The sequence below is a fragment of the Bidens hawaiensis genome, unplaced genomic scaffold (genome assembly GCF_021521415.1).
Source record: "Bidens hawaiensis isolate Kalapana, Puna unplaced genomic scaffold, B.hawaiensis_p1.1 tig00008951_1, whole genome shotgun sequence".
In the NCBI taxonomy this organism is placed as follows: domain Eukaryota; kingdom Viridiplantae; phylum Streptophyta; class Magnoliopsida; order Asterales; family Asteraceae; genus Bidens; species Bidens hawaiensis.
The window spans coordinates 640,759-711,149 of NW_027491653.1; the positions used below are offsets into that span (position 1 = coordinate 640,759).

The 70,391-nt window shown below is 36.2% G+C and overlaps 8 protein-coding genes across 8 annotated transcripts; 5 read left to right on the forward strand and 3 right to left on the reverse strand.

Annotated features, from left to right (window-relative positions):
- The first annotated feature begins 2,634 nt into the window (after nt 1–2,634).
- On the forward strand, nt 2,635–6,012 carry LOC143530625 (dihydropyrimidine dehydrogenase (NADP(+)), chloroplastic-like). Its single transcript, XM_077026111.1, has 7 exons — nt 2,635–2,921; nt 3,577–3,840; nt 3,954–4,124; nt 4,237–4,349; nt 4,717–4,903; nt 5,533–5,642; nt 5,729–6,012. The coding sequence occupies exons 1-7, from the start codon at nt 2,670–2,672 to the stop codon at nt 5,883–5,885; spliced, it is 1,254 nt and encodes a 417-aa protein (XP_076882226.1). The 5' UTR covers nt 2,635–2,669; the 3' UTR covers nt 5,886–6,012.
- A 1,598-nt stretch (nt 6,013–7,610) lies between these two features.
- Nucleotides 7,611–10,354, forward strand: LOC143530634 (protein sym-1-like). The gene is made up of 8 exons (XM_077026120.1): nt 7,611–7,951; nt 8,510–8,597; nt 8,726–8,820; nt 9,426–9,498; nt 9,581–9,673; nt 9,927–10,013; nt 10,113–10,193; nt 10,268–10,354. Exons 1-7 carry the CDS (start codon nt 7,611–7,613, stop codon nt 10,188–10,190), a joined length of 855 nt encoding a protein of 284 aa, XP_076882235.1. The 3' UTR covers nt 10,191–10,193; nt 10,268–10,354.
- Nucleotides 10,355–11,374: 1,020 nt separating this feature from the next.
- On the reverse strand, nt 11,375–15,702 carry LOC143530595 (phytochrome-associated serine/threonine-protein phosphatase 3). Its single transcript, XM_077026087.1, has 10 exons — nt 15,577–15,702; nt 14,735–14,881; nt 14,566–14,633; nt 13,776–13,833; nt 13,399–13,509; nt 13,236–13,286; nt 12,974–13,117; nt 12,483–12,578; nt 12,126–12,197; nt 11,375–11,757 (listed from the first exon to the last, which is right to left on the reverse strand). Exons 1-10 carry the CDS (start codon nt 15,655–15,657, stop codon nt 11,674–11,676), a joined length of 912 nt encoding a protein of 303 aa, XP_076882202.1. The 5' UTR covers nt 15,658–15,702; the 3' UTR covers nt 11,375–11,673.
- Nucleotides 15,703–23,517: 7,815 nt separating this feature from the next.
- Nucleotides 23,518–25,827, reverse strand: LOC143530596 (transcription factor MYB52-like). Its single transcript, XM_077026088.1, has 3 exons — nt 25,395–25,827; nt 24,481–24,843; nt 23,518–24,077 (listed from the first exon to the last, which is right to left on the reverse strand). The coding sequence occupies exons 1-3, from the start codon at nt 25,690–25,692 to the stop codon at nt 23,911–23,913; spliced, it is 828 nt and encodes a 275-aa protein (XP_076882203.1). The 5' UTR covers nt 25,693–25,827; the 3' UTR covers nt 23,518–23,910.
- A 3,966-nt stretch (nt 25,828–29,793) lies between these two features.
- On the reverse strand, nt 29,794–35,259 carry LOC143530627 (iron-sulfur assembly protein IscA-like 2, mitochondrial). The gene is made up of 4 exons (XM_077026113.1): nt 35,220–35,259; nt 32,720–32,844; nt 32,529–32,637; nt 29,794–29,981 (listed from the first exon to the last, which is right to left on the reverse strand). The coding sequence occupies exons 2-4, from the start codon at nt 32,839–32,841 to the stop codon at nt 29,919–29,921; spliced, it is 294 nt and encodes a 97-aa protein (XP_076882228.1). The 5' UTR covers nt 32,842–32,844; nt 35,220–35,259; the 3' UTR covers nt 29,794–29,918.
- A 1,234-nt stretch (nt 35,260–36,493) lies between these two features.
- On the forward strand, nt 36,494–45,124 carry LOC143530626 (ERAD-associated E3 ubiquitin-protein ligase component HRD3A-like). The gene is made up of 6 exons (XM_077026112.1): nt 36,494–37,276; nt 37,887–38,378; nt 39,601–39,816; nt 41,091–41,414; nt 43,569–43,811; nt 44,814–45,124. Exons 1-6 carry the CDS (start codon nt 36,719–36,721, stop codon nt 45,012–45,014), a joined length of 2,034 nt encoding a protein of 677 aa, XP_076882227.1. The 5' UTR covers nt 36,494–36,718; the 3' UTR covers nt 45,015–45,124.
- An 11,837-nt stretch (nt 45,125–56,961) lies between these two features.
- On the forward strand, nt 56,962–57,539 carry LOC143530597 (pathogenesis-related leaf protein 6-like). The gene has a single exon (XM_077026089.1). It carries the CDS (start codon nt 56,996–56,998, stop codon nt 57,482–57,484), a length of 489 nt encoding a protein of 162 aa, XP_076882204.1. The 5' UTR covers nt 56,962–56,995; the 3' UTR covers nt 57,485–57,539.
- Nucleotides 57,540–64,183: 6,644 nt separating this feature from the next.
- Nucleotides 64,184–67,247, forward strand: LOC143530599 (pathogenesis-related leaf protein 4-like). Its single transcript, XM_077026090.1, has 2 exons — nt 64,184–64,645; nt 66,820–67,247. The coding sequence occupies exons 1-2, from the start codon at nt 64,383–64,385 to the stop codon at nt 67,061–67,063; spliced, it is 507 nt and encodes a 168-aa protein (XP_076882205.1). The 5' UTR covers nt 64,184–64,382; the 3' UTR covers nt 67,064–67,247.
- Nucleotides 67,248–70,391: the final 3,144 nt, after the last annotated feature.

Genomic DNA, 70,391 nt, shown 5'->3' on the forward strand with positions numbered 1-70,391 from the left:
AGCGCGCTGCGAGAAGAACTACAATTCTTAGCGCGTCGCAGGAAGAACTACCATTCTTAGCGCGCTGCGAGAAGAACTACAATTCTTAGCGCGTCGCGGGAAGAACTACCGTTCTTAGCGCGCTGCGAGAAGAACTACAATTTTTAGCGCGTCGCGGGAAGGACTACCGTTCTTAGCGCGCTGCGAGAAGAACTACAATTCTTAGCGCGCTGCGAGAACAGTTCGCCTCGCGTATCGCAGGAACAACTGGTCTTCACACAGGCTTCCTTGTAAGGAGTCTGGCGCGTGGAGCTGCGCAGACAACCTTAGGCGGGAAGGAACAAAGGACAGCAAAGAGTAAGGAGAGAGGGAAACAAGGCTTAAGGGCGGGACGGCGACAAGAGGGAAAAGAAGGCGGAAAGAGAGAAGAAGAGGGACGGGAAGGAAAATATATTATTATTATTAAAAGTAAAATATAAGTATAAATAAATATTAAATCATAACAGAAAGAGATCGGGTCAGAGAAACGGGTACCTGGGTCGGGTCGGATCGGGGCAGATGTCACAGCCAAGCGCCAAACTTAAAGGTTGGGAATCCTCATAAACCCATACGGCTTCGCGCGAATACAAGACCGAACGCGGCTCCGCTCCGTTCAACATGCACACCACCATGATGCTTGAGCGCAGTCGCATATCACATGCTCATGCACCACATATGCTCACGCATCACATATGCTCACGCATATTACATATGCTTACGCATCACATGCTCACACATATCACACAGTCTACGCGCACGCGCACGCAACATCTGCGCATGGCGCATGACACAAAGTCTACGCGCACGCGCATGCAACATCTGCGCGTGGCGCATAACACAAAGCCAGAGCCTATGCGCACGCGCATGCAACATCTGCGCGTGGCGCATAGCACAAAGCCAGAGCCTATGCGCAAGCGACATAACAAATGAGTAGTCTAATCCCAAATCAGGATAAGGACAACCTCATTTAGCAGCAATGAATTAGGGGACTGTCGTGGTATACCACAACCACGTTATCGCAATAGAAGACATCCGAATCTTAGGGCGAGAGCCTAATAATATCCCACATGGCCACGCGCAAGCTCCATTATTATTATAGCTCGTAAGTCGCCTCACGCGCAAGCTTTATTATTCTCATAGCTCGTAAGCCGCAACTCGCGCAAGCTCCATTATTATTATAGCTCGTAAGTCGCCTCACGCGCAAGCTTTATTATTCTCATAGCTCGTAAGCCGCAACTCGCGCAAGCTCCATTATTATTATAGCTCGTAAGCCGTAACTCGCGCAAGCTCCATTATTATTATAGCTCGTAAGTCGCCTCACGCGCAAGCTTTATTAATCTCATAGCTCGTAAGCCGCAACTCGCGCAAGCTCCATTATTATTATAGCTCGTAAGTCGCCTCACGCGCAAGCTTTATTAGTCTTATAGCTCATAAGTCGCATCGCGCGCCAGCTTTATTACTCTTATAGCTCGTAAGTCGCCATGCGCGCAGGCTTTATTATTCTTATAGCTCGTAAGTCGCCTCGCGCGCAGTTTTTATTATTCTTATAGATCCGTAAGTCGCCTCGCGCGCAGGCTTTATTATTCTCAGATCCGTAAGTCGCCTCGCGCGCAGGCTTTATTATTCTCATAACTCGTAAGCTGCCTCGCGCGCAAGTTATGTTACATTATTATCGAGATGCGCGCTCCATCTTTTATCAGGCCTCGCGCCACTATGATGCGTGCTATATCTTATTTATGCCAGGGCACCATCATTATCACAAGGACCGCAACATGTCACCATCATGAAGAAAACCTCCCAAAACTCAGACAATAAAGACAAGGCCGAAGAAAAGGGAAAAAACCGCCTCATGGCCTAACACACCTCATAAAGTCCAGCGCTCCACCTAGACGCTTGCGCGCCCAGGAGCAACGCTGGACTTGGGGGGCTTGTAGGGGTATGGTATTAAACCCGGTTTTACGACCCTAAATTTATTATGTTTGGCTTATTTTATTATATGGACTAATACAATGTTATTGGGCTGAGGGGGTTTTGTGGAGGTAACCCTAACTGGGCTAGGCCCATTAGGGTATCATGATGGTGGCCATGAGGCTCTCTATATAAGGAGGTCTCCACCTCCTTATTAAAGGGTCATGCTCAATAAGAGCTACCACCACTTTTTTGTGTCTGTAAACAAGAGATATTTGAGATTTCTTAGCAGTCACCTCCGCACCCCCGAAAAACCATTGCAGGTCTCAAGCAACCGGAGAAGAAGATCAAGACGTGGTTCGTTCATCTCGAAAATCCGTGAAAACATCGTCATGGATTAGGTCAGATTCATTTCATGCTTCGACATTAACCCAAAAAGATATATATTCATGATATTAGAATTATCAGATACTCTCTATAAAATAAGTTATCAGTTCCCATAAAAAACACGTAACTCATGATATGTGACACTGACAGCGCATAAATAATAATAATCTTTGATCCCAATCGTAACAAAAATGCCTACTTTTTCCTCATCCCGATCATTATATTATTATTATATATAAGTTATTATAACCATTATATTATTCCGATTCCCAGATATTCAATTTCATCGCCTTCTTCATCCTTATAATAATAATAATCATCATCTTATTCTTCACCAATCAATCTGATTTCTTTCTATGGCTTCTTCACTTGCTTTCACCGGCGTATCTTTTCCGGCCACTCTCCGCCGCTGGAACGGCGGATCCAGACCTGCTAATTTCAAGATCTTTGCTTCTGATTCCAACCAGCCAGAGCCTGATCTCAGTGTCACTGTTAACGGGCTGCATATGCCCAACCCGTTTGTAATCGGGTCGGGTCCACCCGGGACCAATTATAAAGTCATGAAGAAGGCTTTTGATGAAGGCTGGGGTGCTGTTATTGCCAAAACAGTAATAATAATACTTATTTATTATTATTATTATTATTATTATTTCTGATTTATTATGATCTGAATTTGATGATCAAACATGGTGATGATTAAGTGTAGATAGATCCAAACACTCCCATAGTGAATTAACTTTTAAGTGTACAAGTATATAGATTTGACTTTGACTAGTCAAACTTGTTTTTAGCTTCTAATTTGATCTCAAGGATAAATTGATTGATAATAATAATCATGGTTCAAAATGTATGTTACAAAAAATTTTAAAAAAATTCACTGCTTATACATGTAATTGATTTTTTTGCACATATAACTATTTGCATGTTATGGGATCTTTGTGGGACCTGTAAAAGGTTCATCATTTGATCTTTTGAAGGATCTTTTCCAAGTTTGTTACTTTGCCAAGAAACTGATCATCAAAGGGTAAAATTACCAAATCGCCCCTTCTCCGACCCAAAATCGAGAGATTTTACTCTCATTTCATCATAATTATCTCCTTTTTACACAAGAATATATTTTTTTGATCGTTTTTGTGTATTATTTTTTTAAATATATAATATTAGCCGAACGCTCGAAACAATGATTCATCATGAAATGCTGTTTTACTTTTTTTGTGAATTTTTAAATAAATCAAGTTTGTAACTTTAGTTAATAATATCCAGGTGTCGCTAGATGCTGCAAAAGTTGTTAACGTGACCCCACGATACGCACGTTTAAGAGCAGGGGCGAATGGATCAGCCAAAGGGCAGATAATTGGTTGGGAAAATATTGAACTTATAAGTGATCGACCGTTAGAAACGATGTTAAAAGAATTCAAACAGTTGAAAGAAGAATATCCTGATAGGATACTTATTGCATCAATTATGGAAGAGTACAACAAAGCAGGATGGGAAGAACTCATCGACCGAGTTGAGCAAACGGGAATTGTAAGATTTTGTAAATATGTATCGTATATGGCCCGTTTCTAAATGGGCCGGTTTATATTTTATTTTAACCCAAATGGGTCAAAATTAAAAAAACTTATAAACCTTTTTTATAGGATGCTATTGAAGTTAACTTCTCATGTCCTCACGGTATGCCCGAAAGAAAAATGGGTGCTGCAGTGGGACAAGATTGTGATTTATTGGAAGAGGTTTGTGGTTGGATTAACGCTAAAGCTACGGTTCCCGTTTGGGCGAAAATGACCCCAAATATAACAGATATAACGCAGGTATGCAAGTTTTGTAACATATTTGTATTGTTGTTAGTAAATGTTATTTTTATTCAATTATTATATGAAATATTTCTTGGTTTTTAATTACTTGAAAACTTTCGTATTACAGCCGGCTAGGGTATCTTTGAGATCCGGATGTGAAGGTGTAGCTGCAATTAACACAATCATGAGTGTTATGGGCATTAATTTGAAGACATTACATCCCGAGCCTTGTGTTGAGGGGTTAGTATATCCAATTCAATAATTATTTATGCATGGATTTATGTAGAACTTGAAATCTAAACATGTATACTTAGGAATCATAGTATTAGTTAAGTCGTGAAACGGGCCGAGAGTCTGTCCAACGTGTATTTTTAAAAAGCCTCGTAAATTAAGCTATTCGGAGAAACTAAGTGGTTAACAAAATAGTGTATACTTTTCTATTAATCATGTTTTGCTTCTATAGAAGTTTCATACACAAATTGTTTTGGGTCAACCCGACCATTTGACTCGTACCAAAATAACCTGTTTAGACACGCTCATTTTGCTACCTCTACCTGAATATATAACCACACATACGTACTTACATGTATGCCATTATGCCAACTAGATATTCAACTCCCGGAGGCTATTCTTCAAAAGCCGTTCATCCTATTGCACTTGGGAAAGTAATGAGCATCGCACAAATGATGAAGAAAGAATTTCCTGATGGAGATTATTCTCTTTCCGGGATTGGTGGTGTTGAGACAGGTGGCGATGCTGCTGAATTTATTCTTCTTGGTGCAAACACTGTTCAGGTTTCTTACTCTTCTTTTTCTTTTTCTTTTTTCGATTTTCTTTTTTCTTTTTTACTAAAACAATATTTTGTTATCTTACCTTGATTTGCACATAAACTGTTTAACAATAAACTCTTTATTAAATTGTTTAGCTAAAACTGAAACGGGTCAAAACGGTTTTGGAGTTGTGCATGACACATAACCCGTTTATGTGATATGGGTCAATTTGGCTTGTATGTTATTGGCATATTGCAGATGAGTACATGACCTTGTAAATTTCTTTATTTAAGTTAATTATCATTTCTTTATTAATGGTTATATTTAGTATATCTTATTTATAAAATGACGAGAGAGACAAAAGTTTCTACTTGATGCAAACGGGTAATCTTGGTACGTGTTAGGTTGGGTCACCCAAAACACTTTTTCTCCAAAAGAAAAACCTTTATCGTTATTTTATTTATTTTTTTCTAACTGTGATTACAAAAAGTATGTTATTTCAAATAAAATAATATTATTTAGGCGAGTTTCTTTTTAAACCAATTTCTTTTATTTCTACCCATTTGGCTCGTTAAATAAAAAATAAACTCGAACTGACCAATTCGTAAATGAAAGTTGTAACCAAATTCATGCATTGATTTTCTTAATATTAGGTTTGCACTGGTGTGATGATGTATGGATATGATCTGGTTTCAAAACTCTGCTCAGAGCTCAAAGACTTCATGAGAGCTCACAACTTTTCAACCATAGAAGAATTTAGAGGGTATGTAGTCAAAAACAGCAATTTTGCATTATAATTAATGAACAAAAAAATGCTGTTTTTTTTCTTAATTAAATGGTTTAATGCAGGGCATCGCTTCAATATTTCACGACACACACGGAGCTCGTGAGAATACAGCAGGAAGCTATTCGGGAACGGAAGGCGGTAAAGAAAGGATTGCAATCTGATAAAGACTGGACTGGAGATGGGTTTGTGAAAGAAAGTGAAAGTATGGTTTCTAATTGATTATAAAAACATTTGAAAAAAATACAAACAAAAGAAAGAAAAGAACTGTTTGTTTTTTATTCAAGATGTTGATCTTGGTATGGTATTTATCTGTTAATTAATCATCTTGCAACATTTTCTTTTCTTGAAAGACTTCTGTATATTTTCATGTTCAGTCTTTATGAATAAGTGTTCATGTTAATATGGATTATACTGTAATTGTATTATTGATTTATGGATGGGTATTTGACAAATGTTATCTTCATATAACATTTACTGGTAGTAAATTACTCGTTATTAACATTCAAGTCTTTCATCGGTGATAACAACTTCACCGGTGTGAAATTGTTCTTTAGCGGTTGTAATTCATCATAAGGGGTAATACATAGTCAGAGCCGGTACACCAGCTTAACTAATAAAGCATACCGGGTATATGAGCATTTTTGTCCTAAATGAGTCGTATAACATGACAAACGGGTCACGTCCTCTATTTTTTGTCTGTTAAATAATCGAGCCATATGACTTGAACCTTATACGGTTTACTTTCACCATATCATACAACCCAAAAGACTATCAATGCGAGTCTCTTGATCACTTTCTGTCCTATCTGTTATTTTTATACAATTCGAGCCATGTTATTTGGACTTCGTACAGTCAATCTTCACCATATAATTCAACCCAAAAGACTATCAATACGAGCATTTTGATCACTTTTTGTTCCATCACACGATCCATATAAACACATCCAGATTACATTAATTGTATGGCGGAACCAGTGGAGGGTCAAGAGGGTCCATTGACCCTCCCAGTCATTTGAATTTGTCATTTTTTTTATGTATAAAAAAAGCTAAAATTTTTACAAGAAAAACACTGAGTTAGACCCATTCAAATACAACAAGTCTAAGGATAAAAAATAATTGTAAAACACTCCTTGGGAAATGAGGGTTTAAACTCACAATACCGAATCCCAGACCAAAAACTGAAAAAACCTAAAACTGAGCCAAACCCAAACCGAAACATAACGGTATTCAAAATTTAAAGACAAAATTACAAATTTTGTCCTTTAAAAAAAGTCAAATTACGGTTCGTGTCCTTTTTTTGGTTTCTTTGCAGGGTGTCCTTTAAACATTTTTTTCCTACACGTTATGTCCTTTACGCTAACTGGGTTAGAAAAAACTCAGTTAAATACCCTCACGTGAGGCCATTTTTGTCTTTTCGGTTTTTACTTTTTAGTTCTACTTTTCGAACCAAAGTTCTATTTTTTAGTTTGGTTTTTGCCCAAACCGAAAGCTTAAACCCTGCTCCGGCTGCCGAGAATAAGGGTGCGTTTGGGATTCCTTATTTGCCTTGAAAAGGCCTTTTTGTAATAAGTGAAAAAGGACTTATGACTTTTTAATAAGGAGATTCTAAAAAAGTGTTCGGATTAACATAAGTCAATAAGTTGTTTGTTAAATAGTTTTTGGTTTAATTTGATGATATAAATGACTAAAAAGGACATTTTTGTATAAGTGAATAAGATGTTTTTAAAAGTGTTTGGGTGGAATGAAAGGGTGAAATGGGTATTCTAAACTAGGAGATAAGTTACCAAATCCTAACTTATTGAAAACCCATGTTTTAACCTGGAGAAACTTAAATCTTCTTATTCGTTCCCAAACACTTTAAAAAACATGAGAAAATAAGGAATCCCAAACACAACCTGATAATAAACATATACCAGAACTGGTTACAGCTACAAAGCTTACAACAATGGCGTCCAACCCTGTCATCCTATCCAATAAACCTCCAGTCTTCTTTCACTCCATCAGCAGCCACTTAAACCCGGTTTTCAATAGACCTAATCTTACACAAACCAAGGCAACACCTTATGTTACAAACACCACTTCACCATGTTCATTTCAATCTAATTTTCGCAAAATTCTGCCTCGAGAGTTAGGGTTAGGGTTTAGGGTTTTAGGCAGTAATGGATTTCGTGTTCAGTCTACTGATAACGGCGGTGGTGACGGTGGAAGCGGTGGATATGGTGGCTCAGGTGGTGGTGGTGGCGGTGACGGCGGCGGCGGCGGAAACAAATGGTCGTTTCTTGCGTGGTAATGGTTTTTATGTTCATGTTGAATTGAGTTAATTATAAACATTTAAAAAAAATTAAAGTACAAGTTTAATAATCAAATAAGCTGGTGTTGGGAAACCGCTAGGCGTTAATTAGGCGGTGGGGTACTTGCTAGCGATTAAACGGGATTAATAGAACTGGATTGGGATTTTTATATGTAATTATTCAATTACAAAATTTTATATTTAATCTCTTCAACTTATTAATTGGATTGGATTTACAAGTATAATTTTACAAAATACATAAATATTTTGACCATTTTTTACTGATTTTGACTGCGTTTGACCGATTACCGATTTTGGTTTAAGGGTTTCTTAAACCAAACTAAAAGTTTAACAATCAAATAAGTTGTTTTGATAAACATTACCATACAATGTTGTTTGGTAAATTTTGATTATTTAAAGTATTTTACGTGTAAAATGAATCCTAAATAATCAGATAACCATGATTAGTTTTGTTGTAGCTGATTATTTGAACTCTAAATAGTCAAAATCAAGCTCACTCAATACTTGAAAACACAATATTTGAATAATGATAGGTATTTGAGTCTTCTTGAGGCACATCCTGTATGGACAAAAGCAATAACATCTGCACTTTTGACTTTTGTTGGAGACTTAATATGCCAGGTAGTTATTTTATTTATTCATAATTATTGCTCAGTTATCAATATTATACATCATTTAAGAACACTGAGATCATTCACAAGCATTTTGTGTGTTTTAATATTCTAAATTGTAATACTTGTATTTGTTAGATCTTAATTGACCAAGTGTCGTCTTTGGATATTAAACGTGTCTCTCTTTTCACGTTTTTGGGGATGGCGTTGGTGGGACCGTCGTTGCATTTCTGGTAATCGCATCAAACTCTTTGTAATGTTTATCTATAATTATTTTATATATTATATTAAATATGTAAGTAAGTAAATTAACCATACAAATTTACATTAGTTGATAAAATGAGCGTAACTTTGCTATGAATGCCATGAAATTAAGCTCAAATTTGTCTTCAAACATTGTATACTTCTAGCTAATTTATTAAGACTATTACAAGATTTGCAGTTTAATAAACAATACAAAACTGTTGCGTGTATGAGAAACTGGACTACTGATAAGAAAATATTGGATTATACATATAACCTTAAAAGGTTTAAATTTTCATATTTACCCTTTAAAATACTAAAGTTCTCATATTTTACCAAATGTTATATTAAATAATAAAACATTGGTTTCTTATTTACCAATAGGAAAAACAGTGCTATTAGTTACTACCATGAATTATCTCCGCACATAATGTTGTTATAAGTAACTGTTCATGAAAAGGGTAACTATGAAAGTTTTAGTGTTTTGAAACGATATATAAACATATTATATTATGTATATTTCTGCTGTTATGATACTTTTTAAAGTCTAAATAATCTAAATAAGCTTGTGTTTGTGTCTTTATTTTACACAAAGGTACTTATACCTGAGTAAATTGGTGACAACGACGGGGGCTTCGGGGGCTTTTATTCGTCTCATAATTGATCAGGTGACCCTTTTGTAATATTAATATGGCATGAATTTTATAACTCATTAAATATAGGTCTATTAATATTTTTGAATATTTGCAGTTTATATTCGCTCCTGCTTTTATTGCCGTTTTCTTATCAACACTGATAACATTAGAAGGCAGGCCATCCCAAGTTTTGCCAAAGCTTCAGCAGGTATTTCTTTATTTCATAATATTATAATTATATCATATCATTTGTTTCTTAACTCCATAAAGATGTGTACATCTTAATATACAGATTATGTTGTAAGCTTGTAATAGTATTGTTTGTAAATCATAATTAATTAACATATTAAAGATGGACAAAAGGTAAGACCGCTTGTTCTTGGAACCATAATCTAAATATACACAATTTAGGAGGTTAAATATTGTTTATAAATAATAATAAACATGTTAATTATTTGCAGGAGTGGGTATCATCTGTTATTGCAAACTGGCAGCTATGGATACCTTTCCAGTTTCTTAACTTCTTATTTGTTCCTCAGCAGTTTCAGGTTTCTTTTGGTCTTAATTTTTGTGCGATAAAAGTTGATTGGTTTATGTTTAATTTTTGGTGTTCCTTTTAATGTTGCTTTCCGCATGTTAATTTACAGGTTCTTGCAGCTAACTTTATTGCATTGGTGTGGAATGTTATACTGTCATATAAAGCTCACAAAGCAGTTGCAACATAATAGGTATTTTCGTTTTCTAGGTGACTGGTTAAAACAATAGCACCAAACATCACATATTTAATGAATTTGACATGCAGGTATTAGATGAACATTGTGTAGATTTCCTATCAAGGCACAAATGGAGTGTGAACTGTGTTCCCTTGCAAGGGGCATTCAAGGAATTTTGAGTCGATTTAGAAGTTTCTTCTTTTTGGTTAATTGTAATTTGCTGTTTCAACCTGAGTTTGCTATGGCGAATGATTGAGAAAAGTGCGAGTGCATGGGTGTGTTTGTAAGCATTTTAAATAGAAGTGGCAAGATATTGGACGTGTTAATGAATCAAAAGGGCGTCGCTTTGGCTTTCTGTTATTCGGATTAGTTTTAAGTCAAAAATTGAAACTGCATCTGAGTTCAAGTTAAATGTAATCTAATTTTAGTAACGTCGCATATATAATCATAAAGACATAGTAATCAAACTAAGGCCAACGTTTGGATCTCCTGCTGCATATCTCTACGGCCATCTCATGTATCTTCTAAATCTACACATTTGTTCACCATGAAACTCAATCTTTGACCATTTGGAGACAAAAACACATTTCAAATCTTAATACTGTTATGGTACAAACCCTTTAATAAGTAAGGGGCTGTTTGGTTCATTCAGATCTGAATGAGCCTCTGTCCCATTTAACAACAATAGTAAGTCTGAATGATTCAGACCTAATTTTAACCATTCAGATGTTTTTCTGTTTGAAACCAAACAGTCTAAAGTCTGAATGAAGCAGATGTTTACATCTGAATGGTTCCATTCAGATGTAAACTCAGCCCCTAAAATTAATTAATAATTAAAGATCTTAATTAATAATTAAAGATCAGGATTTGTCAACTGAAGGCCTACTCAAAGCATATGGAGAGCAAGAAACAATAAAGATTTGACAGGCTTTAATACCAGGCAAATTGAAGAAAATTAAGACTCGGATGGATATTTGACAGGCTTTAATACCAGGCAAATTGAAGAAAATTAAGACTCGGCTTCCATCGGGTAAGATCAAGATCAAAGAAATTCTCGATAGAATGGCAAAAATGGTGCATTCGTTATGTTTTTCATTTGTAAGTTGTAAATTTTGGTGGCTTGTATTCTTTGGTGTTATGGGTTGACTAGTCACTTGCTAGTCTTCTTTCGCGGCTTATTAAAATAAGCCTAAGCCTTTCAAAAAGAACGATAAAACAGCTGGAATCTCGATTTAAATGAGAAGTCAAAACCATAGATCAGTTACATTATAGTCAACTACAAGCAGAATATCAACAATACAAGAAGAATATGATTTAATTATGTAACACAATAAACAAGCAATTGAACTTGTAAGGAAAAACCAAATGCAGTCTGACTGTTTGTTTCTTTGTTTTCTACATCATCATCCACCATTGCTGCACATACTCAGCACCATAACATGCATATCTGTCTGTCTGTCTGTCTGTCTGTCTGTCTTTTGAGGTAGGTTTAACTTCACAAAAAATAAGGTACCCCTGTTCTTGGACCTCTCATCTGATTGTTTTCCTCTGTTTCTGTGAAAAACTTTACCTCTCTCTCCTGTTATAATCAATCAATTAGTCAAACGAACGCAGCAAATTAACAAGAAAACATACAAAAATGGGAGTTCTGATTTATGTTTTGGTAATGATTATTTTGTTGGGACGTAATAATCACGTTTAGATTAATCAGTTTAAGACAAGCAAGAATTTAGAAATGTAATGATTCTTTTAACCTAACTTTAGATACTTTTATTCAATTACACAAACCATCTCTACTAGTTTCACAAAAATGACATCTTTGATCGTTTTTATCTCTAGTCCTTAAAAATATATAAAGGTAGAGTACCATGCCTTGTAATAACTGATAAATAATATATATAAAAATGTGTTTAATTTCATGATGCAAGTGGAAGCAAGTGGGAATACCATAGTGTCACTGAAGCTCAATATTGAAGCCACATTGCCGCAACGATAGCAGTAATTTGGTGCAGACCAAACCTGCATGATCAACAAATAATTGGAAATGTGTACTTATTAAAAAATGGCAATTTTGACATATTTAACAAACGGTCCAATAAGACTTGTGTTTTATCTCAAAAAATCGGTCAAATCAAAAACATAGCTAAATGTAGAAAGAATCAAACATGTTTAAAAATTCCCCAAGACAGATATCAGATGCAATAATATTGTTTTCAGAAATATACTTGAATATGTTAAGTCTTTACTAAAAATAGACAAGATAAGTGTTAATGGTACAAAATATTGTAAAAAAGGGAAACTTACAGTTACAAGTCCTTTATCTTGAAACATGTACTTCAACCCTTCTTGAACAAGTTGGTGGGCTCGGCATACTAAATCAAGCTTGTTGATGTGATTGAACTGAAACATGGACATGATGAATGTAAAGATCACCAACTACCTCAAAAAAAGCATACACACGTGACGTCACATTTTCTAATTATTATACATGCCATTTCCTTGCAAAAGAACTATTGTGCATGTGGATTGTGGAATGCAAATCAAATTTGTCTTTTAACATCAAATTATCATTTATTGGTAAACAATCGCCGTACATCAATATATATTAAAAAAAAAAGAGAAAAAGGTATGCCAGATATTGTGTTCTCAACCACCAAAATAGCTGTTTAATTACAAAACAACCATTGTATTTAAATATCTCTTGGTCAAAACACAAAATTTTGCAAACAAAGTAACAAAACACAAAGTTTGAAAATCTAAGAAAGGATCAAAACATAAAAATTTTCCGTTTTTACCTCAGATGTAACTCTAGATCCAAAAAGCCATCCGGCCCCACGAGGACTTACGGCCCATGTTTCAATGTCTTCAGGGTCACTCCACATTAGGTCACAAAATGGTCCTTCATGAGGGATCTCACAGTTCCGTTCAATAACTCTAATCTGAATAATGTGGTTATAAAATAAATTAACACAGGGGCAAAAAAGTTTGAATCACAAGTAAGTTGCAGCCAGCACACGAAAAAAACATAATGTATAATTGTAGCATAGCAAGTCAAACCTGGTCAACAGTCCTAATATCAGGTGAAAGACCACCATGGACACATAAAACCTGTCAAGCCAATAGCAACATATTAAATTGATACACACACGCATACATACATACATACAGATACACACATAAATGCATAATACATATGCGTATGACAGAAAGTGAGGCATACAGTTCCATCTATGATAGCTGACAAAGTAAGATAATCAAAAACGTCGGTGCAATATCTCCATGCGTTAGCATTCCCATACTTTCTTTGGCATTCATCATAGAACCCATAGACCTAGAGAAAAAGTATCACAAAAAAAAGCATAAGTAATTAAAGACCTTATGAATCAGCATTCTAGAAGTGTGTACTGTGTAGAACACGTTGGCATGCGAAAGGAAGCAAACGATGTAAAATGCAATACAAAGCATGCAGACAATACTATCAAAACACCAATAACATTAGAATATTCATAGTTATAAGCCATTAAACCATACTTACACAAATAACAACTTCGCATGTAAGACAATACTAACCGAACACAAAATAATGATGCGCGTTACCTGTGTTAATTGCCTACTTTCGTGATTCCCACGCAGAAGAGTAATGTTTGCAGGGTATCTGTATGCACATGTAAACCAAGAAATTATATAAATAACAGATAAATGCGCCAGAACTTATTAGTCCCCAAAACTAACTGCTTATAAAAACAAGATCATAACTGTGGGTCACCAACTTATTTCTTACATTTTGAGATTATTCTCATTCAGTTATTACTTAAAATCCTCAGAATCTGATTATCTGAATATGAGGTATCAGATAAAGTAATGGTAGCTCATACTCGAAATCCTCAGAATCTGATTATCTGAATATGAGGCATCAGATAAAGTAGTAGTAGCTCGTACTCGAAACTAAATTTGAGAAACGATTCTATATATAATAGCTATAACTATCGAAGCCAAGTGCTATACTATTAACCCGTTAAAAAAATATCCCGCAAACGTAATCCGTTAAAATCCAATTCATTTCATCAGCTACATATAGAAATCTGTGCTGGCTATACATGTAAAGAGTATCTTTTAAAATTTTATTTCCCTTTTGTCTAATTCCCAATCATTAAACTGCATTAAATTAGCACAAAAGTCGGTAAGTCACATTTAAGGGCTCTTGAGATAACATATTATTCAAACCACTAAAGTTCTTTCATTTCCGGTTATTAATGAATATTATTTTTTATCGCAGCCTTTTAAAAGAATAAATATAGATATGCATATATAAGTAGAGTCACAAGCTGTACGACAAATATTTAAATGCATATTCTAGGTAAAAAGAACTAATAAGTAAACTAATTACCTTGCTTTTAGGAGCAAAAGTATTGTAAAAACTTCCAAACTGTTGTAACCACGGTCAACAAAATCCCCCTACCAAAAAACAACATAAAAGTTAATTAAGTCTTGAAAGCTCTGAGAGCTTGAACAGGAAAAGCGCACGATTAATTGTACATCACAATTCACAAATTTACCATGAAAATGTAATTTGTGTCTGGAACATGACCTCCAGTCTGAAAGAGCTTCATAAGATCATGAAACTGGCCATGAATATCACCACAAACAGTAACCGGGCTGTTGACTGGCTGAACATTTGATTCCTCGATCAAGATATCTTTTACCTGAAAGTAAAACAACTTTGTGCTATTAGTATATCACAAATTATTATACATGCCCTTATAAACAACAACATAATCAATAAAGTTTTTTACGAATCAATTATCAGTTTTTATATTCGGTTACAAAAAAGTCACAAGCACTAATCATCTACCTGACAAAAAAGAGAAATAACAGTTTACTTCCTGTTGCAAATCTTGAACTAAATGACAGGTTTAAAGCACAGATAAAACAACTCACGGATCTTAACTTACGTGCCAATACCGTGTAATAAACATCACATATCACAAACTGTTTCTAGCATACAAACTTATTATGAACACATATGTTTGGTTCACAAAATATTGACACATGGTCACATACATCAAAAACTTAGGGTTTCCATTAAACTCAACATCATGGCACCAGTGCTGCAAATATTGAAGTCAGTAACAAGTTCTGAACAAAATGAATTAATAGAACAACTCCATAGATCTTCTTCTTCAGTTGTTTAATATACACCATATAATAATAACATACCAGCAACTCCTAGGGTTGAAAAATAAAATTAGGGGTTTCCATTTTGCACAACTCATACCAAATATTCAAACCAAAAACATGAAATCTGAACCCTAGACCTAGCTAAGATCCATTTAGACAACATAAATTAGGGGATATTAATAAATAAATAAAAAAACGGTGGGAGTGTGTAGGTATGTACGTATTCGCATAAGAGCTGCAATTCGTCTTCGGACAAGTGTTGTCCGTCTTTGACCTTTGTAATCCACAGATCCAAATCCATCGATATTTCTGCGTCTCAAATACGTCGGGTGTGTTGAAAGAAAGGCTGAGATTTGATCACCGATCGGTGAATCGCCGGATAACGGCCGACGGAAGATGGGAGCTGTGATGTTGTTATATCCCTAGTTGTCTTGTCACGTTCTATGCTCTTTTATTCACTCACCATTTTTATTATACAAATAATGATGAAATAATAACAAATGTAATAGATTTGAATTAAGAAAAAGATATGTAACATTCAACTTTTGAAAAGGAAAAAAAACAAAATTATTGATATAAAACGTTAAAAAAATATAATGTATACATTCACTAACTGTCACTATTTTATCAAAAGAAAAAAATAAAAAACAAAATTATTGATATAAAACGTTAAAAAAAAATATAATGTATACATTCACTAACTGTCACTGTTTTATCAAAAGAAAAAAAATAACAAGAGGAATGTTGTAATTAGCGTCTTAGCGGGGAGTTTCATTAATACATTGTTGACCACTCAAAATTGTTGAAACACATGTTATGTATGATAATTATGGGTGTTTTTATCAAAATCCATGTAGGTAAACCCAAAGTTAATATAGTAGTGTGTGTTGGGTGTAACACCCCGGCTTTAAGCGGAATATGTCCGGGTGATTTATTTTATTTCATAATTTCACAAGTACACAAATAGTTTGACAATAAGACAAAAAGAACATCACATCTAAATGAAGCAAATATTATTCATTGAAATAATCTTATGGTATAACTAATTTTCTTGTCATGTCATTTCATCGTATCAACCTGTAGCACGTTTAAAATAATATATTTTGTCAACAACACATATTGGTGAGTTTTCATAAGTTTTTGCGTATATAAATATATATTAAATATGTGATTCAACAATCGTCATGCAATAAACATTCAAACATAATGTAAATGAAATCAAATAGTGTCGTTCTCCCGTTCATTCAGCCGAAGCCGTAGAAGTCGGGGAAATGAGAACCACCTTACGTAAACAACCGAAGTCGTAACGTTAGACGGCGCAGGTACGTCCCGTCGGACCCTCCCACTATGTGTATGCGTTTGCGTAACTTCCATCATAAAAACAGTAAACATGTTGCAAGAAAGTTCACGTATAATCATAAACAATATGCAAGAATAATATTAACATGTACGATAAATGTGAATCGTTTTGTAAATAAGCGCATAACTAGCGAAATAAAAACTTGTGACATGCTACACCCCAAAAGTATCAAAAGAGTTAAAAAAAGGGTTATGAAAAACTCACTTGTTAAGTAAGCGAGTCGAGGGCGAAAAATGCCTTTAAACGAGTGAACAGACAAAGTTCGGTTCAACGGACAGCCCTAGATAAATAAATAGCTAGGCTTAAAAATAAGTTGCGTAAAGAAAATAATTTGGCGAGGACGTTCGGTTTATGGCAAAGCAATTAATAAGAAAAAAATATATATTTTGGGTTTATAAAAAAAAGGCTTTTGGTTATTTGATTTGTTAAGTTAATTTATTTTAGTCTTAGAAAAACTAAAGGGTTAAAATAAATATTAATTAATTTAGACGAGTCCGGTTTGTTCCAACCGAACAATTAATTAAGAAAACTAGTTTAACGAGTGGTTCGTTTTTTGGTCGGACACGAACCCGGTTATTGAGTCGGGGTTGTGAGTAACCTTTGAAAATATGAAGTAGTATGTTAAAAAAGATGTTTGTTCTTGATTATTAGTTTGCAAAAATAAAACTTGACTTTTAAACATAAAATTCATAAACCGAACATAAGCAAGCCAATTACGCAGGATGATATGTCTCCATGAATGTCGTTTGGGTTGTCATCATGAAAACAATCGTTATGCGTAATGACAAGAAATAAATATTACCGGGGATTGTATCACAAAAGAAGAAGAAAATAATAATTCTTGAGCAATTGTCTGTTGAAAGTTAAACTTGAGACTTGGGAGAAATTGACAAACATGAATGATTTTGAGTGTAAATTAGTTGTGCAATGAATGTAGAGAATGGGTGAACTTTATATAGGCTCAAAATCATTAATAACAAGATCAAGTGAGTTAATTTGATGGCTAGTTAAGAGGCTAGTCATAAGGCTTGGAATCATGGATTTTAACTAATTGAATGTTTAAACCCATTAAATGTCTTTGACTCAATTGATTAAAGAAAGATAATATAATACTTAGAATTAAATTTGTAACATCAAAAATAATAAAACAACATCATAAACCTAAACAACATCATGAACATAAATACAAAAACAATTCACCATTTTATTAATAAATGAAGATCCAAAAGATGTTGAAATTTTAAAATGGGTCGGGTTTTTGGCTTTCAAAAATGACGAATGTCACATTGGGTCACCACCGAGTCTTGTCACGATGAAGACCTGCAACCTTTCACTATAACGGGAACTTGACGTGAAAATAATTTTTGAGGAAATACGTGATCAATGTTAAGGGGATGAGTAGTTGAGAAAGAATTGAATGTTTTCTTTTATATGATAAGAGCAACTTAAATGTTGTTATAAGAGTTGACTTAAATTGTAACAAATGTTGCTTATAGTCCGTTGCAACAAGTCTAATGGCATGCTAGTCGGGTCTTTATATGACGGACGGTGGTATTATCCTTCGTATGTTATAGGATATGATCATTATTGAGATATTTAGCATTTATTATTTATTAGTTTTAGCGTTGGATGTTATAAAAGTTTTTAGCCGAGTCTCTTATATGGCGAGTAAGGGGGTGTTTGTTTGGCCTCTGAATTGAACCATTAAGAGGTTTAGGTCTGATTCGCTCAGTGTTTGGTTCGTCAACATAAAACCTGTTGATGGTTCAGACACCTCTGAGCTTTCAAAACCTCACTGAACCATTCGGCAGATCCATGTACCCTTCTTCACCACCGCTCTTTCATGCCTCTTCTTCACCTCTGCACCGTAACTTTCTTAGTAATGAATGTATGCATTGAACATATAGGAAGAAAATTATGACAATGAAAAAGATGAAATTTCCGAGGTCGCTTTTGATAAAAATTTCTAGCTATTTTTATGTTTTCAACCACATTTGGTGTTGTATTGGGATTTGATGTGTTTTGGGGTATTTTGCATTGATTGATAGTAAATTGATGCTTATTTGTACACAGAGTTTGTATTCAACGAGAATAGCCTTATGATCATCTTCCCCGGTTGTAAAGATGATAAAGCCTTATGATGCCTATAAAGTGTTTGTATAAATACCTCAATCAAATAAAACCATGAATTTTAAAGGATTGTTGAATATTTCATTATTAGTTGAACGAATATATATATTATTCTTGAATGCATGATCATAACATTCCTCTAAATGACTATATATGTGAATGCAAAGTAAAAGGAGCACAGACTTTTGACCCATATGAATATAAAATGGTTGATGTCATAGGACTTTTGATGAACTATGACGAGGGACACACACTGCATATGGAACTTGAGTGCATGATCAAAGAATCAAGACGTACAATTTGACGAGCTATGAGGTAAGTAGTTTGTAATCCTGACTACTTTCATATAAAAAACGCTTATGTTTAAGTTTTTATTTCATTTGATGGGAACTTTATGATGCGAAAAGGATAAAACATAATTGATACGTATCATGACAAGTATCACAGTTGTTCACTAGCTATGAGTGCATCGATGAATGTGAAACAAATTTGATAGTTTTGGTTCGCTTAAAAGTATTAAACGGGGGCTGGAAAACAGAATAGGTCGTAATGATATAGTGCTGAATTTTCAGCTTTTTTTCAATTTTTATCATTCTTTTAAAAACTATGTAAAATCAATAGATTATCCGTTCGAGGTGTATTATATATTGTTGAACTACTCTGCAAGTCTAGTTACTCAGATTTTTAGTTATATAACAAATACTCTTTGTAATCGGGAGAAAACTTTGAATATATACAGCCGTGCAGTCGATGACAAAACAAAATTTTATCATGTTATATGAAAAAATCATAGGAAATCAATGAAATATTCATTTGATGTGTTCTTTATAGGTTTGGAAACCTTGATTATTCTACTTTTGTTGTTTTTAATTGAAGGAAGAAAGCAAGATTAGTAAAGGAGCCGTTTTGGCCCGTTTAGATTGTATTTTGATTATTATGACTTTAAAAGTGAGTATGAGTTGTTTTGGCCCGTTTGGACTGTATTTTGATTATTATGACTTTAAAAGTGAGTACAAGTCGTTTTGACCCGTTACATTTGTAAAGTTTATCTTACACTTACACAACCTTTAGGTGAGAATGACTTAACTATTATAGTATGGTTTAAATAATTAGTAACACCCGTTGTGAGAAATTAAGGGCCACGTTAGTTGAACAACATTTGATTAAATCTTTGACAAGTTTGTTATAGCCCTGCTTGCGGTGCGCACATATGATGTATATATGTGTGAACCCTCGGGTGGGCAAAAGTGAAATTGCGCTAATTTTGACGTTATTTTACTAATCTCGTGAAAATAACGTTAAAAGTGACGGACGGTTAATCAGGCATCATGTAGTGGCGTTGATAGCCGAAAGACAAGGGTACATGCACCGATCAGCCGGTCCCGATGATTGAGTGCTATGTGCCTTATGTCCAAGGCTTGATGCAAAACTACTATCGAGCCGGGGGTCTCACCGGAAGCAGCCTCTCTATCCTTATGGGGTAGAGGTAAGGCTGTCTACATCTTACCCTCCTCAGACCCTACCATAGCTTTGCTATTGGTGGGATATACTGAGTACGATGATGATGATGATGATTTGACAAGTTTGTGTTTAAATAAAGTGGAGGTGTTACGTTGAATAAATCTTCTATTTATTCATCTACTATTTGGTTTTAGGTTCCGCAAGGAAGAGCTATATGCAAGAAAAAGTGGGTTTGATACTTTGAGGACATGTATGGCCCGAATAGTACTTGCCACGCAACTAATTTCAAATGATTAAAATTAAAATTGTATATGGATTTTAGTATGTTTCCATAGATTTTGTAGGATGTATGTATAATTTAGATTTTCTATGATATTTTGTATTTTACTTATATCATTATTCATCATTTAGTACAGTCATAGATGCGTTTTATTCAACACAAAATATTCAGAGGGGTAAAATAGTCATTTAACACTATCATTCAGAGGTCTAACCAAACAGCATTTATTGGTTCAACACTTATTGATTCAGAGTCACTTTTCAGACCTCTTACTGGTTCAGCACTTAATGATTCAGCATTTGCCAAACAACCCCTAAATTTAACATACTATAACTTAGAGATGTTCAACGAAACCGGTTCCTGGAACCGAACCGGTGGACCCGAACCGGTTCCTACCCGTTTTTTGTAGGAACCGGACCCTATCTGATTCAACCCGATGATCCGTGACCGGTTCTTGCATTTCTGAGTGGGGGCGGGTAGGAACCGGAACCGAACCGGAACCGGTTCCTAACCGTTTTTTTGGCCGTTTTTTGACCGTTGGGGTCAAAAATAGCCGTTTTTTGACCGGTTACGGTACAGGAACCGGGTTAGGAACCGGTAAGAACCGGTTAGATAGGTTAGGGGTCCGAGGGTGGGAGAACCGGTTCGGTTCCCTAACCGGTTCGAGCCTGGAACCGGTTTAAAAGGGGGTTTTGAATATAGGAACCGGTTAGGAATCGGTTCCGGTTCCTAGTCCCAAACCGTTTTGAACATGCCTACTATAACTTGTCCCGTATTGACTTATTATATCTTGGTTTTTAGTGAATGGAGTAAGGTTTGAATCTCCAAGGTTCAAAGTGACCAAAATGGCCATCTTTCAATGATTTATTGAAAACACCCGACCCGGTTTTTACTCCAAATACCTGAAACTTAGAAAACCCGGTCGAATTTCTGATTATACCTGGAACCAGTTGCTGCCCAGTTCAGGTTTATAAAAATACCCGGTTTGTGCACCTCTATATGCAATATTGCAGTTAAAAAGTAAGTGGGCCAAAAAATAGGCGGCCCACAAGAAAGAAAAGGCCCATGAATGTCGGCAGTTTTGGATTATGGGGTGACGGCAGCAGTTTTCAAGGGAAAAAGAGCACCACCATTGAAATTGAATCAAACAATCAAACCAAAGAAATTGAGTGCTCTCGGAACCAATGTGTTTTGTTTATTATATATGTATATACTTTTTAATAAAGTTTCAACCATCTACAAAATTTGTTTGTTTCATTCTATGAATGAATGAGTAGTTTCTTTTTTTAGTGACTACGGACGGTGCCAAGGTCTCATTATCTTGTTTACTTTAATTTGATGAACAATATTGTATTCAATACTTGAATTATTATGAGATATCACACTTGAGCTGGTAATTATTTGTGTAACATTATTTCATTGTGTTAGTCGTTAGACGGGTTGCAATACATTCTTCAAATGTTAATTTCATCATAGTAGTTGCCATTCTACTTACTTGAATGATAGTTCTACTTAAGCATTTGAATGGGTGATATTCATATGCTTGTGATTTGTACTTGTTCTAGTGTGATTGATTTATACATTGATTCGACATATGGCTTATAACACACCACCCTAGTTAGTTTAGTTGATGATCGAACAATTGTTGTGTAAGTACATGGATAATGCTCTAGATCAGTCGTAGTATAATCTATATAAGCTATGTTTATGTAGCTGAGATTATATACTGCTTTCACCAGTGCCTACTGATACATCAATCATTCAATCAACCGTCTAGATCAGAAGCAAGTTTCAAAAGCTTTAAAATATAGCAATCACATTTAGCACAAAGGCTTACAAATGCTAGATGCTTTCGGTGAGACCCACCAAAGCTCGAACCCTTATGCCTGAGACGCACGCAACCCCCTTAGAACACATGCCAAACACCCGAGGTTCCTTGCCGTCGAAAATTAGAATAATTTCGAATGAGTGTGCACTTCATACCTCCTAACTTATATCAATGTTTATAAACATTTAGACATCTCTTTGGCATTAAGTAAATTCTAACTTACTAAAATGACATGAGAATACTAAAATTAGCAACAAAAACTCTCTTAACTACCCTTGAGATTCCAACCACCAAAAGATGTGAGAGTCTTGAAAGTAATCGAAAGAGTCTTTTAAAGTGACACGTCTTATTGACACTAACTGAAATTAAAGAACTAAGGCATCATGTAACTTTAGAAGATCCCGAATTTCATGTGATTTTAGTTAAAACGAAATGGAAAATGATAGTCGAAAATCATTACATTGGAGTAATTCGAAAATGTAGGCATAAACGGGCGATTTTAACACCTTTTCTCAAGAACTAGTTTCCTGACTCTCGGATTTGCTCTCTATAAAACATGCATAAATATATACACACGTACAAGGGTAAGTCTATGGCCATGTAGTGAAGTATAGCACACGGTTGCACTGTGTACTAGTTCTATGTTCAGAAGAGCTAGGCCATGACTATGTCAATATGCAAACACATAACTGGATAGGTATGAAGTATAATTCACATAGTCTTCACAGTGAGGCCAAAGTTATAACAGGTAGGGGAGACATACTTGTGGTCGATCGAGCTACCTATGATTCAAGGAGATCATCAAATAAACACGTTTATTGGCATCTATAAATAACTAAGACTGTAAGACATGCTCATTTTATTGAACACTAAAATAAGATTACCAAATCCCACAAATGAAGCCACCAACAAGGGCATGATTGTAGGCTTGCAGCTTTACTAGATTCTAATATCACCTTATAAATTCCGTGTATTCCACAAAAGAGGGCATAGAATTATGAAGTTATTATTGTCCATGATGCAACGCGAATAAAATCATATGTTACAAGTAATAATAATATTTTGTTTTGTATAAAGTGGTTAAGTGGTGAAACTAGTTACAATATATTTACTTTTGCATCCGACTTAAATAATGAAAACTGAGAGAGAGGTTCAAATATATAATAAGAAAGTGACGACATTGGATACCTCTAGTAATAAAAAAAATTGTTACATGAAGGGTCGTCGAACGGACCCAAACCCTTCTAGTTTCGACCTCATGACAGTTAATGCATGGATTGTTCACATCTATTTGGCTTCTTCACCAAACAACGACAATCATGTCTATCTAAAGACGCGGGACTAACAACCTACTGACCTACACATCATACATAAGTAGTGTTTTTCTACATATGTCGTGTATATTGAATGTAAAGTATAGTGTTATGTAAACTACAAGTTATGAAGGTCACGGTTAGTCATCACAAATGTGAAATGTCGATTTGTTTAGTGAATCTTAGTCGACTGAAAAGAAATCTATGAATGGCACTGCAACGTCTGTTTCTTGTTGCGTTCTTGCTTGCTCCACCTCAACCTCGTCTTTTCTTTGATGGTCGATTACTTCACTCACGCTAGAGTCCGATTTTATAGGAAGGAAATTGTAGAACTCCAAATTTTGATTTCCTACATCAAAATCCCAAAAACGATAATTAATAACCGAACATGAATTAATACAAAGAACTCAAATTGTGTGACGCTTGATATTAACATCGATCATAACATATTCGCTCAAAAACGATTACAGCGTTAAATAGATCACCCGCCTTTTTATATAATAACATGATATCTACTTTGAAAAAGAAAAAACCCTAACAATAACAAATATTAACGAGCTGATAGTCTAGCAGTATCGAGATGTGTAGTAAAATATTTATTATGAAGCGCTTGAGGCTTCTTGTCTCATGATGAATATTCGAATGAATTTCAAACGATATATTTGACTCGTTCTCTCTTTTAGTTAAACTTTTTTGCATTAGACCATATTAAGATAAAAACACTTATATTGTCCCAGGCATTAATCTTATACCTTTATCAATCTTGAATTCATGAACTGAATCTTTAGAGAGGTGTAGATGTGATGCTAGGTTTCTTGAAAACTCGTAAGGAAATGTGTATCTATATCTTTGTGTAAATCCATGATCAACAACACCAGTACTTTTTCTGTGGTGCACATTGGTGGATGTTTCACGGACTCTTCGAGCCATCATTACATGCCAATGGTTCTTAACTGCGTTATCCGTTCGACCAGGGAAAAACTTGGCAATGTTAGCCCATCGGTTCCCATATTCACGATGGTATGCTAGAAGTCGTTCCTCTTCCTCCTCGGTGAAGGGACTTCGGTTGATCTTTGGATCTAGCTGGTTGAACCATCTTAACCTGCAACTTTTGCCTGCATATTAACAACCTAGTTCATGTCAATTAATACATACAATACAATAACGTCGAACCTAAAAAACGAAGCTAAAATCATCGAAAGAGAAGTACATCAACAAGAAAAACCATAAAGACATGAATATTAATATGTGTGTATATATATACACATATATAGTAGTTTTTTGAATTTTGGTGGTCTAGTTTAGCCCAAAGAAGATAGTTTATGGTGGTTCAAATCGAGGGTGAAGTGTTTTTGGGATTCCGCTATCTTAGAAAGCCGAACATGTTTTTTCTCACCAGCCACGTTGTATGCCACATGCTTGTTTGGTGGACACATGACAAGCTTGGGTGGGATCCGCTATCTCAGATTACGGAATCACCAAAAACATTTTAGTGACAATATGCACCCCTAGAAACCATCAAACTTTAGCTAAATCCACCAAACAAACAAAAAACTCTACATATAAGGGCCGGTTTTTAATACTCTTTCAGGGCATCCAAAATCTTGGAGGCGGCCTTGCAAATAAGCTGTGTATTTTCTTTTTAAGATTACAGACGAAACTCAACCTGATCTGCCTTGGAGTTTTTCGGCTATGGCATTCCAGTTATGAGGTCCATACTGGTGGACGAGTTGTCGTAGCTTTTGGTCCTCGGACGGCCTCCAATGACCGCGGCTGCACATGGGTGGATCGGTGACGGAGGTTAGGTGGTGGTTGAGAAGAAATAGTGTGTGAATGAAGGAGAGCTGAGGGGAGGTGTTGGATGGTGAGTGGAATATATATATATATATAGGGAGGGAGTTGGTTTCTGTTAAGAAATATTGTACCAGAAATGATGCTACGTTTAGGCTAACTAAAATTACCATATTTTCTATGCATGTTGGTACATCTATTCACTACCACACTCACACATATATTAATAATTTTATTTTTAGTCTTGTATATCAATATACGTTATCTAAGTCATTATTTAACTTATATTTATGTGAAGAAGATATTGTTATACCAACTGGTTAGGAGATCATGATATACATGTTATATGAGCATAGACTCTGACAAACGATTAATGTATATTTTCTTCAACTATTACTACTGTTATCTATAATCTATATATGAAACATTTTTAGGTCTTATAAGATAAGACATACAAAACATAACACTTAATAATAATAAAAAAAACGTGTTACAAATACTACTAGCTTACAAATGATCATAGGTTCACAATCTATCCTTCCTATTTCATAATCATAACATAAATTCGTGTGAAAATGACATAAAGATTCATTAATCTGTCGTCCGTCAGGGTCGATTCATGTATTGTGGATCATGCCAAATGAAGACTGCCTCAGATGTCACTACTTACAGCTTACAACACCACAACCGTCAACAAAGTCGGATATAACACGTAGGGGGTGTTTGGTGACCTTCTAAAACTTGATTATTTGTTTATTCGTTTGTTGAAAAGCAAAAAGTATTTGGTAAAGCTCATTCAAAAACTTCAATGAAGATTTTCAAAAGTAGTTTTGCTTTTCAAAAAGCAAATAAGCAAATTTAAAAGCTCACCCAAACACCCCCTTAGTATTGACACTTCGACCTAATTGTACACCAAGGTCGGAATGTTATGTTCTCACCCAAACACCCCCTAAGATCCTTTGATGAACCAATCTTTCGGACACCAAGCCGGTATCCTCTAATTTGATGAGCACCTCACAGGTCTTATCTCTTAGAGACAACCCTTTATTCTCTAAACCGGTCAGATATTGACAATTTTTTGGCGGAATCTAGTATGTTACTCTCTCAAGGTAGGACACTAGCTACCTTTGCAACGTGTTCCAGTATATGTATCCCATGCAGTTAAACAATCACAACAAATACTAAGGTGTATCTAAATCAATCAGGGTTTACTCATTCACCACGTACAATTGCATGTACAAACAAGATTTATCTCTAACCTTTATGTAAATAAGAAATTGCTACCGTCTCTTCTTAGTCATTAATTTTTTTTATTAAAAGTCCAATTACCATTATGTTTTTACCATTTATGTAATTACGAAATTGTTATTTTGATATTTTGTGCAATGTTTTATTTATAAATATACTACGGTGTTTATATATATATATATTGGGAGTGAGAAAAAGATAGGTGGAAGGTTGGTTGGTGGAATGTATTTCGTTCTCATTTCAACGTCTTTCCAAGTTTCAAACCTAGAATGTCTACTTATAAACCACCTTTGTTAAATTAAATATATAATTAATAATCATTATTTTATATGATTATAAATTAGTTGGTAACGATTTTTTTTACTTTTTTTTCTAACATGTATGTTTTTACCATTTGAACATTAAATAAACATAAGAACAAATTCATCTATAACATATCACTTTGTTTTAACGATTTTATTAAAATAGTTTATATTATTTTTTTCTATTACCTACAAGGCATATCTTCCTCATTCATAGTCTACCATCTTTTACGTACCTAGTGGCGAAGCTTGGACTAAGACATCAGGGGGGACTCAAAATGTATACATAATTTCATAAACGGAGGGCTAAATTTACACTACATATAAAAAGTTTCGTACGAAAACGAGTAAATTTACACTACTACGCAAAAAAACCGGGAGGGGGGGGGGGACCCCGGCCCTAACTAAGCTTCGCCAGTGTACGTACCAATTTGGATTGAACACTCATAACTAATTATTTTATCAAACAAAGCTTATTCATATGTGGGCTAACTAGCATATACTGATTAAAGTATCACGTCACTGTCACGTAGACAAAAACATTTTAACTAATTTTAACAAGCTAGTTATGATGATAGGGAAATAATAATAATAATAAAAAAAGTTTGATTGACTGTTAGTTGGTAGACCCCACAATTATTCTATCACAACGCTTGTTATCATGCTAATGTCCCTTCAAAAACGCCTCCTCCTTAACTCCGTGGCACGGTGAAGCTGATGTGGCATCAATAAAGCCGACGGCGTTAGTCGACAATAATCAGCCTCATTGTTTCTTAAAACAATCGTCCTACAATGAATTGTGTTAATTCTCTCTTTCATACTAGTCTTATTATATCACGTACCATTTATTTTGCAATAAATATGAATTAGGTATGAACGAGACCAGGAGAAAGTGTAGGAATAAACACTTAGCAGCAGTATGACATTTGAATTTGTTTTTCTTAGTTTTTTGTGGGTTTCAATTTTGGTGGGGATTAATTCTCTTTGTAAATGAAGTCTCTACCTTTTGATTTTCTTCCACTTACTGTTTTGACTTTTTATTGAGAGGATTTAACATTTTCAATGATGGTACATCGGTGGTTTAATTCGCATATGAATATTATTTTTGAATAGTCTCATAACACTAAATTGAACATGCTTCAAAAACAATGTGTCTAACATAACAACGATGCCGGCCACCAATTAAGTTGTCCATGTCAACGTGTGGATGAACTGTGAGATTATAATAATGTGTTCAGATCATTAAAACGACGAGTATGTATAAGACTACTAGCCTGTCCTAAAATAAATGTGTCACAGGATATTTATATAGTTTATAAGCAAAATTCAAAACCAACCATAACATATATGGAAAAAAGAATGGAAGAAAATAAATGGTGAAGGTGGATGTGAGTCGTGAGGTTGGTAATGTAGTTAGAAATAGAATCCGTAAATATGAGGGTATATATATGTGTTAGTATTATATTAGGTGTGGATCCCCTTTCAAACCTAACAAATAGGTTAGAACTTAAACTTGATCTACCCCGCATGCTTTTTTGGGAATATTTGTTTCTCACTATTTGTTGGCTAACCTCAAAAGATAGATATTTTGCACACTTGCACTTAACCTAAAAATCCTAAATATATAAATATTTTTTAATAGATATTTTCTTAAATGTTCGTTGTAATGAATTGGGTAAGATATATCTCAACACATCTTCTTATCGCTATACTTACTATATATAACAACATAGTCGTTTACTATAGTGCAAGCATGTGATTGTTGGATGAAATGACTAATCAGTGAATGTCACATGACATCCACTAACTTTTTTGTTTTGTTTTGTTTTTTTTTCCAAACAATGATTTAAGTTATATGCAAATATAAAGAATTCTTTATACAAGAAATGCAAGTGGTGTGGTGGTAAGGTTGTTGGGTTGTGGGACGTGGGTTTGACTCTAAGTGATACCGTTTTTCAAGGTTTTTATTTTTACTAAAATGGAAATGTTTAAATAACACTTTTAAACTTTATACTAATTTACATGTTGCGCCTAAACTTTAATAAATGCACTCTATAGTCCTTAAACTTTATTGAATTTATTTTTTTCTTACTTTTTTAAATTCTTTACGTCTTTTCAATTAATTTTGTTTTGTTGTCTTTGTATAATGTACCTCCGTGATTTGCTTATTTCTATCTACGTTTGAAACCCACGATAAAAAACATACATTAGACACCTATGACACCAGCACCATGACATCTTCTAGTTTATAAATAAATGGGAACATGTTAATTAACTAATACAATTTTATACAATTCAGACCTTTTTTATATATTCGACTAGCAATTGTTTTAGTCAAATGTGATATCTAATGGTGAGGAAACACCTAGCTGTGGTATATTTTCTGTTAACCATGAAAAAGAACTTACAAGATCCTATCAAAATCCTAATAAGTAATAAGATCTTATAAAGCATAGCTTGTGCTGAACATGTAACGTTTGAAGAGACGTTAAATACAAAAAAAAAAAAGCAGACATACTAAAAGCCCCGAGACATTATTATGACGTGACCAAATTACACATATTCATAGATGCATCATTACATCCAAATACTAGAAAATACACAAGGAACAACAGCCGTAGGCTGAAAATAACCGATTTATTTATGTTGTTTGGACACAAAGAATGCACGCAATTGTCAAAAACACGAGCTGCCAACTAGAATCAAATATACGAAAAGCATATCTAAAAAAGTTTATAGTTCCATAAACAACATGAAATCCACATACAAAATTCAGAGTGTGGTCAATAAATATGGTCTCTGGATAGCGTGTTAAGTTTGTACATGAATAAAAATTGATGGCCCGGAAACTATTTCACCATGAATGAACTTTTACAGCTACAACCACCAACTGCACTTGGATTTTCTGCTACCTGAAAATGAAAGCCAGAAAGTTGTCTTAATTAAAATCTTGATGTGTTTTTGTGGAAATGAATGTTCAAATCATAATAACTAACGTATTAACTAAAACTTCTGACTCATTCCATGTAGAGTACAATGCCACCAACACACAACCTGTATACTTATTCTTATTCATGTTGTGTCGTGTAGAACCCACTTTAAATCGTGTCATGTTCGGGTCTACCCGTTTTATGTTCATTTACTGATTTTCGAATATAAGTTTATACTAGTGACTTGGTAACAATTTAAACAATCAATTACTCTGATTCATATGAAGCATTTTTGTTATCTATGTTATTTTAACTGTTTTCGTATTTTTATCTCTCATTCCCAATTAACAAACTTGGAATTTATAAATTTATCTTGAGATTAGAATAAGCAAATGTGTATAATCAGAGAATGGACAGTTTTAACTAGTATGATATTGTTGGAAGTGAAGAACAGATAAAAGGGTTCAAAGCAAAGCTAATTTCACTTTAAAAGCCAACAATTATATGATATTTAAAAATTAGAATAGTTAACTTTAAACTTTAACACTTCTCATCATTAAAATCAAAATATTAACTTCATTTAAAACTCTTAAACGGGTTAACAGGTCAACCGACTATTTAACAGGTCGGGTTGACCCAATTTTTGAATAGGTCGTGTTCGACTGTTCGGGTTGACCTGTTTAAGAAAACAGGTCAGCCGACCCAAAACCTATTAATCTTTTGTTTCGTGTCTAGAATTGCAACACCTAACACACACACAATATAAATATATATATATATAATATATAAACGAAAACATAAAAATCCTACGTGTCGCGATGTGGTCGCTCCCCCCTTTTTTGGAGTCACCAGATTTGCTTGATTTTTAGATGAAGGCTTATCATGCATTTGACCCGAATTCACGGGTATGGGTCTCATCAAACCCAGATATTTCTTAAACGGGTTATAACATCTCATTGAATTAAAAACTAATCTCACCAAATATTTGATATAAAAATCCTATAAAGTAGGGATATACTAAAAATTAATATCTGATTTATTTAAAAAAAGATATATATTATTTATAATTAAAAAACCAATTTTATAGTAAAAAAATAAACGGGTCTTGTGTCTCATCAAACCCATATAGCTTTTAAACCGGGTTATAGCATCTCATTTATTTGTGAAACAATTTATCATCAAACCATAAGTATATTATTAATTTTCATACAATAAAAAAATAAAAATTTAAAAAATAAATAAATTTTAGAAACAAATAATATAAAACAACCCCGTAATACAGGGGATAAAAACTAGTAATATATATAAACGAAAACATAAAAAACATATGTGTCACGATATGGTCGCTCCCCCTTTTTTTGGAGTCATCAGATTTGCTTGATTTTTAAATGAAGGCTTCTCATGCATTTGACCCGAATTCGCGGGTATGGGTCTTACCAAACCCAGATATTCCTTAAACGGGTTATAACATCTCATTAAATTAAAAATTATTCTCACCAAATTATTGATGTGAAAATCCTATAAAATAGGATATACTAAAAATTATTATATGATTTTTAAAAAAAAAAATATTATTTATAATTAAGAAACAATTTTATAGTAAAAAATAAGCGGGTCTTGGGTCCTACCAAACCCAGATAACTTTTAAACCGGGTTATAACATCTTAGTTATTTGTGAAATCTTTTTATCATTAAACTCTAAGTATATTATAAATTTCATTACAATAAATAAAATTAAACCCAAAAAAGTATATAAATATTAAAAACGAGTAATGTAAAACAGCCCCCGTAATACGGGGGATAAAAACTAGTATATATATATTACATGCAAATGAGAAGCGAATCAAGCATTAGCTTGGAGGCTAATATGACATTTTATTGTTTTAATTGCATAGTAACGACCTCAATCCCTCATAATGTTTACATGTTTATTTTTTCCAAAAAGAAAGTTGTATATTCAAATTACAACTACGAAATAGATGACCAACTATATTGAAAAAAATGCTATATTTAATTTGAGAAGAATGCATTTACGAATATCTTTTAGTTTTTATTTTTTAGTTTTGTTTATTTTAAACCAAATATGCAAATGTGTTTAATTTTTTTTCTCGACGTTCTGGTATAAATTTTGCGACGAACCGAACCAATACCGACATTGGTATTTGCTTTTATGGTTTTTGACCGATGTAAAACATGTCGGTATCCTTTTGGGCATATTGCAACTTTATTTGTTTCTATGGTTTTCGATCGACGAAAAAAATTGATATACTTTTGGGAATATCACAACTATATTTCATTGTTTTATTCTTTAGGTTGCTATACCAAGTGATTGTAGTGAATTGAACTGATACCGACCCAAGATGAATTCCCTCTGCATCGCGCGAGGGAATTCAAGTAGTTAAATTAAATCGATTATATAAACTAGAAAGATGGCATCATCAAATCATTCAAAACATATGCCTGATCTGACTAACTGATGGCATCATTATTAGCCATATGTGATAGAGAAATGATTCATATGAGAGTTACCTGAAATCCAGAACGGATCAACTCTTCAACATAATCCACCGTTGCACCTTTTACAAAACCTAATGATATTGTATCAACCACCAATTTAACACCATCCCTCTCAAAAATCCTATATGAAATTAAACACGCGCTTAGTATATGATATTGTAGTGATAGTGTACAACTATTTAGATAAATCATGATTAGCAAACCTGTCATCGTCATTAGGTTTTTCTTCAAGTTCAAAGTTGTATTGAAAACCAGAGCAACCACCTGCCTCTATGCTTAATCGAAGCATTTTCTCTTTAGCTTCATTGGCTTGCAATTCTTTCATCCTCTGTATGATTTAAAAATATAATAAAAGAAATTAAATTAATACTACATGTGTAAAAGATATCAAGTTCTAGCTTCAATAAGTTATTATTGGTGAACAAAACAATAAATTCTTCAAAGTGCAAAGTAGTTGCTAATTGCTATAACTTATTGTCAGATTATACATATCAAGTTATAATATACATAAGACAAGTATATAAACGTCAAAAGAACATGCAAAATCCAAATGACATAATTATTGTTTTCTTCTATAGCCATTAGGTAGGATTTTGAATAGTGCATTATGAGGATCTTGAAGTTCTCAACATATTTCTTGTTTCTGATTTGAACACTCTTCTACTTAAGTACATGCACACACACACACACACATATGTTAAAGGGGCATTTACATATATCCCCTATCTAACTTTCCTTATTACATATATCCCCAATGCTAAGCATTTAATTACATATATCCCCTCCCTAAACCACATATATTACATATCTCCTCATTTCATAATAATTAACTAGCTAAATGACCATTTTACCCTTAAATAACTAATTTACATATATCCACTTCTTAATAGTAAAAATTACATGTATCCCCAATTTAAACCCAAACCGAGTTGATTTTAAGACGAACATATCGAAGCTAATATAACAAATTTGTGTCAATTATTTTAATCGCTAGCAAATATAAAAAATATCTTTTTACATAGTTTATAAGTTCAATATTTCTAATAGGGGTGTTCATGGTTCGGTTTCAACCCGTGAAACCACCCAAACCGTTCATCGGTTTGGTTTCACGGTCGGTTTTTCTCTTTAGCTTATGGCTGGTCGGTTTGGTTTACGGTTTATACCGGAAACAAGCCGTATAAAATCGGACCCAACCGTACAATATATATTAGTTTTTTTTTATATATTCTATATTATAATATTTAATCACCTGTATATTAGATTTACCAAAAAAATTCTAAGCTGAATCCATTTTAGATTTACTAAACATATCAAGACTACTATCATATATCCATGGATATATGCAACGCAATCTGTTGATATAGAATTGGGTTTGGCATACAAAGAGATCGAACTTTTCATGTATTTAGACTACATTTTGACGTCGGAGGTTACGGAGGTAGACACCGGAACTGATGGAGGCATCAATGGAACCAGGAGACGTCGTTCTCCTTTGTAAGCATAATGGAACGAAATCAGAGAATAGAAGTGACGTTTTGTTTCTTAGGTATTATAAACTGATAGGGGTAAAATGGTAATTGCATGATAAAAGGGGATATATGTCATCATCATCATCATCATCGTACTCAGTATATCCCACCAATAGCAAAGCTATAGTAGGGTCTGAGGAGGGTAAGATGTAGACAGCCTTACCTCTACCCCATAAGGATAGAGAGGCTGCTTCCGGTGAGACCCCCGGCTCGATAGTAGTTTTGCATCAAGCCTTGGACATAAGGCACATAGCACTCAATCATCGGGACACCGGCTGATCGGTGCATGTACCCTTGTCATTCGGCTATCAACGCCACTACATGATGCCTGATTAACCGTCCGTCACTTTTAACGTTATTTTCACGAGATTAGTAAAATAACGTCAAAATTAGTGCAATTTCACTTTTGCCCACCCGAGGGTTCACACATATATACATCATATGTGCGCACCGCAAGCAGGGCTATAAAAGGGGATATATGTAATTAAGATTTTAGCATTGGGGAAATATGTAATAAGAAGCTTAAGGAGGGGATATATGTAAAAATCCCTATGTTAAAAGATGCCAATTTTTCAATAATTACGCAAAAAAACTAATTGAAACACAAAAGTGGCCTTCACAAGTCTTCAAGATATCTAGTTAATTGACAAAGATTAAACTAATTTTCCCCGAAACTAGTGAAATATAACTGCATGAAATACATGATCTGTTTTAAGAATTCAACATGGATTCATCCGGTTGAAGACATTCCAAATTGAGTATCTCCAACTGTTGGCTTCTGTTGACCAAACCGAAACCAATTGTAACATGATAAGAAACCTATTTCAACCCGAATCGAAACCGGATCATAAACCGGTTTTGACTTTTGTTGACCAAACCGAACCGGTTTGTCCACCTCTACTCCAACATGATGCAGGCCTTGGTTTAACTTAATGTTTAAACTTAATAAATATATAATAACTATGTCCAACAAGAGTTATATTGGGGTTCATTAATAATCTAATCTTTTTTAATAATGATAATTCAATTTTATTATTACCAGATTAATGTTAAAAACAAGCCCTAGAGTTTACTTTCAAAGTCAAAACTACAGCTTTAAATTGGGAACAGTAGCTAGGGATTCAATTATTCATTCAAATTGATAAAAATCAACAGGAAAATAGAAATTAATTACCCGTACGCAATTATCAGACAAATGAACGGATTCATTGGCGGAAGAACGGATTCTATTAGTAGTTCGGATTATTTCTTTTACAAACTGGTTTGGGCTCAAACCGATTTTGACTTATGTTGACCAGTCCCGAACTAGTTTGGCCAAAAACCTGGTTTGCGTGTCTTTTACACGCGTTTGGCTCATTAAATTTTTATAATGGAATTTGAATTGAAAATGAAATGAATTACTTGGAAATTTTATAATGTGTTTGGTTGGTAAACTTGTTGATAGAATTTGAATTATCCTCCACAAATGTCCTCTATTTAGGACTCGCAAACAAGTTGAGCCGGGTGGGTTCGGGTAGTGTCATAATAGATTTCAGGTTGGAACGGGTTCGGGTCAAGACCGATTTTGGGTCGGGACTAGTTTCTGGCTGGACAAGTTTTGAGTCAAAACCGGTTCCGACCCATACCCGTGACGACCTGAATTCGTTCCGATCCAAATCCTTCGCAGTCCGAAACTCGTCTGAATGGTCTCGTTTAGCTTCGGAATCCGTTCCAACTTGAACATAGGTTTGCCCAGACCCCTTTCGACATTAACCAACATTCGAACGGTTTTTTTAACTTTGATTTTGAAACTACGGGACTTTTGAATTCCAGTTCCTTCTCTATCCAAACAAACACACAACGCCATGGGATTTAAATTTCAGTTTCTTCAAATTATTATTATATAATACAATTACAAAGTTTGGTGTCGCAAAGTCCACTTGCGGCACCTTATTGATCATTTTTAGTTTGTTTTAGTTTCGGCCTGTAACAAATGTAACGAAAACCGACCGAACACGGACTTATTGGTCCTTTTTTGTTTGTTTTAGTCACGGTCAGTAACAAACATAACGAAACCCGATCGAATATCAATTTTGTTTTGTTTTAGTTCCAGTACCGTAACAAACGTAGCCAAAATCGACCGATTTTGCCGATTTTGTTTTTTTGTTTTTGTTGCAGTTCCGATACCATAACAAACGTGACAGAAACCAACCAAATTTGCGTAGAGTCACCATCTCAACGCCCGAGATACACAACAGTAGTGTTTTACCAGCCGAGTTTTACCTGCTGACGGCACATGGCCCCCCTCAAATTTTATTATTTTTTGTTTTTATTTTGGCTTTAGTTCCGGTACAATAACAAATGTGATTGAAACCGGCCGACTTCAAATCAACTTACCGCCTCAATCTTTACGATCAATAACTCTGGGCCTTTATCATTAGCCGGGTTTACCGATCTGTCCATGGGTAAAATACTAGTTTCAACTTTCAACTAACTCCTTTAACCAAATTCGTCCCAAAATGATAACATACCATTTAAATATTATTAAAACTAGTAACACATAATCGGACCAATCAGCACTCACAACCAATCCACCACCACGTCACTTCTGACTAATCCACCCCACACCAAACCTTTAATCCAACACCACCTTCACCCATCATCTCACACGTCACAAACCACCTCACCGGAAACATGCACCACCGTCGTAACCCACCGTCCACCAGCTACCTACTCACACTCCTCGTATTCTCTCTCCTCCTATTCAAAATCACCATCGCCCGTCCATTCGTCCTCGTCCTCTCTCAAGACGACCTCAGAGACGGTCCCACCGACGACACTCCCGACGATCCATCCTCCGTCGCAGACTGGGACGAGTTCGGCGAATCGGACTCCCGGTCCGACGAAGAACTCGATCCTGGATCCTGGCGGCCTATTTTCGAACCGGACGAGTCCAATTCCGGTTCGGAGTCCGTAACTAACCCTCAGTTGGAGGAGTATTACTCTAGTGTTAGGAAATTGGTTGATTCTGTTAGTGATGGCGGTAGATCGATGCAGGATGTTGCTTACGAGATTGAATCGGTTGCTGCTACTGGTAATCCGCACGCGCAGTCGTTGTTAGGGTTTTTGTATAATTTAGGGACGGCGAAAGAGCGAAATGGCGCTAAGTCGTTTATGTATCATCATTTTGCTGCGGAGTCTGGTAATACGCATTCGAAGTTGGCGCAGGCGTATACGTATACTCGTCAGGAGGTAATTTGTTTGTTAATAGTTAACAGTTAATTCATCATATCTGTTCTGTATGTATCTGCCTGTATATTTATCTGATTGTGTTGAGCTAATGAGCAGCCTGTTAATAATTAACACACACATCATATCTGTTATGTAATGTATATATCTGTCTGTATAAGTTACTTGATTGTGCTTATGTGCTAAGCTGCTTGTTAACAGCTAACACACATTATATCTGTTACTGATTGTGTTGAGCTGCTTGTTAACAGCTAACACACTTTATATATATGTTATGTATGTGTGTGTGTTTTTATACATATATGTATAGTTATATGACTTAGTTGAGCTGCTTGTTAACAGCTAACACACTTTATATGTCTGTATTGTGTTGAGCTGCTTGTTAACAGCTAACACACTTTATATATGTCTGTATAGTTATTTGATTGTGTTGAGCTGCTTGTTAACAATTAACACACTTTTTTTTTTGTTTTATATGTATATAACTGTCTGTATATATATCTGATTGTGTTGAGATGTCTGTTAACAGTTAACACATGCATCATATTTGTTTTGTATGTATATATCTGTGTGTATAATTATCTAATTGTGTTGAGTTGTTTGTTACTTGTAGTTACACGAAAAAGCAGTTGTAATGTATGCTGAACTAGCTGAAACTGCAGTTAATAGTTTTCTGATCTCAAAAGACTCACCAGTGATTGAACCAGTTAGAATTCATAACGGCGCAGAAGAGAACAATGACGCTCTGAGGAAATCCAGAGGTGAAGAAGATGAGGATTTTCAGATCTTGGAATATCAGGCACAGAAAGGAAATGCTGCAGCAATGTATAAAATTGGGATATTTTATTATTTCGGATTGAGAGGTGTTAGGCGCGATCATTCTAAAGCATTTTCATGGTTTTCAAAAGCTGTTGAGAAGGGTGAACCAAGATCAATGGAGCTTCTTGGTGAGATATATGCAAGAGGCGATGGAGTCAAAAGGAACTATACAACGGCTCTTGAATGGCTAACTTTAGCATCCAAACATCAACTGTATTCAGCATATAATGGGATGGGATATTTGTATGTCAAAGGTTATGGAGTTGAACAAAAGAATTACACTAAAGTAAGTTTGCTGAAACTGTTATCAATATAGTACATTTAATGCGGTTTTCAGATAGAATCTAATAAATAGATGGAAACTTGATAAATTGTATTGAAAGTAAATCGTTCTTTTTGGGACAAACCGTGTAGAAACTAAAAATCTTGACAATTGGGTCTGAAAGGCATGCTTTTTTGCTTGCTATAGTAATGCATATGTTTAGGTCTCTAAGCGAACCGAACAAACACGAATGGAGCATGTTTGTTTATGTTTAAAAGTTGGACAATTGGGACTGAAAGATCATGTCTTTTTTGCTTTCTCTAATACAACATATGTTTAGATCTTTAAATGAATCGAACGAACACGAACATAGTATGTTTGTTTAAGTTCGTTCATTTAATTTTAATCGAACAAACGATCGAACACGAACAATTAGAAGAACGGGGTTGTTCGTGTATGCTCATTAAGAAAATGTGTGTTCGTTTATGTTTGCCTATTTAACTTTACCTGAACAAACGATCGAATACCAACAATTAGACGACCAGGGCTGTTTGTGTCTGTTCATTAAGAAAATGTGTCTGTTCGTTTGCTACTAGGCTAAACTAACGTTTCACATACGTAAACAAATGAAGTAATGAGCATAACTGAACATAGATGAACAAACATAATCATGCGATTATTGTTGGTTCAATTATCTGATTTTAGTTCGATTATCTGATTTTAGTTTGATTATCTTATTCGACAAACAGGTTTGATTCTTTGATTATCTTTCATCGGTTTCGATCAAAATTTAGATAAAAAATAGGGTTTAAACGAATATGATGGAAAGGCTAGAATTATCTTCAACTAAAAATGCATTAAAGTTGGGTATATATATGACATTGTTAGTTTTGGTTGGGCGTATATGAAAACTCTCAAGTTTGTAAGGGTATATGAAATTAATTGAATTTCGGTTGGTAATGCTAATAGTAATACTTGCCATTAAGTTTAATTCAATTGCCAAAATTTTCAGCAATGCTTTGAATCACAACTATTGTGTCTGTAAAACCGATTCTATCAATTTTTCTTCAGCAAAATCTAGTTTACTTATTATTGAGCGAAGTGCAATGTGTTTATGTATTGCAGTACATCATATTTTGCTTTATTAAGTGGCTTGTTTCTTTTGTTCTACATAATCCAAACATTAATATATTATTTTACTAACAATTGGTAGTTGTGATTTTGTTTTTCATTTTTATTATTGCAGGCAAAAGAATATTTTGAGAAGGCTGCTGAACACAAGGAAGCTGGTGGGCATTACAACTTGGGTGTAATGTATCTCAAAGGAATTGGGGTGAAGAAAGATATCAAGGCAGCTTGCAACTATTTCATAGTAGCTGCAAATGCTGGTCAACCAAAAGCTTTTTACCAGCTGGCAAAAATGTTCCACACTGGTATAGGCCTAAAAAAGAATCTCCCAATGGTATGTGTTCAGTATGGTACATGTTAATTTTTCATATGTTATCTTTTCATCTGATTTTTGCTTCCACCTGCTTATTATATAAAATTTAGTTTTCTGTTTGTTTAAAAGCTAACATGCAAGTATGAACAAGCCTGAATACATACTATTTGACTATTCCCATGAAGTTTTACTAGATTACTGATTAACTTGTTTTGGGTAAAGATTGTGTGTGTGGATCATTGAGTTTGAAGTTTGTTTGCTATGTTTTTCTATTACCCTTGCATTAATTGATTTAGATACAAGTGGCAACTTCAACAGATATTCTAAATAGTGGGTAAAGTAGGGTTGTATTTGATCTAAAACGGTTCAAATCAGGTAACTGGTCAAATGGGTCATAAGTTATTCCAAGTATAATGCACACAGTCTACTAAATTGTTCGATTTTGTTTTAATTATAGCTCTTGTAATCATAATTAACCTATTAGCTTACTTCTGAATGTTTTAATTCGGGACAAAAACATTTTGTGCTTTAACCTGGTCCGGCCCACTTGGATCTGTCCTTAATAATGATTCTATGCAACCTGAATCTGCTATAACGTGTTACCCAACTTGCCACCACTATTTAGTATGCAGCTAAAAAATTATCGTTAGGAAAGCTTAGGGCTGTAAACAAACAGAACCTAACCGAACATGGCCTTGTCCGTGTTCGTTCGCTAAGCTTTTATTAGACAAACAGACGGTTCATGAACACATAACCAGACAGAATTTCGTGTGACTGCCCGTCCGCTAGGGAAATGAATTTGTTTGTTAACTTTTTAGACGAACTTAATCGGACACAAACAAACACAAACAAACCTATAATAATTTGAAAATGAGAAGAAACGAGATTGTGAGAGATCTGAATTTAGGGCTAGTTTGCTAAGTTAGGAAAATAATAAAAATTAAAAATATATACAAGTTTAAATGTTTGGATAAAAAACTAATAAATATAAAATTCAAAAGCCTTTAATGAATGAACATGAACCGCAAACGAATGAAAGGAGCGAACATTAACAAACATAAATGAACGTAGATGAACACGTTACCGAACATTCATGAACATAAGTGAACGGACATGACTTGTATTTATGCTCATTCATTTAATTTATCGAACAGAATTCTTTGTTCATGTTTGTCTGTTTAGTAAACGAACGAATGTAAACAAACTTCCCATCGAACAGTTCGCTGAATGTTTGGTTAATTTACATCTATAGGAAAGGTACATCTCTTATTATTATTAACAATCTTCAATTTCAGGCAACATCATTGTACAAACTAGTAGCAGAAAGGGGACCATGGATTTCTTTATCTAGATGGGCCTTAGAATCATATTTAAAAGGTGAAATCGGGAAGGCTTTCTTATTATACTCGCGAATGGCAGAATTAGGATACGAGGTGGCACAGAGTAATGCTGCATGGATTCTTGATAAGTATGGTGAAGCGAGCATGTGCATGGGTGAATCAGGGTTATGCACAGATGCAGAAAGGCATCAACGTGCACATTCTTTATGGTGGCAAGCTTCTGAGCAGGGTAATGAACATGCTGCTTTGTTAATTGGAGATGCATATTATTATGGACGGGTATGTTATTTTTTATCCAACTGGTATTTTTATTAATAATAAAGGAAGTGTTGATGATAAACGTTGTCAGGTAACGAGTCAAAAAGGGTTTGGGTTGAAACATTGATACATGCCATTTTATTAGGACATGTACGAACATGTCTGGTACCGATTGACCCACAAACTCATTTTCACCTTTTTTAAATAGTTAATGCATAATCATGATTACAAATAAATATTAGGTCGTAATCTGGTCTCACACTCATATGGGTCATACTGTGCTACATAATGGGTCACAAGGGGTAAAACTGTTTTGGGGGAACATGTTTATAGCATATGTCAAAATGGGGCTTTGGACTAGGTTTTTCCTGCACTCCTGCAGCACTTATTTTATATTAATACCTAATGTGCTAATATGATACTACGCCAAAAATACTATTACAATAATAACAATGTAACTTTGAATAACGTGATTCAGGAGGTTGTGTACTTGTGTGCATTATAAATAGACCTTCGTTATTTTCAACCCTTTCGAACTGTTAGTTTTTTAAGTTTAATCGTATGGCCTATTTGAATAGAAAACACCATCCAAATTTACCCATTCGTGAGTAAATGGGCCAATATCGCTATCTCTACTCATGAAGTTCAGTTCAAACTTCAAACCTGGGTTAATAATTTAAGTGCTAATAACAAACCATATTTTATAACCATGTGTATGGCAGTTCTCTAAGATGGTTTTTGGTTTGTTATCGGGATGACTATGTATTTAGGATTTGGTTTGGAGAATTTATTTCTGAAACTCACCCTTTATTCATTGTTTTATGGATTATCCAAATCCGTGTCCTTAAAAAAATGCTATATATTACTCTCTCCCATTTCTAATCTCCAACACCTTAGTTATGGATATGGTACTGATATCTAGTTATGGATCTGTTATCATCCAAACATTTTGATTTTTAGTTACCATCATTGCTTATTTTACTAATTAAACTCTAAATATGCAAGTTTAACAACATACAATCAGAAAACACACACGTGTGTGTATACACTTGACCTTGGTTTTTTAAAAGCGCGTGGAGCTCCAATGCATTTTGATATCAAAAGCCGATATGTGACTTGCAATGCACAATGCGGGTGCGCCACGTATGTGAGGCGCCCACTATTAGAAAATAAAAACTAAAAATTATTTCTAGTTAATATTTTAAATTGCTAACTTCTAAACACAAATATATAATATATCCCATCATCTCATGTCAAATGTGTTCAATCGATGGTCTAGTTTGTTCAAATACTCGAACCCATTGCTCATTGATGGTCAGATTTGTTAAGCTCAGATCCCCTGCAATTGTTTGTCTAATTTGTTCAAATATTGGTCAATTACATAATGCGTTGCATCAGACAGCATCATGCATCTACATCAGACTGGATCAGTTGCATAACTTGCATCACATGTGCGCTGCACGTGATGCGATCTCATCAGTGCATCACACATTATGCGCTCTTGATGCACACATTTAGAATCAAGATAGGGTGTTCACTTGATAGCTAATATTATGTTGAGAATTGTGTTAACCCTTGTATACATTATGCACTCTTGATGCCCACGTTTTTAAATCAAGATAGGGGCATTCATTTGATAGCTTATAGCATGTTTAGAATTGCGTTAACCCTTGTACTAGTTTTTATACATATGCGCTCTTGATGCACGCATTTAAAATCAAGATAGGGGGCGTTCATTTGATAACCAATAGCATGTTGAGAATTGCGTTAGTACCAGTTATTATATAAATTGACTAATATGCACGTAGATTTCAAATGTTTTAAGACCCACTTTTAAAAAAATATGGTACTGATAGTCTTTTGTCTAAATGCACGTATGCACATGCACTATATTCATGTGTGCACACTTTTATACTTTAAATAAAATTTAGCAAAGAGGAAATAAATTTAAAGAAAGGAGTGGGGAGAGAGAAATAAGCTATTCTTTTTTCAGTTTTATTCTTTCCATCAAAGTGCTATGTACAAACTTATGTGGTTCTCATTGTTCTTAACATGATATTGGTCTGAAATGAAAGCACTTATGTGGTTCGCATAGTTACCCACTTGAAACTAGCTTTCTATTTCACACGCCCCTTTACATATGGTTTTAACGTGCAGTATTTTTTTTGGTTATAGGGTACTGAACGAGATTATGATCGAGCAGCAGATGCGTATATGCATGCAAAATCCCAATTAAATGCTCAAGCTATGTTTAATTTAGGATACATGCATGAACATGGTCAAGGTCTGCCTTTGGATCTTCATCTTGCTAAACGGTATTATGATCAAGCCTTGGAAATTGATGCTGCTGCTAAATTGCCTGTAATGCTGGCTCTTGCTAGCTTGTGGGTCCGGGGAAATTACGCCAACACTTTTCTTGTAAGTTTGTTTTCTTATGCCAACATGTTTCTAACTTTTCAAACTGAGCCGGTTGGATAATGTGTGTGGATAAACCAAAAATAGAAATTGCTCGAAAACCGAACTGTATCTGTAATCGGAAAAAATCGAACTGTATTATGGACTCGGTTTTTGTTCGGTTCGGTTTTCGGTTTCAACAATCTTGTTTATTTAGATAACCGCAACTGAAATCAATCGAAAACTGGATTAATCAGACAATTGAACCATATAAATCGAATAAATTGGTTTAATTGTTTGAATTCAGTTCGCTTATTGTTTCCACAAATCTTGCTTTTTTGGATAACCAAACCGAATTGAATTGAATAAACTGAATAATAACCAGTTTAATCGGATAACCGAACCAAACAAACCATTGGTTGAATCCAGTTCGGCTATTGGTTTCACAAATCTTGCTTATTCGGGCAACCGAACCAAATTTAATCGAATAAACTGAATCAGATAACTGAACTGTACAAACCGAATAAATTGTCTATATAGTTAAATTCAGTTTGGTTAGACACATTTTTTGTTTGGACTGGTTTGGTTTTGGTACACTAAGCTCACTATTGTTTCTTAGCGTATCAGTAACATATGATTTTTTAAGAATATAAATTCTAGAATTTTAGTGTGTTGTTAAACATATTGGCTTACTTTTGACCCGTTTGCTTTTAAGCTGTTCTTTTTATATGATTTTGTTAGAGATAAGTAACCGAGTCGACCCGTTCATAAGTGAAAAACGAAGTTGGTGGGTTTGATAGTAGGGAATTTTTATACGGGTTGGGTTCGTTCGAAACACTTTTTCTAGTAATTTTCTAGTTTTTAAATAGAATGATAAAAATGCTACGTTCATAAACATTGGGTGAATTTGAATTCGTTTTCTTTTTAAGCTATATTTCATTTAACTTGTTCACAATTAGTATATCATTTATTCTTATTTTTTTTAAATAATGTTATCTTATTTGTAAATAATGTTATTTTTTACAGGTTGATTTAATAGATTCGTTACCAAGTATTTACCCGAAAGCAGACGAGTGGATAAAGAATGTAGTATTGGAGGAAGGGAACGCAACAATTCTCACCCTCTTTGTCTGTCTCTTGACGGTTCTTTACCTTCGTGAGCGGCAACGGCGGCAAGCCGCCCCAGCTCCTCCGCCTCCACCACCTAATGATAATGTTGTTAACTAAAAGTACAAGTTATAAGTTGTTCATGGAAAATGGTTTGATAGATTCAGGGAACAATTAATTTTTTCCAGGATCACGTGAGAGAATACATACATGTGCTCATCTAACCTCTTTTTGTATGTTTTTTAATCTTTAGACAATATATATATCTTTTTCATATTTAGATAATGCAGACTTCAATGGCAACTGATTTCTAGTTTACAGTTGAAAACTAGGTTTTTAGATTCCACAATTCATATTTCATACTACATTTATATTATACTAGTTTAAGCCCTTTGTGTTATGAGAGTTTTTTTAATCGTTTTGCTATTTTATATTTTGTAATGACTTATTTTATCTTTTAACGCAACTTTGTTTTTATTTAATACGTATATATTAGTTTGTTACGTTGGTTATATATTTTTTTTAACGTTTTGGCTCTTTCAGTTGAGATATGTAGAGTTTTTATATTTTTAGCAAACGGCCTTAAACAAACACGAACGTGTCGATTTTTTTAAACGAACAAACATGGACACAAATATTTGTCTTATGAAAAAGAGGAGGTTAATGTATGTGACAATGGCGTTGATGCATGAGATGGGTGGTTGACGATGGTGGGTGTTAACCAGAAGTTAACATATGATGGAGAGGATAAACTCGGGACGGAGAATATGTAAATGAGATAAATTAAATTAGGGTTTATTACTTTGATGATGAAAATGTTTCACAAATTAAAGAGATGTTATAACCCGTTTAAGAACTATTCAGGTTTGGTGAGATCCATGACCAGCAAACATTATTATTTGACAAGAAATGGTTTTACAAATAAATGAGATTTTATAACTCATTTAAGGAATATCCGGGTTTGATGAGACCCATACATGCGAATTTGGGTCAAACACATAAGAAACATCAAATTATAAATTAAGTAATCTGATGACTTGAAAAGAGGTGAAGAGCAACCACAAGGTAACACATAAGATTTTTTGGTAGACATTTACATATATAGATGGATAGATATATTTTAATTTAAAAATATGTTAAAGTGTAAATTATTTCTCTCTATGTTTTTATCATTACATACAGGTATATTGATTATTATTAATTTCAACTATCATCTTTTTTTGTCGGTGCCGGTCCTAATTAACGAATTGGCTGCTGACGGTCCTATATTTTAACATATTTGTTCCCTATGGTCCGCGACTTACAAAATCATAACATCGAGACTTGCAGATCACCGGAAAAAAACGCTTTTCACCAGAAAAGTCACATTTTTTTTCTCGGAAAACTCAAAACCCGAACCAATTTAGGTTTTGTTTACCGATTTGTACACCTCTATACCTAAGACCAAATGTAAAATGAATTTGCGATGCAAAGTTCACGGTGGCACTCATTGGAAATAAAAGTCTTATAAATATCTCTGTTTTTCTTTGTAACAATTTTATTAAGGAGATAGTGCATGGCGCACCACAAAGTGTATTTTATCATGGAGTAATTGTCTTCGTCAACATATATGGCATTTTACAAAACGGTAAAGAATTTCTATGACTATGACTTTTCATATATTTATAAGTCAACCACTCACTCTTCCAAGGAAACACTATTCCTTGTGGTTAATGACTCATAGGTCACTAGCAGCTTATTCACAATAAGAGCATTCTCATTCAATCTTTTAAAATTATACCAGGGAACTTTGCAAATTATATGGTGAGTTTTTTTAGTGTAAATTATAGGGTGTTGAGTGAAAATATAGCGATTTTTTTTGTAAATTTAGAGAAACAAAGTTTGCTCATACTTACTTTATAATATTTGTTGAATTGGTTATGAGTAGATGAGAGGGAAAATTGTAATGATAAAAGTATAAATAAGTATTATTTAACTGAACATGAGAGAAATATAATATTTTTCAATGTAATTATAGAGATATAGATGAATGATAGATTATGAATGCTCTAAGTCATATTCAAATGCTTATCGGAGCTTCGGTTCAATCAGGTCCAATTAAGATTTTTAATTTCATATAGACATTGGTATGGATAATTAGTGTGTGATTCTTTAAAAAAGAAGTTACATGCATTTATAATATATCTTTTTGACTTTTTGATTGATCCGTGAGAGGGAGGATCTACCTTGCGTCCTGCGGATGTTCTTGTGTTTGGCTGGGCAGGGGGTAAGCATGCGTGTGTTGACCTCACTGGGGTGTCCCCGTTGGTGGGGCTGAGAGACAGTGGCTTCGTACCGGGACAGGCGGTTTTGAGAGCGGAATCTAGGAAGGTTGCTAAGCATGAGGCAACGTGTTTGGAGAATCAACACGTGTTCATTCCATTTGCCTTCGACACTTTTGGATCCCTAGCTCCCGATGCGGTTCGCTTCTTGGAGCAGGTGCAGAAGGTGGTCCACAGTGGCTCGCAGAGCCCGAGGAACCAATGATTTATATTTAGTAGAATAGGCTTTGCTATTCAAAAGGGGATAGCGGCGCAGCTTGTTGCTCGCTTACCCATTATCCAGATGTAGCTCGGTTTGTGTTTATCACATGGTTATTTTATTCATATATATATATATATATATATATATATATATATATATATATATATATCTTATGTTAAGTGTTTTCATACTTTAACTTATTAACCTTTGTCAAATTGTCATTCCACTAGCAATCACTAGCCATAACATTCTACAAATAGGCACTTGGGGTTCATGTATCTCTGAAGAAACACTAACCGGACCCCGGACAGATTACGAGTAACCTGGGGGTTAGATAGATGTTTCCCACGAGGGGTTAGACCCTGAGAAGATGGTTCTTCTGATAACCTGCAAAACAGACACCGTGAGCTTGTCACTGAGAAGGGGGGGGGGGGGTTCCTCCTTGTGACCACCCTCCGGCGTGAGAATCAGACTAGATTGCTCTTTAAATATAAATGTATATTAAGAGATTGCTAGAGCAGATATCAGGTATAATATGATGATATATGATAAGATATGATAAGATGAGATGGTCATACCATTTGTGGTATTTATAGCCGAAGGTAGGTTTCCAAGGAGGTATGGCCGGCTGCAACAGTGTTCCTGTTCCACCAACAGTAGCCTACGCACGTGCCCTGCTGGTAGTTGGTGGGTAGGCAGCGGCTGATAGAGACCAGGCCTGCTGTACACTATTCCTTCTCCACCAACTGCCGGCTACGCACGTGGTATGACAAGAGTTGGTGAGTAGGCAGCGGCTAATAGTGACATACAGTGCAGGAGCATGCTGCTCGCCATACTGTTGTCAATAAGCTGTCGTATCTTTAGTCAGATCTTTTGCCCATACCTCGTCAGGTACAGTACAGAAGATCTTCCCGTATCGTACGGACTGGCTTATTTGGGCGGGAGTATTCCCCCTCCCGCCCTTGTGCGGGATTGTTCCCGGCTTCGCTCATTCCTTCAGGTGACACTGAATGATCGAGAGCTAAGTGCCTTGTGCGTGTAGCCTTGCTGCGCGGGTGGCCTTCCCTGATGGCTTGTATCCGAGGCTGCGGGGACAGGCGGAGTCCTTCACCATTGGGAGGCATTTCCTGCAGGAACAGCTTGCGTACTGCGCGTAAGGACGTCACGTCTCTGAGCATGGTTGGTCCTGCGGATCCAGTTGGTTTCTGCGCAGACGTCCCTGTTTAAGGTGAGTCTTGCGGGTCCAACTGGGCTCTGCTGGGACCTACCTCTTCAAGTCCCCCCAGTCCAATGTTCTTCTCATGCGTGTTCAATAAAGTGAGGTGAACTTTTGGACTTAAGCAAAGGGTTTTGAAAAGGGTTTTTTAAGGTTTTCCATGGGGATTCTTCCCGCGGAAGTCCTTGTCACTTGCAGAAATTCCCGAGTTTCCTGCTTGGTCTTTGGGTATGATGCGGGTAGGTCTGTAACCTCCTCGCAAGTCAGGAGCGTTGAGTCCCACTTGTGTGGATTCTCCATGAGGTTTTGGTAGTTTTGAACATAGTGATCAATTATGTTAAAACCACCAATTCCATCCTGGAGCTTCAAACAACGTAGTTCTCGACGTTCCCGCTATGCGGGGATGTTATTTCTGTTTCCGCAAGCATTGCCCAGAAGATCCTTCTTGGTTTCAATTCCCAGCGGAGCGCTAGGTATGTGAAGGGTTTTGCCTTAACACTGTACCAGCGCTCGTCTTACGGTTACTTTACTTCCAAGGTATTCCTGGCGTCAATTCCCTGCGGGTGCTAGGTATGTGAAGGGTTTTGCCTTTACACTGTACCCGCACCCGTCTTATAGTTACTTGGTTGCCGAGGAATATTTGGCTTCAATTCCTTGCGGGTGCTAGGTATGTGAAGGGTTTTGCCTTTACACTGTACCCGCATCCGTCTTACGGTTACTTGTTCGCCAAAGTTTTACTTGGCTTCAATTCCCTGCGGGTGCTAGGTATGTGAAGGGTTTTGCCTTTACACTGTACCCGCATCCGTCTTACGGTTACTTGTTTGCCAAGGTTTTACTTGGCTTCAATTCCCTGCTGGTGCTAGGTATGTGAAGGGTTTTGCCTTTACACTGTACCCGCATCCGTCTTACGGTTACTTGTTTGCCAAGGTTTTACTTGGCTTCAATTCCCTGCGGGTGTTAGGTATGTGAAGGGTTTTGCCTTTACACTGTACCCGCATTCGTCTTACAGTTACTTGTTTGCCAAGCTAAGGGGTATTTTCCCGCTTACTTTTTAATATTTTTAAATTTTGAATTTTGAAATTTGAAAGGTTGGTGGATAGGAATAGTCCAAACCTCTGAAACGTCGTGCGACGGTTTCTTCTGACTGTGTCAGGACGTGCAGGAAGTTATGGTGACGTGACAGTACATGGTCATTCCAGACGCTTTTTCAGGCGCGTGGGCGCGATTTTTCGGGCGCGTGGCCGCGAAATTAATGGTACGCGTCCTGTCAACAGCTGTTGCCAGCTTGCTTTTTGCCACGTGTCATAGTTTCATTGCACCTTCGATTTCTCTCTCCTCCGCATTAAATTCATCGCATTAATTGCGATTAGTATATAAAGGGGGAGAGGCCTCTTTATAATCCACACTTTCACCCTTCTCTTCTTCTTCTTAGCGATTTCCGGCAAATACTCACCTTTTCAGGCAAGCATTTTCCCGAAATCGTTTTCTTTTTTCTGCAAGATGTCTTCACATGATCTCGAGTCTTCGGCCGATGACAAGAGTACTGCTGGCGAGTGCCAGTGTGCTCTGCCCGGCGATCTGTATCGGTATGTTGTCAGGAAGTTCATGCTCGATCCTCTCGAGCCTGAGTTTCCTGAACCCCATCAGACCGTGTACGATGCCCCCAGAGGCAAGATCGGGGTTTATGCAGCATTCTTTGTCTATTGGAATCTTAGGTTCCCATTGACAAAGTTTGTTTACCGTGTCCTTGAGAGGCACGGTGTTCATCTGACCGAGTTGCACCCCATGGCGATCGCCAAGATTCGCCACTTCGAGTGGGTGTGCCGGATTTTGGGCATCGAGCCCCATGTTGACCGCCTGATGACCTTCTACACTTGGAGGTGCATCCAGGGGTGGTATACCATGACAACCCGTATCAAGGGTTTGAAGATTTGCGCGACCGAGCGCAGTCTTCGCGCGTGGAAGCGGGAGTTCTTCTTTATCTCCGCTCGCGCCATTCCCCTTGCCATGAAGTTTAAGAATGGGCAAGCTCTCCCAAGCCTTCACGCCTCCAACTACCAGGAGGCGGAATGGTTTTCGAGGATATCTCGGATCCAATCTCCGGTTTACCGGTTTGCGGAGTCCGGGATGGTCATGTTGGGGATGAGCCGGGTCTGGAAGGCGGCGGACGCGCAGAAGGTTCCGATCGTCCTCGAATACGGTTCGAACTCTGTTCCTTACGGTATGCTTTCTTTCCTTTTGTTGATTCTAAATTTCTTCTAACTTTTTCCCTGTTTATTTCAGAGGGGAACGACCTGAAGTCGCTCCTCAACCCGCGGGAGGCTGACGGTCCCGTACGGATGGGTACTCGCGCTCTTGACGAGAACGAGTTGCCCATCCTCGAACAAACCGCGGATCGGTTCGTGGAGGTCTATCCGCTAGGCCATGAGATCCTTAGCGCCAGGCGGCCAGGAAAGGCGCTCTTCAACCCTCGACCCTTCAATGTTGAAACCTCTGCTGGAATTCCTCTAATCGTCTGTTCTGATGAGGAATCCGCAGATGGTCCTCCGTTGGTGCGGAAGAAGAAGGCTGCCGGCGGGAAGGGAAAGGAGAAGGTGGCCTCCACTGCCGATCCGGTGCCTCTGTCTGACTCGGAGACTGAGAGCGAAGAGGTGGCGGGGAATCCCGGTGGTGATAAGACCACGGCTCCGGAGGTTGCGACTGTCACCTCCGGAGAGCCCAAGAAGACGACGGTGACCGGCGCAAAGAGGCCGGCTCCATCGGGTTCATCCCCGCCCGTCCGTACTTTCAGGCTCAAGAAAACCCGTAAGTACAACTTCCTTCAGCTTTTATCTTCATAGCTTAATATCCTTTTAACACTTTTCTTCTTTACGCAGGCGTGGATGTTGACGCATTCCAGGGTAGAGCTCCAAGTAGTACCTCCCCGCCAATGACGGTAGGCTTGATCAGCCTACCTGAGGCGACGACCCAGGCGCCTGCGCCTGCTTCCGCTGGTCCAGCTGCTCACTCCTTTGAGCCAACTGTTCCAGCCGAGATGACGTCTCCGCCGGCGGTGAGTGCGATTTTTACAGCATCCTTCACCGAGCCGGCGGTTACCATTGCTGCGGAATTTGCGGCAGCGACCGCGGCAGCGCCCACGGCGGCTGCTACTATGCCCCCGCCATCGGCAACGACGGCCGGTCCATCAGGTACGCGTGGGGCTTCCAGCCAATCTTTGCCACCTTCCCATCTGCCTGACCTCTTGGATGGATTTCCTTTGGGTTCAGGTGATGGGTTTGGCGGCTATCGGCCTGTTATTGACCCTACAGGTGCGTAGGGTTCTTCTGGCCCATTTTATACTTATATATATTTTATCATCTTTTCCTAACTGCTTTTTGTTTTCTGCAGTGTCGGATTCCAATGAAGTGTATGTTCCACGATGGAACATACGCCGAGGAACAACCCTTCGAACCCCTGTGGAGTGCGTGGAATGGGCTCGTCACGCTGCTCCCAGTGGTGCGTTGGGGGAAGCCATGGCTAGCTACCAGGAGGGTAGGCTAAGCAATGAGCTTCGGGTTCTCCTGGCCCGGATGCAGCCGCGCGTCGAGCTGCTCTGTCGTGAAAACGACAAGTTAAAAGCAGCTCGCGCTAAAGAAGTAGCTCAGGCGCGGGCTATCCGGGAGGAGAACCAAAAACTCTCCGCAGCGGCTGCGGAGAAGGAGAAGGCCTTCAAGGCCCTCGAGGTTGAAGTTCAGGCTCGACTCGAGGCCCGTTCCAAGGCTGCCAAAGCTGTTAATGAACAGCTTCGGCTGGCTAAGGAAACTGCGAGGAACGCAACCGAGAGGGCCACCAAGGCTGAAGCTGTTGCTGAGCCTCTACGCGTGGAGAATGAAGAGCTTAAAGCCAAATTAGAGGCTCTCCAGCAGGCTCATGATGCCTTGGCGCTGGAGGATGCTAAGAAGCTTCAAGAAATCCTGGACCAGAGGGGGGTGCTTGACCATACCGAGCGTAAGCTAAAGGGCGTCAAAGAGGCTGCGGCTAAAGAGGTGTTGCTTGCCAACCTCAACAAGAGTGAAGCCGAACGCGCCCGTAACGAAGCTTAAGCTGCCCTCCAAGAAGCTCTGGCTGCCAAGGAATGGCTTCTTCGAGAAGCGTTGTCTCATGTATGTTTTCATATCTTCACGCTTTTCTTTGTAAATAGAAAAGGTTTTTGGTACTTGTATATTTTCTTTTGTAGGTTGTGCATCGGGTCTTCTCAGAGACATCTTACGACGATGCTATGAGCGCAGCCCTCAACGCTTCTCACGAGGATGGGGAAAAGGCCGGCTTCCTGCTTGGTCTAGGGTTCGTTGAGAAAGGCATCCCGCCTTCCAACTTCCCTTTATTCGATGTAGATACCGAAGCTGTATACGACCAAGCAGTAAATCAATACGCCGCCTTCCCGCATCCGGTGGTGGAGAAGGTGAATGAAGTTGCTGCTGCTGATGACGGGCTAGCTATCCTCAAAGCTTTCCTTGAACTGCCACGCTCTACTGATGGGGCTGGTCCAAGTGGAAGTGGCCCTGAAGCCTGATCCTGAAGATCCCTTCCCGCTGCTAGGATAGATGTATAGATTTATTTTCTTGTAGGCGGGTAGTTACCCGGCCATTCTTGTAACGAATATTTATGAAATATAAATCTTTTGTGCGGGTAAGACCGTTTCTTTTATTGGATTCCTTGCTTTATAAACGTTATATGACTTGCATACTTTGGTTTAAATTAGCAATTTTCCAAGTGTTTAGAATAAGTTAACCTTTGAACGTGGTAGATAATAGGTGTGAAGTTTTGCTTCCTCTTTCGTGATTATGCGGGTAGGACCGTCACTTGCACTTAGTAGGATGGCTAAACTTTACCCATATCTGACCTGCGTGTAGGTTTTCCTCATCTTTTGAGGATAAGTTAACCTTTGAACGTGGTTGATAATAGGTGTGAAGTTTTGCTTCCTCTTTCGTGATTGTGCGGGTAGAACCGTCACTTGCACTTAGTAGGATGGCTATACTTTACCCATATCTGACCTGCGTGTAGGTTTTCCTTATCCTTTAAGAATTTTGTTTTGAACCGTTCGACGCGCGGTTGTCAATAGGTTAGTGTTCAGTTTCCTTTCATGATTCATGCGGATAGACCGGCACTTTCATTTAATGGGATAACCGAACTTTTCCCCTTCAACTGACCTGCGTGAAGGTTTGTCGTTTTTTGGGTTTATGCGGGTTTTGCCGCCTTCCCCAGCCAACGTCTTTTCACGTAATTATGCGGTGAAAACCGGCATATCCGTGTTGAATAGATTAACCGTTCGACGCGCGGTTGTCAATAGGTTAGTGTTCAGTTCCGTTTTTCATGATTCATGCGGATAGACCGGCACTTTCATTTAATGGGATAACTGAACTTTTCCCCTTCAACTGACCTGCGTGAAGGTTTGTCGTTTTTTGGGTTTATGCGGGTTTTGCCGCCTTCCCCAGCCAACGTCTTTTCACGTAATTATGCGGTGAAAACCGGCATATCCGTGTTGATAGTTCATAAAAGTATAAATGTAAAATCATCAGCGTCGATGTTTTAAGGAGAATCATTTCCATTAGAAGTGGCTCTTGGCCTTTTCTTTACAAATTTGGAATTGATTTACATGCAAACTGTGTAAATGAGCTCCCTTCCATGTTGTTGGGATGGGAGTGCCATCGAGCCGATACGCACCTGGTTCGGGATCTCGTTCTTTACGCAGCATGTAGTCTCCATATTGAGGCTGGAATTTTATTCGTGTCCCCCAGCTGGGGTTCTACACGCATCAGCCTGCTCAGCGTTCATTGCGCCACGAGGTGCGCGAGCGTCCCATCTCTGACGAATGCTTCGACCATGTCCTTCACGTCTATGCATTCTTCGGTGGTGTGGCCTTTTGTCCTGTGAAAGTCACAGTACTTGCTCCGATCAGCATTGTGACGATGTCGGATTATTTGAGGCTTTGGCCATGGGAGCTCCTCGGTGGCGAATATCTCGGTGACGCTTTTGGTGAGCGGCGTCCATCTGGAGTTCTTGTTGGACTGTACGTTATCCCTTCCGCCTAACCGATGCTGCAAGCCGGATGAGGTGTCAAAGTTTACCCTTGACTGCCAAATGCCTAGCTTCCGCTTTTTGTTTAATCGGGCGGTGAGAACGTTGTCCTCTCTTGTTTTCTGGGTGGAGGTTTGTGCTCTGTGGGAGATCTCTACCCAGTTGCTTCTCCGTTTCCGCAAAGCGTTTAGCTGCTGTCATGATGGCATCCCATGTGGATGGCATGCCATCTTTACCTGTTAAGGTGCGGATGAGCTCTGGGTCGTTCGCGCCTTGTATGAAAGCAGCGCGAACAAGATCTTCGCTAATGTTACCCAGACTTAGCTTCTTCGAGTTGAAGCGAGTGATGAAGTCCAGCAAAGATTCATCTGTCTCTCGAACGCATTTGAGGATTGTCCATTGCTCCTCTGTATACTTTCTTTGCTGGCTGAAGTGTTGGCTAAACTTCTGTTGGAAGTCTGCCCAGTCGTAGATGTGGTTGACCAGTAGACGATCGAACCACGCTCTAGCAGCCCCAACCAGTGTCATTTGGAACATGTAACACCACGTAGGTTCCGTCCAACTACTGACGGTTGCCCCCGCTATGAATCTGTTCAAATGATCATCGGGGTCAGATATACCATCATATGTGCCTATGCTTGACATTTGTTTGGCACTCTTTGGGGCGATTGCTTCCGCAATGTCCCTTGCAAATTTGGACGTTCCCGCATTTGCAACGTTTGGTCTGAACGTTTTGGAGAAGTCTCGTGGACTTCCACCTGTGCTTTTTGGTTTGAAGGCTTGTCCAAAATGCCTTTTCGGTTGGGATTCCGTTTCCTTACGCTTCCCTTTTGCCCTATGGCGAGGGTTCGCGTCGGAGTCGGATTCCTCCGAGTCATCCAAGTATTCGAATTCGTCGGCCTGTTGTACGGAACGCAAGCGTTCGTCCAACTCAGCCTGAAATTCCTTTTGTCGTGCCTCCGCCCATGCCTTAACTTCATCGAGAGTTTGGCGGGGGAGTCTTCGTTTCTTTAACTGGGTAACCGTGAATCCCAGTAGGCGATCATTTACTGCACTTGCCCCAGCTTGAGTAACTGGGGTAGTGTTCGTAAAATTTACTTCACTTGCCCCGGCTTGGGTAACCGGGGTAGTGTTTGTAAAAACTGTGTTGCCGGTATTCCCTTCAGTAGCTGGGGTTATGGTTACCGGAATTTCTCTAACCATCTTTGTAGAAGTTTGAAAAAACTGGAGAAAAATGTAGTTCTAGCTTTATGCACGGATGGCGCCAATGAAGAAACACTAACCGGACCCCGGACAGATTACGAGTAACCTGGGGGTTAGATAGATGTTTCCCACGAGGGGTTAGACCCTGAGAAGATGGTTCTTCTGATAACCTGCAAAACAGACACCGTGAGCTTGTCACTGAGAAGGGGGGGGGGGTTCCTCCTTGTGACCACCCTCCGGCGTGAGAATCAGACTAGATTGCTCTTTAAATATAAATGTATATTAAGAGATTGCTAGAGCAGATATCAGGTATAATATGATGATATATGATAAGATATGATAAGATGAGATGGTCATACCATTTGTGGTATTTATAGCCGAAGGTAGGTTTCCAAGGAGGTATGGCCAGCTGCAACAGTGTTCCTGTTCCACCAACAGTAGCCTACGCACGTGCCCTGCTGGTAGTTGGTGGGTAGGCAGCGGCTGATAGAGACCAGGCCTGCTGTACACTATTCCTTCTCCACCAACTGCCGGCTACGCACGTGGTATGACAAGAGTTGGTGAGTAGGCAGCGGCTAATAGTGACATACAGTGCAGGAGCATGCTGCTCGCCATACTGTTGTCAATAAGCTGTCGTATCTTTAGTCAGATCTTTTGCCCATACCTCGTCAGGTACAGTACAGAAGATCTTCCCGTATCGTACGGACTGGCTTATTTGGGCGGGAGTATTCCCCCTCCCGCCCTTGTGCGGGATTGTTCCCGGCTTCGCTCATTCCTTCAGGTGACACTGAATGATCGAGAGCTAAGTGCCTTGTGCGTGTAGCCTTGCTGCGCGGGTGGCCTTCCCTGATGGCTTGTATCCGAGGCTGCGGGGACAGGCGGAGTCCTTCACCATTGGGAGGCATTTCCTGCGGGAACAGCTTGCGTACTGCGAGTAAGGACGTCACGTCTCTGAGCATGGTTGGTCCTGCGGATCCAGTTGGTTTCTGCGCAGACGTCCCTGTTTAAGGTGAGTCTTGCGGGTCCAACTGGGCTCTGCTGGGACCTACCTCTTCAATCTCCATCCTCAAACCCCCAATAGTTTAACAAAGCAACTAGAGTTATGGGATCTATCCAACTTCAATTTGCACTTATTTGTTTCTTAAGTCTTGCCATGTTTAATAACACCCATGCACAAAACACCCCAAGAGATTACTTAAATGCTCATAATGCAGCACGAGCCCGAGTGGGTGTTGGAAACATGGTATGGAACACGACCGTGGCTGACTATGCTCAAAGCTATGTTAACAAGAGGATACGAGACTGCAATCTCGTTCTTTCTGGTGGACCATATGGTGAGAACCTTGCCAAGGGTAGCAGTGCGCTTACAGGTACTGTAGCTGTGAATTTTTGGGCAAGTGAAGAAGCATCTTATGATCATACTACCAATACATGTGCTAGAGGACACGATTGTAGGCTCTATACTCAAGTGGTGTGGCGTAATTCTGTTCAACTTGGGTGCAGTAGGGTGCAGTGTGCCAATAATGGTAGGTGGTTCGTTATGTGTAGTTATCATCCGCCTGGTAACCATATTGGCGAGTCTCCTTACTAGTGAACTACTTGATACATGTTGGTCGGTTAGTGATCAATGACTTATGTAAATGTATGAATAAACTTGAATTATCAGGTACAATAATAAGGTTAAGCTCTTTATAAATACATATATAATTTCATATTCATATCACCAAATGGTGTTCTTTTTAGTCATAAAAAACACATAAGGTTAACCCTCACAATTTGGGAAACATACAATTTCAACACATTGATAACATTGGCTATGTTTAGGATCTTGCACACACAACACACGAAAGCGATAAACATACACGAGGATATAACATGGTTCGGTCTAAGCTGACTTACATCCACGAGCTGCAACTAGAAACTTCTTTATTGCTCTGCCTTTCACCACTCGTAACGAGGAATTACAAGTAAATGATTTCTATTTATAATTACAAGATTAGGGATAACAACTTATCCCTCCAAAAAAACTAATAAACGGGCTAAAATTAAATAAAACCGGGCCACCTGCCCCTTTAAGCCGCTACCACCAATCTAGCCTTCTAAATGAAATCGGGCTCGATACCATTCAAGCCTCCACAAACTTGTAAAGTTATTCATATTTGATTTCATTCTAGTTATTACTTAATATATTTATATTGCCAAATTATATGATAATACGTATTGTTTATGATGCCGTGTTTCTTAATAATGTTGTTCTATTCTAATTATTTTCTTAAAAGGCAACTATGGTGGTGCACTACTAACAAACACAAGTAATAGGTTTTTTTGCTAAGGGTCATTTGACACACGGTTAAGAGATGATTTATTGCCACAAAGCTCGAATTACTTGCAAATTAGAAAAAGAAAAACTACCAATCTCATTTTGGTGGGGGTGGTAATGTGATTTGAGTGTGAAATATGTGATCAAGAGTTGAATTCTGACAGTGTACAACATTTAGCTGTTAAAAGAAAAGACCTTTTGTGGCTGTTTATGTGACCAAAACCCTGTGACTAGAAACATGGCACTTTTAAGGCTAAATGGTATTTAGATTTTAGAGATTATTTTGTAAGGTATTTTGTTTTGACAAATATTATTTGGATGAAGTATTATTAAAAAACTGTTTCGTAAAATATGAACTAACTTTTCATTGAACACCATGGAGGAGATCTTAAGGTGCAATGACATGAGGTGATGGTTAAGGTTTTTGATTTTAAAGTCTTAAGTTTAAAAACCAACTCAAAAGAGTTTTCCCATAGTGATGAGCTTTCTCTTTAATGGTGTTTTTGGGTGAGTTATGACTGGAATGTCAAATCAGTATGAACGGTTGTCATCCCATCTCAGGAAGGCTCCGACCCGACCCACGAGTATGAACCAGGTTTCGGTTCCTCAGTAAAATCATACCCGAATTCGACCTGGACCTAGCGGAACCAGTTCCACCTCTACTTGATCAAAACCCAGGCCCGAACCGATCAATTCCCGATAAAACCGGCATACCCAGTCAAAAACATGATCATACCCGAAACCGGTTTCTACCCATCCGGTTCTTGACTTTTGTTGACCACGCCCGAAAGCAATTCTTACCCGGTTCTGGTTTATGAAAATACTCGATTTATGCAACTATAGCTAGTTGAAATCTTATTGTGGGCCAAGGGTTTGTATAATGATGGGAATGATCACTCTCTATAATATCAAATCCCAAAAATGTTAATTTAGGCCGAAGTAGTGACACTAGGGATTTTCATAAGAGGATGTGGGCTAGAGATACACACAGGGTTACTAATGATGTTTGGGCTACTAAAATTTTACTTAGTATTATTAATACAAAGATCGATATGGAAAGAATTGGAAAAGTCCATTTTAGGGCCCAATTTCCAATTATGGTCTCACGTAGGATTTTATTAGTACTACGAGTCTACGACTACGTCAAAGAAAGAATAAATATTAAAAATGTATTTTATATCTAATTTCATAAATTATTTGTTTTAATGATCTTATATGTTTTTGTTACTTCTAAAACCACCAAATAAAATATACTCTGAATTTTATGTTGTTTATGGTAACCGGTTCATACACAAACTGGTCCTAAACCCAATCTAACTAGTTCCATTAGTTTAGGTGTTAATCTTGCGAAAATGGTTTTAAACCAATCCGGTTTCACCCACAAACCGGGTTTGACTAGAAACAGGTTCAGTTCCTACCTGAATTGGTGTAGGGTTTTTAATAGATTTGTGCACATCTGGAGTACCTACGATCAAACATGGAATAAATTTGTGACGTAAAGTCCATGAAGTGCTAAAATATATTAAATAGAAGTAGTCATTGGAAATAAAAGTCTTACAAAATATCTCTTTTTTTCTTTTTAAGAATTTATTAGGGAGATAATGCATGGTACTACACATATAGAGTGTCTTGAATCATATTCATGGAGTAATAGTCTTCTTCGATTTGGAAATTTACAAAACGGTAAGAGTTTCTATGTCTTTTTGCGTAGAAGTTTAGGCAAATTGTGAACGTGAAAGCTTACCAATTTACACATAATAAGTCCGTCACTCAAAACTTAATTTTCCAATGAATACCGGTCCTTTGTTAATGACTAGTCTTATAGGCCACTTCTTAGTTGGGGCGGTAATTGTTGACACGAGCCGAACCCGATACAAAAAAAAAAGGTTTTGGGTCGTGTAACATCACCCGTTTAAAAAAACGGTTTGGGTTTTGGTCGACTAACACAACCTGTTTAAAAAACGGGTTGGGTTCAGGTTGACCCGTATAAAAACGGGTTGACCCATTAACCCGTACACATATTAAAAAAATCTTTAATAGTTATATTTTTATTTGTATTTTTTTTTGTTTTCCATTTTTCTGAAAATACACTTGTAATTTTCAATTCATTTTCAAATAATTATAATTTTCTTGTTATTCATTTACTCCAACGACTCTAAATTATATCTTTGTTTTTTTATTTTTATTCTGGTAAATGGGCCGTGTTCGGATCGATCCGAATTTTTGTCTGTGCGAGTGAGGGTAGACACTAATAATATGGCCAGGTTTGGGTTGCACATTTCAAACCGTTAACCTGCCAAACCGAAATTATTGACACTCCTATTTGTTACTTTGTTAGCGGTGTTGTAGAACTCGCTAGACACTAGTTGAGCGGTGGGATAAACTAGCGGTTAATTAGATTAGTAGGGATAGATTGAAATTCATATATAAATTTTCAAATATGCATATAAAGTTCTCAATTTTGACCGACTTTAACCAAATAACGATTAATCGGCGACTAGTTGGTGGGGTATAACTAGAGATCTGAAGGATTAATCTTGAATTAGTAATATAGTTAAGGGTTTTATTTGTTATGTTTTATTTTAGTTAATTGAATTGTAGTAGGTTTAAGAAAGTTCTTGGCTTAGAGAGGAAGTTTAATGATTGTCTTGTAAAGCAAGTTAAGCAGGTCTATAAACAGAGGTCTAGGTTATTGTTTCCATTGAGAGAATTGTTTCTTCAAGAGAGAGTCAAAAGAGTCTTTTCTCCTTGTATGTTCATAAAGTTATGTTTGTTTGTTAAGTTCGTTTGATTATATGAAAAGAGTCGAGGGTTGTTACCCCAATATCGTGTGTTCATTTGTTTAATATATAATTGTTTGATCCGTCTAGACCAACAATATCAATCTAAGGATTAATTGATTCTTAAATGAGATTCTAGTCATTCTACAATCATGCTTGTTAGGTAATTGTTTAATCATCTGTTCTGTTAAAAGTCTACCCAAATTTCTTGAAAATGTTTTAATATATTTGTTGACTATCTAGAAGATTATGTTTATCAAATGTAACAAGTGTGATTAGTGAATATTTCTCCAAATTCAAAAGGTAGTGTAATTTTAAAATTTCATAAATGATTAAATTCATGTTTTAATCTATGAATCATTAGAAGATTTCATGTTTCAGATTATTTAATTTTGAGAATTATTGTACTTGTTTATGTGTGTTGATTTAAAAAATGTTCCAATTTTTTATTTCATGTTTCAATTTTAAAACTTTTATGTTAATTTTTAGATATTATGTCTTCTAACACCTCATTTTTTATATTTTCAAGTCAAATTTATAAAATTTCTGTTAATTTTGTTTTTTTTTGTTATTACATTTATCTTACTTATATAATGGTTTTTGAGCTTGTATTTAGGGGCTTTTTTTCTATATCCCAGGCCCAAGATTTTGATTTTTTTAATTCTTAGGCATGACCCTAATTATAATAAGAAAACAATAAATAGAAATAATAATATAACATACACATATATATTGGTATAGAACAAAGTTTTACAATATTAATATACTATTATAATAAATAAAAATCATTGTTGTGTCACATGACATCTAATTTTCTCATTTTTTTTTGTCAAGTGACATCATTATAGTTCCATTTTAAAAGTCATAACTATCTAATTAAAAAAATTAATAAATATTTTAAAATTTCTATATTAATGATTTATCTATAATTTTATAGTAGTAAACAAAGTAAAAAAAAATAGAAATAAAAAAACGTATGTAGAACTTATAAAACTCATTTTAGTGTGTGTAAATTTGTGTTGTATGTTTTTAGTTTATTAGTGACCGATTCATAAGGTGCCATGATTCGTCTTTACTCTGAGCAATACGGAAATGATTCATCTCATTTGATTATTTTTTACTATTAATTCTATATAATAAACTTTTTTTTTATATATATTGAAAACTTTTACTAAAGTGACATAATTCAGCACTTAAGCAGAATAGTAGATTGATGATGGTGCAAAATATTCTTTCTTTCAGATCTAATAATTATGTGCATTGTTTTTGTCACATGTTAACCGATAGTGAAATTCATTGTGCTTATTCAATATCACAAACTTGTATCTACTAGAGTTTCTGGCCAAGCTGATAAAAAAGAGTTTTTTTATCCGTAAAATACATTGGTATCTTGGTGAGTTTTATTTACTTGATATCCATTTATATTCATGAAGCACAATTAAGAGTTTCCTGGTGGTGATGACATTGTGTTGTCTATTATAGGCAAACACTCCTTTTTTTTAAATCTTACAAGTTAAGGACATAAAGTACACTTGACTATTATAAATGATAGGAAAAATGCTGTAATTATGGGTGTTGCAAAACTATTTTATACAAAATCATTATAAGGAGTATGATCATGAGTAGTGTGTTCGAAATACTAATATGTTTCTTTTAAATTTGTTGTTTATTATTATGATTTGTTTGTGTTCTGTCTTCAGTACGAGAATCTCAAAATTGTTTGATATATGGGAGGAATGATGGTTTTGTTTTACTTTTAAGTAAGATACTTATTCGTTGTGAATAAAATCTTTACAACAATTTTTTACTCTGATTTACGTAATGAGTCACAACAAGTTTCACTTAAAATATACTCACTTTAGTATGACTCGTAACATTTTGGGCAAGTTCAACTTGTATTCGACACCTTTAAGTAAATGAGTCAAATTTGCTACTTGTATTCTCTTATAGCTGGCAAAATGGACGGGCGTGTCAGTCGGCTCTACGCATAAGAATCGGGTTGGTCGGTACAAGTAAGGGTCGAAACTGGTTATTTTAAGAAAGATAATACTTTTGGTTCCGAACAAGCTTTCTTTACACTTTTTTTTTACAATTACACAAATATTTAACTGTATAGTTTATTGTATGTTGTTGGAGTTGAGTAAAATGTGTCAAGTTCAACAAAAATTAAAAGTTTAATAAGATGACATGTTTAAAAGCGAAAAAAAATTGTGATAGAATGCCTATAACTTTATTAGTATTACACATTTTTTGCTGATATTACAAAATATACAATTTCTCTTACTTCTAATTTTATAACCTAAGGCATGATTTAGAAAAAAAAAGATATGAAGTAAGCCACACAAGTTTATTTTTTGTTGGTTATGAATGTTTAATAATTTAATATCATTAAACCCTAAATTTGAATCCTTTAATTGGTAATTTTTTTACCTATAGAAACTCTTGCAACTCTTAGTTCATAGCAACATATGTTGAAACTAATACAACAATATACTAAGAAGCAGTTTTTTCTTTTTTACATTTTCAGCATCTTGTGACTTTTCAAGAGTTTTAATGTGTTTTTTTGTACATGATTATTGCAATTTGAAGAATTAGAATCATATAATAAGATAATGAATGAGATTTAATTTTTCAAACCCGTATAATACACAGGCTAAGCAGTTAATGCGGAAAAATACCGGATATCGGTCAACAACCAATATATGAGATATTGGTTATCGTAGTGAGATATCGGTGGGATATCAATAATTCTAATATAATGTAAAATTTATATATTTAGCAATTTAACACTAATAATTCAATAGTCTCATACCATTAACAAATTTATCTTTTGCAAATTGCAAAACACTAACAATCGTAGCAAGTAAGAATTGACTAAGACTTAAAACACTAACATTGAACACTAAAAGTTGATAATGAAGACTTAAAACACATATATAGGGAATACCAGTGATATATCGGTCAATATTAGTCCAATATCGGTCAATATTGTTGATATTATCGGTACCGATATTCTGAACTGATATAATGATCGATTTTATATATCGCCAAGGGACCGATAACCGATATATTAGTGATATATCGGTGATATATCAGCGATATCGACTGCATAGTACATAGGTTTATAAGCTAGTTCTTATATATGTTAAGTGCTTTCATGTAGTTTTAATTTGGGTTTCTTCCAAGCTTGCTCTTTTTTTTATTAATTTTCTCATAATTATGCCTATCTAGAAGTTTGCTTACAATGGTATGCTTAACGTATTAACCTTTGTCAAATTGTCATGCCACATTTCCACTAGCGATTAAATCCTATAAATAGGCACTTCGGGTTCATGCATCTCCATCCTCAAACACCAATAGTTTAACAAAAAAAAAAAAAAACTTGAGTTATGGGGTCTTTCAAGCTTCAACTTGCAATTTGTTTCTTAAGTCTAGCTATGTTTCAAAGCACCCATGCACAAAACAGCCCAGGAGATTACTTGAATGCTCATAACGCGGCACGAGCCCAAGTGGGAGTTGGAAACATGGTATGGAGCTCGACCTTGGCTGCCTATGCTCAAAACTATGCTAACCTCAGGGCACGAGATTGCAATCTCATCCATTCTGGTGGACCATATGGTGAGAACCTTGCCAAGGGTGGTGGTGTGTTCCAGTGGCGGATCCAGAAATTTTTTTCAGGTGGTGCACTACTTTTATATGTTTCAATTTCATAGAATCGGATATAAAAAATTTCGGGTTGGTTCAATGGTTTGGACAAAGTTCATTACAAACTAACAAATTAAAAACAAACTAACAAACTAAAACTAACAAATTAAAAACAAACAACTAACAAATTAAAACTAACAAACTAACAAATTAAAAAACTAAAATTTAACAAATAACTTAACAATTAACAACATCAAGAACAATTACATATCTAACAAATGAGTCTAAAGTTACCTTTATAGTGGGAGGAGTCTATGAAGACTAGCAAAGGTGAGTATGAGAAAGGGAGAGAGATAGCAATTTAAAAAAAAAGGAAAATTGGAAATAAATAATCCTACATTTTGTGTATTGCTCGATAATAACCCCTTCTTAAAAAATTACTAGCAACGGTCCCACATTTCAATTATTTTTGTCTCAACGGCTCCGTTAAAAAATACTTAACGTCGTTATGTTTTTTCCCTAATTTCAAACCGATATTTTAGGGCTTTTGATCGAAAGAACGATACGAGTCGATTGATGTAAAATTTATCTCGAAACAGTGGTTCAAATGGCTTGATTTTTGTTAATTGGAAATTCAAGCACCCGAATCGAAACATTGTTTCGTCGTTTGGATCACCATTTCGAGATAAGTTTTACATCGGTTGACTCGTATCCTTCTTCTGATCAAAAGCCCTAAAACATCGATTTGAAAATAGGAAAAAACTTAACGACGTTAAGTATTTTTTAACGAAGGACCATTGTGAGAAAAATAGTTGGAAGGTGGAATCATTGGTAGTGATTTTTAAAGGTAGGATTATTATTGGCCAATACACAAAAGGTGGGATTATTTATTTCCAATTTTTCAAAAAAAAACCTTGTTACACAGAATCGAACCCGTAACCTTCTGTTTACAAAACCTGCAACTTAGCAGCTAGTCCAATGCTTGTAGTGTAAATAGAGTGGTCAGTGACGGAACCCGAAGTCTTCAACTGGGGGTTCATGTTATAAGTTTTTTTTACATCTAAACCATGGTTGTGTGCCTACTATTTAAACCCTCGTTACATAATAAAAGATAAAAAATATGTAGAGTAATTAATTAATTATAAATTAGTATAATTAAGAACTTTGATGTTACAAAGTTTTTTTAAGGTTATGAATTTGACTATTTATATGATTACTTTCAAGGTTTATTCAAATAAATGAGTTGGTTTGATGGTTGTTGAAAAGCTTTTTAAACGTTGACATACAAATTAGCCCAAGTTCAAGTCTCTTTGTAGCACTTTTTTTGCTTTTTTTCTTTATTATTATTTTTTTTGCTATTTCTTTGTATCTATCTATGTGTTGATTGTTGTATTAGATTTTACCAACGTTTGAGATTTACCGGCCGACGTCACCCCATTGGTTCACCTCAATTTTTATAAATTTTTGTTTTATATTTGGTTTTAATTCCGATACGATAATGCGCGTCACCGAAATCGCATCGACTTACCGGCTCAAAGTTTGGGTTTTACCACTGACTGAGTTTTATCGACCTGCCCGGCACAATGCACCGGGTTATAAACTTGTTATATATATATTTTAAAATATAAAAGAGGCAGTGATGATTAAAAAAAACCTAACATAAAAGAAATTAGAGCTTTGCATACCTTCTGAATTTCTGAAAGTAAAATTCGTACATAACTTAGTTCACAATTTTTAATAATAAAAAGTAATTAGAAAACAAAACTAAAACCAAAAAAAGAAAAAGAAAGAAAATGCACACTCACGCATGAAAATCTTGGAAATGAAGGATTTTTGAGTTTTGTACATTGGTAAATAGACTAATAATAGATGGGCCAAGCCTGTATTTTTTTAAAAGCCCACAGTAGGGCGTTTAATATTTAAAATCAGATCCACTACACTGTACTGTACGTCTTCTTCATCCTCTTTTATTTGCAGTCGCCGACGGACCATTTTCCGGCTGGAAAGTTTTTAAACCATCTTTTTCTTCCATCTTTTGACCCTCGGACCCTCCTGTAGTTCCGTCCCGGAGAGTGTTTCCTTCCTAATTTATAAGGTGGTTCCTCTAATATTTTCTATATATCGATGCATTATTATTTCGAAACTCGGGTGGTTCTGGGGAACCACCCTCGTACACTGTAGATCCGCCCCTGGTGTGTTCACGGGTACTACAGCTGTGAACTTATGGGTCGGTGAAAAAGCAAATTATGATCACAATTCCAATACTTGTGCTAGTGGAGCAGATTGTGGGCACTATACTCAAGTGGTGTGGCGTAATTCGAATCAACTTGGGTGCGCTAGGGTGCAATGTGCCAATAATGGTGGGTGGTTCATAATTTGTAGTTATAATCCTCGTGGTAACTATGTTGGCCAGTCTCCTTACTAGTGAACTACTTGATATAAGTTGTTGGTTGGTTAATAAGTCATGCAACGTACGTATGAATAAACTTGAACTATAAGGTGCAATAATGAATAACTGAGCTTGAAACGTTAAGTCGTTTGCAAGTCCAAATGTGTTTTTTCAGTAATAACTTAATCGAAGTACTTGTTTTTATTATTTGTGTTTTATTCTCTTAATCCAAATTATATTCATTAATAGAAATAATTTTAATATCACACAAAAACTCAAACCAAACACATAAACAACAAGTAACGATGTCTATTAGTTCCAACGTTATAAAACCGAGTATTTGTGATTAGAGGTGCAATTTCTTGTCGGATAATCAAAACTGTAGGGGTATGGTACTAAACCCGGTTTTACGATCCTAAATTTATTATGTTTGGCTTATTTTATTATATGGACTAATACAATGTTATTGGGCTGAGGGGGTTTTGTGGAGGTAACCCTAATTGGGCTAGGCCCATTAGGGTATCATGATGATGGCCATAAGACTCTCTATATAAGGAGGTCTCCACCTCCTTATTCAGGGGTCATGCTCAATAAGAGCCACCACCACCTTTTTGTGTCTGTGAACAAGAAATCCTCAGGATATCTTAGCAGTCACCTCCACACCCCCAAAAACCATTGCAGGTCTCAGGCGCAGTGGAGAAGAAGATCAAGGCGTGGTTCGTTCATCTCGAAAATCCGTGGAAACATCGTCATGGATCAGGTTAGATTCATTTCGTGCTTCGACAAAAACGAAACCATGACAACCTGAAATAGAAATCTGTTAGAGAAACCGATTACCAACCAACTGCAACCGATGTTTAGTAATCAATAATCAATGTTTAAACTTCAACACATTACAAATCGGTTAACCTAAACTGGTTGTTTTTAATAGGTTGATAAACTGTTAACTGGTTACTAATGTTAACATTTGGTTTAAACATTTTGATCGTTTTCTAACGGCAATATAGCCGTTAGAAACTAGTTATTGATCATTTTAACACTCTCTCATAGTATAAATTATAGGTTTTACATGTTTAGGTGTGATTACTCCACTTATCCATCTTTCGAAAACTCTTTAAAATGTAAAACCGCACAACCTTCTAAAGTCTCAATCCAATATGTTCAAATGGCAAATGCATAAAACATTGTTTTGTTTCTTGAAGCAAAAAGTGAACCCCCCCAAATCTGGTCGAATTTCTATGTCTAATGTCGGACAACACTAAAATGACTCGTTGCAAAGTAACAAAAACTTCAGCGTGTTCCTTAAAGCCGCACTCAACTAGTTCCTTGTGCATTAAAACATGTACCAAGTTACTTTTCAGCTCAGTTAGTTAAATCTCAACTAAATTTGGACTAACTAGTTGAAATTAATCTTATTGTGGGCCAAGGGTTTGTATAATGATGGCCGGAAGGATTTCTATCTATAATATCAAGCCCAAGAATGTTTCTTTGGGCCGAAGTAGTGATATTAAGGATCTTCGTAAGAGAATGGAAAAGAACGGGCACAATAAACCCCTCTTCCCATGCGGTAGTCAGGAATTCTTGACGATATCGAGCTAGAGCAACCTATTCTTCCTGAATACCCTGATTCAAATATAAACAAAAGTTGTCTTCCTCTGAAAAGACAAAGAAACGACATGAACTTGGTTAAACTTTCAACATCTCCAGGCCTATTGCCGACTTTTCAAACCTATTGTCGATACTAAGTAGCAGCCAAAAACTTGTATTTTTCATGATATTATGCATGGATCAGACATATCATAGTGAATTCTTCAGAAAAAATTATGTCTTCCACAATGGAATCTAATAAGTTAGAACGTATCCCAAATGTTACAACTCGAATAAGAAATACACAATTGGGAGGTAGAAACTGGAGATCATTAAATATACTGATTAAGAACTCACGTACGATTTTATTAGTACACATGGCTGACTCTGAAGATTAAACACAACTCCAGAAGACGGACCAAGAATAAATACTAAAAATGTATATTATATATATATCTAATTTAATAAATTATTTATTTTGTTGATTTTATGTGTTGTTACTTCTAAAACAACGAAATTAAATAAAATAAAACACGAATTTTATGTTGTTTGATAAGTATTTAATTTTAATTTTAGATTTTTTTTCTTTGAAAAGCGGTTTTGGAACCGGTTTCATACACAAACCAGTCCTTAACCAAACCTAACCAGTTCAATCAACTTAGGTTCTTAAGTTCACGAAAATGGTTTCACCCACAAACCGGTTTTTACTACTTTTACTAGAAATCAGCTCAATTCCTACCCGATTGATGTAGGGTTTTTAACGGATTTATGCAACTCGATCTAGACCTAAGAGTTAAGTGTTTAAGACCAAATGTAGCATGAATTATGACGCAAAGTCCATGACGTGTTTATTTATATTTAATAGCTACGCAATGGAAATAAAAGTCTTACAAAACATCTCTTTTTTTCTTTCTGAAAATTTATAAGGGAGATAATGCATGGTACCACACAGTGTGTTTATCATGGATTGTGTTTATTATGGCGTACGTAATAGTCTTCGTCAACATGGAAATCTACAAAACGGTGAGATTATATGTCCTTTTGAATAGAAGGTTACGCAAATTGTGAATGTGAAAGCTTACCACACGTTATTCACAATAATAAGTCACCCACTCAAAACTCTTCCAAGGAATTCTATTCCTTAGTTAATGGCTTAAAAGTCTTATAGGTCGCTTGCTAGCAGTGTTGTACAACTCGTACTTAGGCGCTGATTAAGATAGTAGGGTGGAGACTAACGATTAATGGATTAATAGTGATTGATCTGATTAAAACTTATATATATGTATAATTTTTCAAATATACATATATGGTATACCAATTTCTAGAAACATGATCAAATACAATTTATTCTTAACATGAAAACAGTGAGAACCAATTTGCTGTTATCATTAGGTTTAGTTTTATAGTTGTTTGATGTTATTCTTTGTTCGTATTTGCTAATTTTCAATTATGAGACGTTATAAGTATTTGTTAATTTATATTTTGTTGTTATTATTAGATTTTTTTCTTTTGTTGTTATAAGTATTGTTGGTATTTGCTGTTATTATTTTGTTCTTGATTTTTTATTCTTTTGTTGTAATTTTTAGGTTTTTTTCTTTGTTATTATAAGTCATTGTTTATGTAGATTGGTATTGTAGTTGGTATTGTTTCTTATGTTCTCAGTTTTTTATAAATTAGTATTATTTCCTACGTTCTCATGTTAAGATTAAAATGTACATGAACCTTCCCCCCAATTTCTATATATAAAATTTTCAGTTTTGACCGATATTGACCAAAT

What these genes read in the sequence shown, in the direction of transcription:
- LOC143530596 (XM_077026088.1), bottom strand. Translation starts at nt 25,692, where the DNA reads ATGGTAATTTTAGTTAGCCTAAACGTAGCATCATTTCTGGTACAATAT. An exon ending in AAAACTCCAAGGCAGATCAG is followed by an intron (nt 24,844 to 25,394) that starts GTTGAGTTTCGT and finishes GTTAATATGCAG; the next exon opens with GCAAAAGTTGCAGGTTAAGA. An exon ending in TGAATTCAAGATTGATAAAG is followed by an intron (nt 24,078 to 24,480) that starts GTATAAGATTAA and finishes ATTTTGATGTAG; the next exon opens with GAAATCAAAATTTGGAGTTC.
- LOC143530634 (XM_077026120.1), top strand. Translation starts at nt 7,611, where the DNA reads ATGGCGTCCAACCCTGTCATCCTATCCAATAAACCTCCAGTCTTCTTT. An exon ending in TTGGAGACTTAATATGCCAG is followed by an intron (nt 8,598 to 8,725) that starts GTAGTTATTTTA and finishes TGTATTTGTTAG; the next exon opens with ATCTTAATTGACCAAGTGTC. An exon ending in GGACCGTCGTTGCATTTCTG is followed by an intron (nt 8,821 to 9,425) that starts GTAATCGCATCA and finishes TTTTACACAAAG; the next exon opens with GTACTTATACCTGAGTAAAT.
- LOC143530597 (XM_077026089.1), top strand. Translation starts at nt 56,996, where the DNA reads ATGGGATCTATCCAACTTCAATTTGCACTTATTTGTTTCTTAAGTCTT.
- LOC143530595 (XM_077026087.1), bottom strand. Translation starts at nt 15,657, where the DNA reads ATGGATTTGGATCTGTGGATTACAAAGGTCAAAGACGGACAACACTTG. An exon ending in CTTTTGCTCCTAAAAGCAAG is followed by an intron (nt 13,834 to 14,565) that starts GTAATTAGTTTA and finishes ATGTGCATACAG; the next exon opens with ATACCCTGCAAACATTACTC. An exon ending in TGAGCTTCAGTGACACTATG is followed by an intron (nt 11,758 to 12,125) that starts GTATTCCCACTT and finishes TGATTATAACAG; the next exon opens with GAGAGAGAGGTAAAGTTTTT.
- LOC143530627 (XM_077026113.1), bottom strand. Translation starts at nt 32,841, where the DNA reads ATGAAAGAATTGCAAGCCAATGAAGCTAAAGAGAAAATGCTTCGATTA. An exon ending in AAACCTAATGACGATGACAG is followed by an intron (nt 32,638 to 32,719) that starts GTTTGCTAATCA and finishes AATTTCATATAG; the next exon opens with GATTTTTGAGAGGGATGGTG. An exon ending in TGATCCGTTCTGGATTTCAG is followed by an intron (nt 29,982 to 32,528) that starts GTAACTCTCATA and finishes TTTCATTTTCAG; the next exon opens with GTAGCAGAAAATCCAAGTGC.
- LOC143530626 (XM_077026112.1), top strand. Translation starts at nt 36,719, where the DNA reads ATGCACCACCGTCGTAACCCACCGTCCACCAGCTACCTACTCACACTC. An exon ending in ATACGTATACTCGTCAGGAG is followed by an intron (nt 37,277 to 37,886) that starts GTAATTTGTTTG and finishes TGTTACTTGTAG; the next exon opens with TTACACGAAAAAGCAGTTGT. An exon ending in ATTACGCCAACACTTTTCTT is followed by an intron (nt 43,812 to 44,813) that starts GTAAGTTTGTTT and finishes TATTTTTTACAG; the next exon opens with GTTGATTTAATAGATTCGTT.
- LOC143530625 (XM_077026111.1), top strand. Translation starts at nt 2,670, where the DNA reads ATGGCTTCTTCACTTGCTTTCACCGGCGTATCTTTTCCGGCCACTCTC. An exon ending in GTGCTGTTATTGCCAAAACA is followed by an intron (nt 2,922 to 3,576) that starts GTAATAATAATA and finishes AATAATATCCAG; the next exon opens with GTGTCGCTAGATGCTGCAAA. An exon ending in ATATAACAGATATAACGCAG is followed by an intron (nt 4,125 to 4,236) that starts GTATGCAAGTTT and finishes TTCGTATTACAG; the next exon opens with CCGGCTAGGGTATCTTTGAG.
- LOC143530599 (XM_077026090.1), top strand. Translation starts at nt 64,383, where the DNA reads ATGGGGTCTTTCAAGCTTCAACTTGCAATTTGTTTCTTAAGTCTAGCT. An exon ending in AAGGGTGGTGGTGTGTTCCA is followed by an intron (nt 64,646 to 66,819) that starts GTGGCGGATCCA and finishes CGTACACTGTAG; the next exon opens with ATCCGCCCCTGGTGTGTTCA.